Genomic DNA, 72,089 nt, shown 5'->3' with positions numbered 1-72,089 from the left:
TCATCTGATATATCCATTATTCTTATATTGCTCTTTCTGATGGAGTCAGACAATTCTTGTAGAGCTCTCATTTTAACTTGTGAGTCTCTCCTCTCTGTAGCATCTCTAGTTGCCTGTCTTCAATGTCATTGATTCTCTCCTCTATCTAGCCTGTTCTATTAGCTAAACTTGCTACCTCAGATTTCAATTCATGTATTGAGTTCTTCATCTCTATTTTTGAAGTTTCAGTCTTCTTGGTGAAATACTCCTTTTTTTTATTAATTTGTTTTTTGAGCTCATTAAATTGCCTATCAGTGTTTTCTCACATTGCATTGAGTATTTTCAGAACTTCAATTTTGAATTCTCTATCATTTAACTCGAAGGTTTCCATATGATTGAAATTATGTTCTGGAGATTTTTCATTTTCTTTCTGAATTACTTACTTGTCTGTCTTGTATAGCCATGGTACAGTTGTCCCTCACCATATTGCGGTTCACTTTTTGTGGTCTCACTGTATTGCAGCTTTTTAAATTGTATATATCTAATTTTGTATCACAGATTTTCACTATATTGGGGGATTTTGCGGTATATAGGTATTTTTATATATTTATTATTTTAACTACTTTTGTGGTAAAATAAACATTTTCTACACTAAAAATTTGAAAATATAAAAAATATTAAAACATATTAGTATTTACTGGTGAGTACCCATATAGAATTTTATGTGTTGTTAAAATTACATAGGTTTAAGAGTATAGAAAGTGTTTAAGAGCATAGGAAGCATTTATAAGAATGTGGGAAAGGTTAATGACAATGTGGGAAAGGTTTATAAGAGTGTGGGAAGAGTTTATAAAGCCTGGCCCTGGCCGGTTGGCTCAGCGGTAGAGCGTCGGCCTGGCGTGCGGGGGACCCAGGTTCAATTCCCGGCCAGGGCACATAGGAGAAGCGCCCATTTGCTTCTCCACACCCCCTCCTTCCTCTCTGTCTCTCTCTTCCCCTCCTGCAGCCAAGGCTCCATTGGAGCAAAGATGGCCCGGGCACTGGGGATGGCTCCTTGGCCTCTGCCCCAGGCGCTAGAGTGGCTCTGGTCGCAGCAGAGCGATGCCCCGGAGGGGCAGAGCATCGCCCCCTGGTGGGCGTGCCGGGTGGATCCCGGTCGGGCGCATGCGGGAGTCTGTCTGACTGTCTCTCCCCATTTCCAGCTTCAGAAAAATACAAAAAAAAAAAAAAAAAAAAAAAAAAAAAGAATAATAATAAAAAAAAGAGGAAAAAAAAAAAAGAGTTTATAAAGCCTTAAAATATATGTAAATAATAAAATATAAAGTTGCTACTTTGCAGATTTTCGCCTATCGCAGGGGGTTCTGCAAACTAAGCTCCGTGATAGACAAGGGGCCACTGTATTTGATTTCTTCTTCCTTTAGTTCATTCTGTGAACCGATCTTTCAGGTGTGCCTGCAAGCCCAGCTGCGATTCCTTTGCTGTTATGATTTTTCAATTTGCTGAATTTTTAAGGGGTGAGATCAGGAGTCTCTCTCAGGCCACCATTACTCTGACATTATCTACGTGTAAATTTTGTATTAAAGAAAAATATTTTTGGAGCATATATGTGATGTAAATTTATCTAGTATTTTAAACTGTTTCTTGGCATCTAAGATTTAAGCAGATTTTGTTAATGAAAGCTGTCCCTATTGAATTTTATATACTCCAACTGCCTAATATGATACCAGCTGTTTAAACCACAATTAAACACACAAATTGTCATTCGTAGTTTAGTGCTGTTGATAGCTTTTTAATATATTCCAATTTTATCACTATATTTGGTTTTAAATATTTAGACAAACATCTAAATCTTAATATCTGCTGCCATGGCTACCATCAGTGTTTGGAGAAATTATAATTTTTATAGTGCCATTAGACTTATGTGTGATTTTAAACATGGATTCATAGATCTTTCCTCATAGAAAAATAGTTTACCAAAGTATCTCCACCTTTTCTGTTGACATACTGTTATTTTATTTTTTTGAAAGTTTTAAAAATTAGAAGTTCCACCTTTAGGTAAAGAGCTCTTTTCTCCTGAACCATATGAGAGCAAATTGGTGACTTTATACTGCTATCACTGATCCTTTAGTGTCTACTTCCTACCAGTCAGTACACTGCACTTGCCCAGCACACCACCTTCACATAACACCAGTACATCCTGTTATTTCATCCTCATAGTCTTTTCAATGTGTGCCACTTGTCTATAGAGTATGGGTTATAGCAAAAGTATCCTGTTCAGATGCATGGATTCCATTTAGTTGTGCCCATTTGTCTCCCTCAGTCAGGAACAGTTCCTTAGTCTTTCCTTGACTTCCATGACCTTGAATCCTTACAAAAGAAAACTAAGTTCCAGTAATGTAGAATGGCCTTCATTGTGGATTTTTCTGGTGTTTCCTTACAATAAGATTCAGGTCATACATTTTTAGCAAGAGCATCGCAGAAATGGTCCTATCCTCTTCTCATTGCTTCCTTTGAGGTGACCCACACTTTCCAATGTGCCATTCTTGGTGACATAAATGTTATTCACTGAAGGTAGTATCTGCCACATTTCTCCTCTGTAGGGTTTTCTTTTTCACTTTATAATCAATTAGCAATATATATGAAAGTACTTTGAAACTGTAAATATTTCTGTAATAAGCTTTTGATTTTATCAATATGGATTCAGGCTTTATTTTTTTCCGTGTGTAATACAATGGGTATTAGTTTGTTAAAATCATTTCCAAAATATTATTTTTTAAGAAATATTTAGCCCTGGTCAATTGGCTCAGTGGTAGAGCATTGGCCCATATGTAGATGTCCTGGGTTTGATTCCCAGTCAGGGCACACATGAGAAGCAACCATCTGCTTCCCTCCTCCTCCCCCTCCATCTTCTCTCTCTGTGCTCCTCCCATAGCCATGGCTCAAATAGTTTTAGCACATTGGCTCCATGTAGCCTATGCCTCAGGTGCTATAAAATAGCTCTGTTGTCAGCATGGCCTTAGATGGGCAGAGCATTGGCCCCAGATGGAGGTCACTGGGTGGATCCCAGTTGGGGCATATGTGGGAATCTATCTCCTCTCCACTCATTTGGAAAAAAAAAATTTTGCATTGGCAATTTCAGATGTATAGAGGTGTTGTGCCTAAACAGGCAGTGGCACAGTGGATAGAGCATTGGCCTGGGATGCAGAGGAACCAGGTTTGAAACCCCAAGATCACTGGCTTAAGCACATGCTCATCTGACTTGAGTATGGGTTCATCAGCTTAAGTTCAGGGTCACTAGCTTAAGCATGGGTCATAGACATGACCTAATGGTCACTGACTGGAGCTCAAGGTCGCTGGCTTGAGCAAGGGGTCACTGGCTCAGCTGGAGCCCCCCAGTCAAGGCACATATGAGAAAGCAATCACTGAATAACCAAGGTGCCACAACTGAGTTGATGCTTCTTATCTCTCTCCCTTCCTGTTTCTCTAAAAAAAAGTTGCAATACAATTCCTGAATACCGATCCCCAAATGTTAACATTTTATTGTATTTGATTTATCCTTTTGCCCTTCTCTTATTAGATAAATATAAATGTAGTTTTGTTATATATGTATAATATATGAACCACTTCTAAGTTCAAACATGATGTTTCTTTATTCCTAAAAAATTATCTTACATAATGTAGTATATTTTATATAAAAATCAGGGAATTAAAACAGGTCCAGTATATCTATATATATTTTTGTATTTTTTTAAGTTGGAAGTAGAGAAGCAGTCAGACTCCTGCATGCACCCAACCAGGATCCACCCAACATGCCCAAGAGGGGGTGATGCTCTGCCCATCCGGGGCGTTGATCCATTGTGGCTGAAGGCAGAGGCCATGGAGCCGTCTTTAGCGCCCAGACAAACTTTGCTCCAATGGAGCCTTGGCTGTGGGAGGAAAAGAGAGAGAGAGAAAGGAGAGGGAGAAGGGTGGAAAAGCAGACGGGCACTTCCCTATGTGCCCTGGCCAGGGATCAAACCTAGGACGCCAGGCCGATGCTCTACCGCTGAACCAACTGGCAAGGGCCCAGGTCCAGTATTAATATGTAATCTTGGCTCTTATTCAGAGTTTTCCTGTTGTTTCAATAATATACTTTATATACAGTGTGTCCGTAAAGTCATGATGCACTTTTGACCGTCACAGGAAAGCAACAAGACAATAGAAATGTAAAATCTGCACCAAATAAAAGGAAAACTCTCCCAGTTTTATACCTATTCAGTGCAGTTCAATGTGGGCTCACGCACAGAGCTTTTTAGGGCTCCTTAGGGAGCTATCCCGTATAGCCTCTACAGACTCGTCACTGACTGATGGCCTACCAAAATGGGGTTTCTCCACTAAACCACCGGTTTCCTTCACTGCTTATCTCACTGAGTAATATTATTCCTATGTGGTGGTGCTTCATTATAAACGCGCTGATATTCACGTTGCACTTTGGTCATGGATTCGAAGTTAGCGAGCCACAGAACACACTGAAATTTCCTCTGTACCATCCACATCTCGACTGGCATGGCCATGGGCTACTCCGCTGTATACACGGTGTTTCATCATCATCTGAGCATGCACACATGCTGCCACATCATCCTACAGAAACTGGGTTTTCTTTTCTTTTTTTTTTATAAATATTTTAATGGGGTGACATCAATAAATCAGGGTACATATATTCAAAGAAAACATTTCCAGGTTATCTTGTCATTTAGTTCTGTTGCATATCCATCACCCAGAGAGAGATCGTCCTCCGTCACCCTCTATCCAGTTTTCCCTGTACCCCTCCCCCACCCCCTCCCCTTCTTCCCTCCCCCCACCCCCCGTAACCACCCCACTCCTGTCCATGTATCTTAGTCTCGCTTTTATGTCCCACCAATGTATGGAATCCTGCAGTTCTTGTTTTTTTGATTCACTTATTTCACTCCGCATAATGTTATCAAGATTCCACCATTCTGCTGTAAGTGATCCGATGTCATCATCTCTTCTAGCTGAATAATATACCATGGTGTATATGTATATGTGTCCCATCTTCTTTATCCAGTCTTCTATTTTATTTTTTTTTACAGTGATTAAAAAAGCCTCTAAGCAAACTCTTGGCCAATACAGCAAGAAACCATAAAAGAGCAGTGTCCTTAACATGTTCACCGAGTCCAAGTTGGCCCCATCACCATGCCAAATCCCTGAAAAATGCAACCCAACCACAGTTCAGTCTGTTAGGAGCTGTCACAGGGAGCAGGAGTCCAGGAAAAGTCCACATCCAGGAAAAGTCCGCATGGCACTGGAATTGTTGTCACCATTCTATACTTTGCAGCTCATATCCAAGTCCCAATGACTGCTGCTTCTAGCTGGGAATGGTTCAGGTAGACTGGAAAAGCCATTTGCAGCATGCGTGGATATGGAGCTTCTGTTCTCCTCTGCCTGGAGAGATGAGACCAGGTTGCTTTTCCCTGGAGCTCTGTGACTGTGGCATGGTAAAGAGAACCTTGGGATATACTAAGCTAGGTGGCAAAGGTAGATTCATAAAAAAGTTGGCAAAAGGGGGAACGAAAGCTCTAATTTAGGAGTAGGTCCCAGCCTGAAATATGAGTGAGGCATTGAGGTAGGAGAAATAAAGGAAACACTATATATTAAGCAAAGTAGCAGAAAATAGGACTATCAACACCCACAACAGAGATCTTTGAGGAAAGAATAAAAAATCTGACTATTCAGAGATGACGTCAGAGTAATGGCGGGGTAGGAAGCGATACCGATAAATCTCCCCCAAAACCCAACAAGATCTTCAACCAGAAACAGAAAAACCTATCCTTGGAGCCTCCAGATGTTTCACAACACACCCGAAGGTATGGTCGAGCGAAAAATTGGCTAAATATATAACCAAACCCCGAAGGAAATAGGGAGTAAGAAATGCTCCGCCTTCCTCACTAACCTAAACAGGGCGGCTTTCTCTGGGATCCGTGAATATAGAAACTTAGGCGGGCAAAGGGGGTGAATAGATCCAGGCCGCGGCACAAACGGCTGAACCAGGCTGTGGCACGGAGATCCAAGCCGAGGAAAAACTGATCCTGTGGCAACCCGGGCAATACAAGCTAACACTCGCGCCAAACCCAAAGAAAGAAAGACAAGCGGGGCAGCCATTTTACCAGATCTCCTGGTCGGCGCGCGCAGATAGTGGGCGAGAGATTTCTTCCTAAGCCCTGGGAGTGGGTGCCCGTGTTACCCCACAGAGAGGCAGAGTCAGAGGCCTTTCTATGGGCCGAAAGCGGAATCTCTGGGCAGCCCCAGCACCCAGGGAAAGCGCACACGGGAGGGAACGAGAACTAATTCCAACGGTGGAACTTTTCCGTGCTGGTAGGGGATTCACTCAGAGGGAAACGCGGCCGAACTCATATCCTGGTCTGCGCGTGCAGATAGTGAGCAAGAGATTCCTCCAAGTGCCTCAGCAGTGCGCGCCCGTGTTACCGCACAGAGGGGCAGAGTCAGGGGCCTTTGTGCGGGCCAAAGCGGAATCTCGGGCCGCCCCAGCGCCTTGCAAAAGCCACGCACGGGGATGGAGCGAACACCAACTCCAACGCTGCAACTTTTCCATGCAGTTGGGGGTTTCACTCAGAGCGTGAGACTGCAGGCCGGATATCCTGGTCTGCGCGTGCAGATAGTGAGCGAGAGTTTCCTCCAAGCGCCCCGGAAGTGGGCGCCCGCCTGTGTTACCGGACAGAGTGGCAGAGCCAGAGGTCTTTTAGTGGGCGGAAACCCTGCCTGATTATGCTAGCAGCTCTGACTGACTGAGCCTTACCCAGAGCCCTGTGCTGAGTGGGAATAGAGTGGGGAGTTGCCAGATCTTTGAGCCTCTTACTATCCAGGTAGAGGCAGCAGCAACCCCATAGCTGGATTATCAGGATACTAATTAGGGAGGAAAGAATAGGAGAAAGCCTCCAGGAACACGGACTCTCTCACTGTCAGAGCCTATAAATGCTAATGAGCCTCGACTGCTAACGAGACTAAAGCACAATGATGACATCGCCATAGAGACTTATCAACTGCAAACCTCTACCTTAGCATGCCAAAGGGGCAGAACCCGGGGTACAGAGTCACCGACCAGGAAGAGGGAGAGAAAAGAAAAAGCAAGAAGATAACCTCTTAAAATCAAGAATAATCTGCAGACTTTATAACCTACCCCATTTTATTATATTAGTTTGTTTCTCTTATCTTCATTCTTGATATTTTTTTTCCTCCTCCAATTTGGTCGATTAACTCTCTGCCGGTCTTACTCTCTCCTCTCCTTGAACTACACTACCCATAAGTGTTACATCTCCCATTATCTTTTCTCTCCTCTTCCTTTCTCTCTATGAAGGTTGCACTCCAAAACCCTTAACTCTCTCTCTCTCTCCTCTTTTTTTTTTTAGTGGTTCGCTCTTTTTTTTCTCTCTCTCTCTTTCTTTTCTCCCTCTATATTAGTTTCTTCCTTTCTCCTTTACGTCTCCTCTCATTCAAACCTCAATAACAAACAAATTATCTTATCTGGGACTCAAACTTATGTTTGTGGCATTTTGGGGGGGGGTTTACTTCACCTTTTTAACTCACTAGCAGTGCTCCCATCCCTGGCTCTCCATTTTATCTAGTTCTTGTTCCACTAAATACAATAGTAATTTTTTAATTTGTCCTCCATTTTTCTGTTTTCCTCTTATTCCTCTCATCATAACTCTTAGTCAAGAAGACCTAAAAGCAAATCATTTTATTCTTGACCCAAATTTTTTCCTTATTTGCTTTTTGTGGGTCCATACCCTCTTCTTTTTTCTTTTTTCTTTTTTTTTGCCCCTTTATTACTTTTTCCCAATTCAGGCCCTCCATTACAGGCATTGTTTGTTATAACTCACAGTTCACCACAAGATTTTCTCAAGAAAGAGGGGAGAGGAGAGGAGAGGAAAAAAGGAGTGGGGGAATAATTTCCTTTTTTAAAAATTTTTATTTTATTTTTATTTATTTGATTATTAATTTTAAAAAAAACAACTCTTCGATTTTTTGTTTTAACGTTTTATTCTTTATTAAATCTCATTAATACTATCAACAAAACCACCCTCAGATGCCATTAAAGAAGAGAAAATAGAATATCATGGATACAAAAGAAAGAGAGGTAACACAGCTAGATGAGGTAAAATCTATGGAGAAAAAATTTAATATATTGGAAACCTTGGAGCTAAATGACAGAGAATTCAAGATAGAAATCCTAAAAATCCTCCAAGACATACAAGAAAACACAGAAAGGCAATTTAGGGAGCTCAGAAAACAACTCAATGAACACAAAGAATATATGTCCAAGGAAATTGAAATTATAAAAACAAATAAAACAGAGATGAAAAACTCAATTCACGAGCTGAAAAACGAAGTAACAAGCTTAGCTAATAGAACAGGTCAGATAGAAGAGAGGATTAGTGAAATAGAAGACAAGCAACTTGAGGCACAACAGAGAGAAGAAGAAAGAGACTCAAAAATTAAAAAAAAATGAGATAGCCCTACAAGAATTATCTGACTCCATCAAAAAGAATAACATAAGAATAATAGGTATATCAGAGGGAGAAGAGAGAGAAAATGGAATGGACAACATACTCAAACAAATAATAGACGAGAACTTCCCAAGCCTGTGGAAAGAACTAAAGCCTCAAGTTCAAGAAGCAAACAGAACTCCGAGTTTTCTTAACCCCAACAAACCTACTCCAAGGCATATCATAATGAAATTGACACAAACCAACAGCAAAGAAAAAATTCTCAAGGCAGCCAGGGAAAAGAAGAATACAACATATAAAGGAAGGCCCATTAGATTATCATCAGATTTCTCAGCAGAAACTCTACAAGCTAGAAGAGAGTGGACCCCAATATTTAAAGTCCTGAAAGAGAGGAACTTTCAGCCACGAATACTATACCCATCAAAACTATCCTTCAAATATGAAGGAGAAATAAAAACATTCACAGATACAGAAAAGATGAGGGAATTTATCATCAGAAAACACCCACTCCAGGAATTACTAAAGGGGGTTCTCCAATCAGATACAAAGAACAAAAAAAAACAGAGCCACAAGTAAAAGCTCCAAGAAGAAGACAATAAAACCAAATTTAAACTGTGACAACAACAAAAAGAAAGGGGGGGGGAGAAGATGGAGATTAACAGTAGCAAAGGACGATGGAGTGCAAAAGTACTCAAAAAATAGTTCGCTACAATGAACAGGGTAGGGACCCTTTTCATTACTCAAAGGTAACCACCATTGAAAAAACCACCACAGAAACACAAGAGATAAAAAAGATAGCAACAGAGGAAAGATGTATGGAATACAACCAAATAAAAACAAAAGATAGAAAAACGAAAGAGAAGGATCAAACAAGACACAAAACTAACAGAAAGCAAGATATAAAATGGCAATAGGGAACTCACAAGTGTCAATAATTACACTAAATGAAAACGGATTAAAATCACCAATAAAAAGGCACAGAGTAGCAGAATGGGTTAAAAAAGAAAATCCAACTGTATGCTGCCTACAGGAAACTCATCTAAGTAACAAGGATAAAAACAAATTCAAAGTGAAAGGCTGGAAAACAATACTCCAAGCAAATAACATCCCAAAAAAAGCAGGTGTAGCAATACTCATATCGGATAATGCTGACTACAAGACAGGAAAAGTACTCAGAGACAAAAATGGCCATTTCATAATGGCTAAGGGGACACTGAATCAAGAAGACATAACAATTCTTAATATATATGCACCAAACCAAGGAGCACCAAAATATATAAGACAGCTACTTATTGATCTTAAAACAAAAACTGACAAAAATACAATCATACTTGGAGACCACAATACACCGCTGACGGCTCTAGATCGGTCATCCAAACAGAGAATCAACAAAGACATAGTGACCTTAAACAAAACACTAGAGCACCTGGATATGATAGACATCTACAGGACATTTCATCCCAAAGTGACTGAGTATACATTTTTCTCCAGTGTACATGGATCATTCTCAAGAATTGACCATATGTTGGGCCACAAAAACAACATCAGCAAATTCAGAAAAATCGATGTTGTACCAAGCATATTTTCTGATCATAAAGCCTTGAAACTAGAATTCAACAGCAAAAAAGAGGAAAAAAATCCCATAAAAATGTGCAAACTAAACAACATACTTTTGAAAAATGAATGGGTCAAAGAAGAAATAAGTGCAGAGATCAAAAGATATATACAGACTAATGAAAATGACAATACGACATATCAGAATCTATGGGATGCAGCAATAGCAGTGATAAGAAGGAAGTTCATATCACTTCAGGCATATATGAACAAACAAGAGAGAGCCCAAGTGAACCACTTAACTTCCCACCTTAAGGAACTAGAAAAAGAAGAACAAAGAAAACCCAAAACCAGCCAAAGAAAGGAGATAATAAAAATCAGAGCAGAAATAAATGAATTAGAGAACAGAAAAACTATAGAAAAAATTAATAGAACAAGGAGCTGGTTCTTTGGAAAGATGGACAAAATTGACAAACCCTTGGCAAGACTTACCAAGGAAAAAAGAGAAAGAACTCATATAAACAAAATCCAAAACGAAAGAGGAGAATCACCACGGACACCGTAGATATACAAAGAATTATTGTAGAATACTATGAAAAACTTTATGCCACTAAATTCAACAACCTAGAAGAAATGGATAAAGTCCTAGAATACAACCTTCCTAGACTGAGTCAAGAAGAAGCAGAAAGCCTAAGCAGACCTATTAGTAGAGAAGAAATAGAAAAAACCATTAAAAACCTCCCCAAAAAGAAAAGTCCAGGCCCTGACGGCTATACCAGCGAATTTTATCAAACATTCAAAGAAGACTTGGTTCCTATTCTACTCAAAGTCTTCCAAAAAATTGAAGAAGCAATACTTCCAAACACATTTTATGAGTCCAACATAACCCTCATACCAAAACCAGGTAAGGATGGCACAAAAAAAGAAAACTACAGACCAATATCTCTAATGAATACAGATGCTAAAATACTAAACAAAATACTAGCAAATCGAATACAACAACATATTAAAAAATAATACATCATGATCAAGTGGGATTCATCCCAGAATCTCAAGGATGGTTCAATATACGTAAAACGGTTAACGTAATACACCATATCAACAAAACAAAAAACAAAAACCACATGATCTTATCAATAGATGCAGAAAAGGCTTTTGATAAAATACAACACAATTTTATGTTTAAGACTCTCAACAAAATGGGTATAGAAGGAAAATATCTCAACATGAAAAAGGCCATATATGATAAACCATCAGCTAACATCATATTAAATGGCACTAAACTGAAGGCTTTCCCCCTTAAATCAGGAACAAGACAGGGTTGTCCACTCTCTCCACTCTTATTTAATGTGGTACTAGAGGTTCTAGCCAGAGCAATCAGACAAGACAAAGAAATAAAAGGCATCCATATTTGAAAAGAAGAAGTAAAGGTATCACTTTTTGCAGATGATATGATCCTATACATCGAAAACCCCAAAGAATCCACAAAAAGACTACTAGAAACAATAAGCCAATACAGTAAGGTCGCAGGATACAAAATTAACATACAGAAGTCAATAGCCTTTCTATAGGCCAACAATGAAACAATTGAGAACGAACTCAAAAGAATAATCCCCTTTACGATTGCAACAAAAAAAATAAAATACTTAGGAATAAACATAACAAAGAATGTTAAGGACTTATATAATGAAAACTATAAACCATTGTTAAGGGAAATCGAAAAAGATATAATGAAATGGAAGAATATACCTTGTTCTTGGCTAGGAAGAATAAATATAATCAAGATGGCTATATTACCCAAAGCAATATACAAATTTAATGCAATTCCCATCAAACTTCCAATGACATTTTTTAAAGAAATAGAGCAAAAAATCATCAGATTTATATGGAACTATAAAAAACCCCGAATAGCCAAAGCAATCCTAAAGAAAAAGAATGAAGCTGGGGGCATTACAATACCTGACTTCAAACTATATTATAGGGCCACGACAATCAAAACAGCATGGTATTGGCAGAAAAGTAGACACTCAGACCAATGGAACAGAATAGAAAGTCCAGAAATAAAACCACATATATATAGTCAAATAATTTTTGATAAAGGGACCAACAACACACAATGGAGAAAAGAAAGCCTCTTCAATAAATGGTGCTGGGAAAACTGGAAAGCCACATGCAAAAGAATGAAACTGGACTAGTTTGTCCCCCTGTACAAAAATTAACTCAAAATGGATCAAAGATCTAAACAAAAGACCTGAAACAATTAAGTACATAGAAGAAGACATAGGTACTAAACTCATGGACCTGGGTTTTAAAGAGCATTTTATGAATTTGACTCCACAGGCAAGAGAAGTGAAGGCAAAAATTAATGAATGGGACTAAATCAGACTAAGAAGTTTTTGCTCAGCAAGAGAAACTTATAACAAAATAAACAGAAAGCCAACTAAATGGGAAATGATATTTTCAAACAACAGCTCAGATAAGAGCCTAATATCCAAAATATACAAAGAACTCATAAAACTCAACAACAAACAAACAAACAATCCAATAAAAAAATGGGAAGAGGATATGAACAGACACTTCTCCCAGGAAGAAATACAAATGGCCAACATATATATGAAACGATGCTCATTTCTTTAGCTATTAGAGAAATGCAAATCAAAACTGCAATGAGATACCACCTCACACCTGTTCGATTAGCTATTATTAGCAAGACAGGTAATAGCAAATGTTGGAGAGGCTGTGGAGAAAAAGAAACCCTCATACACTGTTGGTGGGAATGTAAAGTAGTACAACCATTATGGAAGAAAGTATGGTGGTTCCTCAAAAAACTGAAAATAGAACTACCTTATGACCCCGCAATCCCTCTACTGGGTATATACCCCAGAAACTCAGAAACATTGATACGTAAAGACACATGCAGCCCCATGTTTATTGCAGCATTGTTCACAGTGGCCAGGACATGGAAACAACCAAAAAGCCCGTCAATAGATGACTGGATAAAGAAGCTGTGGCACATATACACTATGGAATACTACTCAGCCATAAGAAATGATGACATCGGAACATTTACAGCAAAATGGTGGGATCTTGATAACATGATACGAAGCGAAATAAGTAAATCAGAAAAAACTAGGAACTGCATTATTCCATACGTAGGTGGGACATAAAAGTGAAACTAACAGACATTGATAAGAGTGTGGTGGTTACGGGGGAGAGGGGGGAATGGGAGAGGGAAAGGGGGAGGGGGAGGGGCACAAAGAAAACAAGATAGAAGGTGACAGAGGACAATCTGACTTTGGGTGATGGGTATGCAACATAATTGAACGACAAGATAACCTGGACTTGTTATCTTTGAATATATGTATCCTGATTTATTGATGTCACCCCATTAAAAAAATAAAATTATTATAAAAAAAAAATCTGACTATTCAGGCAAAACATAGTTAAGAGGCCCTTGTGCAAATGAGATCAGTTTACCTGCTTCTTGGAAGAAATACCCTAGGCTCGTCCACAGTGTCATAGATGGGGCCGATGGCCCTGGGCACCTTCAGCCTTCAGTGGCAAACCCCAGCTTTCTGGGCAAGGTTAGGTCATAGGTGGCTGGAGCAGAGCTGGAAGAGACTGAACCCTCCCTTAGAGGAGTGAGGGGGAAGCCTACCTTTCAGTGTCCCTGTTTCCTCACAGCAGAGACATGTAAGCCTGGCAGGCTTTAGCTCAATGACCTTCCTTTCCACTATTGAAGCAGGACCCAGATGGCATCCTATGAGACCCCTTTGGGGCGTTGGAGCCTTTAAGGGTGTATCCTAAAAGCTGGTAGTTCCCCTGATCTCTATTGGGCTTTTTCTGCCTCTAGGTATCTTAAAAGCCATGCTCAGAAGATCTCGCTGAGGGGTTTGAGGATCCCCATCCGCCTATATAAATCTTTTCCATATATCTGGAGCTATTTGGAAAAAGACAAAACAGTGTTATTAGCTGGATCTAATAAAGAAGGTAGTAGTTTGCAGGCGAAAAAGATTTGGTGTCTCCTGTTCATCAGCATTTCAAAGAAATGTAAATTTTTTTTTTTTAAGTAAAAAACATGATATGGTAGACCTGTAGGAGTTCCAGGATATGACTACCCCCACTTAAATTTTTTTTTTTTAAATTGACGTTAAAATGTTTGCTGTGTACACTTTAATAATACCTTAAGTTTAAAGATTGTAAGCATGACAAAATACAGTAAATGCTTTTGCTCTATATGCAGGAGCATTTTTAGTTTAGCCAGTTTAGGAAATCCAATAATAGAACAATGCATACAGACAATGAGCCATAGCATGCTTAGCAGCCTCTCCTTTCTGACAGAGGTTACTATATATAGATCCAGAATATGTATCCACTGTAATGTGGACATATGACTGTTTGCCAAATGAAGGTATATGAGTAACATCCATCTGCCAAAGTTGTCCTGGTAGGGGTCCTTGACGGTTAACTCCAAATGAAGGGGTGGGTTTTCTCTTTATTTGGTGGAGATTTTACATTTCTATTGTCTTTTGTTGCTTTCCTTTGACTGGTCAAAAGTGCACCATGACTTTATGGACATACTGTATAGTCAAAGAACATAGAAGATGTTGCATTGTATCCAATTGTCCTGTTCTTTAAGTCTCCTTCAGTTGAGGAAAGTTCTTTAGGATTACCCTTGCTTTCATGTTTATGTTCTCAAGAGAATAAATAGGTCAGTAATTTTGTAGACTTTCTCTCAAGTTAGGTTTGTATGAACTTTGCTCATAAGGAGCTCCAGTTATACTGTTTGGGTGGGAATCTCACACAAGTGATGAGAGTTCTTCCCGGTACAGCACACCTAGAGGCATGGTCCCATTGCTGGTAGTGTTGACTCTGGTCATGGGGTTGATTAAGTATCTGCCAGGTTCGTCCACTGTAAAATGAATATTCTCCTTCTGTATTTCATAAATGCTCATGTGGAGGTGCTTTGAGTCTCTGTCAATATTTGGTTAATCCTTAAAATTTCCCCCAGTAGATTTAGCATGTATTGGTGATTCTTGCTTGAATTGATTATTCTTACTATGTTTTTGTCTAAATGATGATATTGTATCATTCCTTCCACATGGATAAGCATGTAAAGCCAAACCAGTGAAACAATCAGGGAGATTAGAAAACTTTTTATTTTGGTGGTTAATGTCCCCCAGATTTGGCCAGTGGTAGCCACTTCAAGCCGAAATCATGTCTTTTGACCTGTCGACATTATTCTTTGAGCGCTTCCTTACTCTGACAACAAGATGTTCCAAGCTTAACCTGTGGTTTTCTGTTCCAAGCTTAACCTGTGGTTTTCTGCTCCCAGCCCCGGAGTCAGCCACTTTTCATAGAAGCCCTGATTTCTTTCAGGGGCAAGTGATATTTAGAAACCAGTATCTGGGCATGAGTTGTCGGTAGATGTGCATATTGCTATGGGGGCTGTCATTGTTCACAGGCCCCCTCAGTGAGCAGCAGAGAACTGTGTGTATACACATAAATACACACACACACACACATTAACCTGTAGTTCTGTATCAATATTGAAAAGCAGGAGTTTTTACCAGTATTTCCATTCTGATTCAATCCCACATGGTTCGTTCTAGTGCTTCCCTTTCAGTTTCTCCCTTACTGAGGGTAAGTTGGCTCCCATCATCAGTAGCCCCAAAATATAAGAACATATTTCCCTACAAATCTGTCTTTAAAGAAGCAAATAATCTCATCTCTTTCAAAATCAATGTAATTTTGAAACACCTTAGAGTACTTGTTGCATAGCTGCAATGCACCTATAGCTTGAAAATTTTATTTTTCTCATATTTTTAAAAATTTTGTCATTTCAGATGATAACTTAATAACATCAAACCTCTAATGATCGCATCTTTATTTCTTTTAAAGCTATTTTTCTCACTGAGTAACTTCTTTTAAAAAAAATACAAGTTATGATGCAGCAGAATTGGTAGAATTCTAAGATATTAATTACTCAAATGAATCAAACTGCCAGCTGTTTAAAGTACCATAAATTATATATTGTTTTTGACAGCCACCGAAATAAAATGTAACAATCAAATGTGAAATGTTATTTTCCCCCCACCTTGTTTTCTTGATTTTTATTTTTTAGCATGTAATTTTGGACTTAGTTAGGCCAGGAATAAATTATTGGATTCAATTATGAAAATAGTTACTTTCAGCCAAAAAAATGATGGGGGAAAAATGCCAACTGTATGTCTATTGATTGAGTTGATGAAAACTAAGTCAGCAATGTTCTTCAATGACACTTAAAATCATGTACACTGCTCACAAAAATTAGGGCATATTTTGTAGCTTATTTATTTTGAAATATCCCCTAATTTTTGTGAGCAGTATATTTCAAAGCTGTGAGTTATCTCAAGATTTTGTCAAGTTCAGAGTGCTGCTTTCAGGAAGTTAAAAGAATTTTTTTTATTGCACCTAAAGTTCAGAATGAACAGTTAGATGAGCACCCTGAGGTCATAGAATGATGCTGGAGAGACAGTGGTAGGATTCAAATAATTTAGCAACCGGTTCTCTACCCTAATGACTGTTTTAAGTATAAAAAGCAATATATCAAAAGGTAGTTTATTATTTCATACATTTAATACTTAAAGAATAAAAGAGATACACAAAATTAGATTGTTATAAAAGAGTTTTAAAATACTAATGAAAAGAATATTAAGTAGGCCTGGCCGGTTGGCTCAGTGGTAGAGCATTGGCCTGGTATGCAGGAATCCCGGATTCGATTCCCGGCCAGGGCACACAGGAGCACCCATCTGCTTCTCCACCCCTTCTCCTCTTCTTCCTATCTCTCTCTCTCTTCCCCTCCCACAGCCAAGGCTCCATTGGAGCAAAGTTGGCCTGGGCGCTGAGGATGGCTCTATGGCTCTGCCTCAGGTGCTAGAATGGCTCTGGTTGCAACGAGCAACGCCCCAGATGGGCAGAGCATCGCCCCCTGGTGGGCATGCTGGGTGGATCCCAGTCGGGTGCATGCGGGAGTCTGTCTGCCTGCCTCCCCGTTTTCAACTTCAGAAAAATACAAAAAAAAAGAAAAAGAAAAAAAATATTAAGTAATACCTGACAAAAAACAATACAAGTTGTTTGGCACTTTTTACATTATGTTTGTTTACTGAAGTAACAAACACGAGGAAATTAAAATGTAGTATTGCATCAAAGGTATGAGTTTTAGGAAATGAATAAATATTACAAGCATAGTTTTACCAAATTTTTTTCACCTCACCCATGGACAGAATGAACATTACTAGGGGCGCTTAGAATATGTTGTCGTGCAGATGAATGTTAAAAAAGAGTAAGGAAAGTAAATTTCTGATTTCTACATTGGGCAGCTGCCCAGGCGCCCACCTTAGAGAGAACCCTGAATACAAGTGCCATTTTAACAACTGGTTCACTGAACTCAATAAAAAATTAGATATTGGTTCTGCCGAACTGGTGCAAACCGGCTGAATTCCACCGTTTAGAAATCTAGAATTCAAGCATCTACAATAGGGCATATTTTTGGTATGCCAGCATAACAAATATAGATGCCATGCATGTTACCATTCTCTTCACTCATGTGCATGGCAGTTGATATTAATCAGTGATAACTTGCTTTCCCACTGCCTGTGGGAGCAACTTCAGGAAACACTGTATCTCATCAAAATAGTTAAGCAATCAATTTGGCAGATGGGATTGCACCTACTTCCTGCCTTTGTGTTGGATTGTGCTCCCTTTAAGAACAGCCTCGGGGTTGTCAGATTCAAGCCTTGTGGTAGGAAATGGCTTCTATCTAAATTTAGAGACATTTGAGCTTATCATTTGTAACAAATGTCCACACTAAATGCAAGATGTTAATAATGGGGAAAAGTGTACATGTAGATGAATTTAGGAAGGGGACATATGGGAACAGTCTTACCGTACAATCCAGCAATCACACTCTTAGATATTTACCCAACTAATGTACAAACTGATGTCCACAAAAAACCTGCACACAAATGCTTACAGCAGCTTTATTCATAATTGCCCAAACCTGGAAGTGACCAAGATGTCGTTCCATAGGGGAATGAACAAACAAACCGTAGTACATTCAGAAAACAGAATATTAGTCACTGATAAAAAATAAGCTATCATGCCACAAAAAGATATAGATGACTAAAAAGTACAATATTAAGTGAAGGAAGCCAGTCTGAAAAGGCTGCATACTGTATAATTCCAATTATGATACTCTAAAAAAAGCAACACTATAGTGGTAGTAAATGAAGTAGTTGCCAGGCATGAGAGATTTGAATAGAAAAAGCACAGGAAATGTTCTTTAGGGCAGTGAAGCCATTCTGTATGATACAGTAATGGTGAATATAAGACATTAAAGCATTAGTAAACCCCCATAAAACTTTACAGCTCAAAGACTAAACTATATAAATTTTTAAAAACTCATTTAGGAGGTTGGGAGATCCCAAGTTGAAATGTAGAATGTCACAAATAATTCTAAATGTATTATAAACACGTAATCTTACTGAAGTTTGGGATGGAGGATAAGGTGTTGACTAAGTAGATTTAGAAATGAGTGAAGCCTATTGGACTATAAAAGCATGGTAAGCTGTACATATGCACTGTACTCAGGTTGATCAAGTCGTTTCACACAAGTACGTGGACTAAAGATTCTGAAAGTCTATGTACGTACGTACATACGTACATATGTATGTATGTATGTATGTATTGGAGTTGAACAATTAAGTAAATGGAAGGCAGAAGGTGGGAGTTGGGCTTTTCACTGTTGGAGTTGGAGGTTACAGAAAAGCAAGGGGAGGAGGCAAGATGATTCATGTAGTAAGAGATTAGAGTTGGAAACACCAGTATTAACTCATGTTTACCTTAATATAGATACAGATGGTTACATATACACCTGTTATTCTACACACATATATTCTCTTGCTCTATTAGCTGAGCGGGTCTAGCAGCAACAACACCCCAATAACAATGAGCACACCTAATGCCCAGATCTTGGTTCCTAATACCATTCGCCAGTCTTGGAGAAAGGCCGAGTCTAAGGCTGAGGCAGGAAATAAGAGCAGATAAACCTGGGGTATCTTGTACCAGATAATAATGAAGTGCTAAGAACAACCAACTAACCACCAAACACCACACAGCAGGGGGATGTCAAAGGCCAAAGGGATCCAGGTGCCAAATGAAAAAGCTTCCACTAGCCAAAACTGGAACAATTTGAGCCACAAAGTAATATTGGATTATAACCTGGAGTATACGAAAAATATCTGTAAGTTCACACTGATAGAAAAAAAGACAAATCTTCCATGCACAATTCCAAACAACTTAAGTAGCTACTGTACCTTATCCATTCCTTAAGTGTGTACAGTGACCTTCTTCCAGAGCAGAGCATGTAAAGGGAGAAAAAGAGTTGCCTCACAGTAGAGAAACCCCACAAATACTTGTCAGTTAATCTATGTAAACATCCACAGTGATAAGTCAAGTTCATAGTGTGTGATGAGAATAGCATTCCTCCTCTGTGGTCTCCTCACCAAAAAAACAATACTTCAGTCAAACCATGAGATAAAGATCAGACAAATCCCAATTAAGGGACATTTTTCAAAATACTTAACTGGTACTCAAAACCGTATCAAAAACAAGGGAAGCCTGACCTGTGGTGGCGCAGTGGATAAAGCGTCAACCTGGAATGCTGAGGTCGCCGGTTCAAAACCCTGGGCTTGCCTGGTCAAGGCACATATGGGAGTTGATGCTTCCTGCTCCTCCCTCCCCCTTCTCTCTCTCTCTCTCTCATTCTCTCTCCTCTCTAAAAATTAATAAAAGTAAAAAATTAAAAAAAAAAAAAAAAAAGGGAAGGCTAAGAAACTGTCATAACCAACAAGAGTCCAAATAAATAAGACTAAATAAATGGAATGTAGTATCCTGAATGGGATCCTAAAACAGAAAAAGAACTCTAGACAGAAACTAAAAAAATGTGAATAAGGTGTCTAATATGTAATAATCTTATAAAATATATAATGTGTCAAAATTTGTTCATTAATTGTTCCAGATGTACTACATTAATGTAAGCTATCAGTAATAGGGGAATATTGATATAAGGGAACTGTACTATTGTCACAATAATTCTTTATATATAAAATAAAAAGTTTATTTTAAAAAATATGGTATTACATTAAAGCTGGGGGTCAAATCAGAACTAGCCCGATGTTCAAAGGCCACAAGGCAGCAATGACAGATGGGGTCGTGCCACTAACCTTTTGTCCTTCTCTTGTACGTCCGTCTGGGAAAAGACCTCCTCCTGCCTTTCCACCTAGCAATCCTTACTCTTCCTTCAAGACCTCACACAAATCACCTCTTCTTTATTGCCATCTCAGACTTCAGCTCTCCTGACAAATCTGCTTAGTCCTCTGTGAGCTCTTAGTACTGTATACAGAATCAGCAAATCTACTGCCAAGTTCCTGTGCACCAGATGCTGGGGCTAGAGAGAAAAACAGTGTCACTAACCCCAGAGAGCTCAGCTGAGTGCCACTATCTTGTTTTAGCATGTTTTACCTTGCACTGTTTTGCTTGTGTGTTTATCTCTGAAATAAACTATAAACTCTGACTGAAAGCAAGGATTACTACCTTATTCATTTTTTCATTCCCAGTTTTAAAAGCAATACTATAAATAGCAATTAACAAAGAAATGTGTGTTGAATCCAAATGAAAAACTGAATTCTCTTTCAGTTTCGGTAGGGACTACTTATAAGAAAAGCAAACTATGAGGCAAAACATTCTGCAAGGTTTTATACTAATTTTTTAATTATCTGCAAAATAATTGCCTCTACCTTCCCAGCTTTTAAATATATTTATTACACATTTTGGAAAGCAGACAGATTTTATCAACAAAATGTAAATTTGCCTTCAAGCCAAAGAAACCATCAGAAAATGGCTCAGTTTCTCCACCTAAGTTACGCCTAGGGAGTTGCAGCACCTCACTGATGTGACCAGACCTTTCCTCTCACCATCCTTGGCATGTTGGCTAATTACCTGAAGTTCATTAAATGCTTGCATTGCCATGTTTTAACTGGGAAAGTAAAGCCTTTATAAAACTACCTAAATGTAAACTGCATTGCCACTTATACCTCAATTGCCAGAAATGGTATGTGGCTGCCCCTAGCTCCACATAAGAAACTTTCCAGCCTTTAAAATGGAGGTGTAAGATAGAAAGGATTTTGGGATTTGTGGTGTCTGCCAGTCAACCTCTCTGGTTCCTCTCAAAATATTCATTGTTTTTCCTGCATATACACTTTAAGAGCATTCACCCTCAACCTAAGGGATGATGACTTCAAGTCTCTTCCAGTTACCGATGCCAGTCCAAAATGTCTGGGTGAAATACACTTTCCTTTTTTTTTTTAGCGCGAGAGACTGATACAGACAGACAGACCGGAAGGGAGATGAGAAGCATTAATCCTTTGTTGCAGCACCTTAGTTGTTCATTGATTGCTTTCTTGTGTGTTTTGCTGTGTCTTGCTCACAGCAGGGCAAGTGACTCCTTGCTCAAGTCAGTGACCTTGAGCTTCAAGCCGGCAACCTTTGGGCTCAAGCCGGCTACATGGGCGTTTCACACACGGGTGCCCTGCATCCCAGTCCGACACTCTATCCACTGAGCCACCACCAGCTCAGGCGAAATGCAGTTTTCTTGATCAAGTCCACATGTGGCCCTACATGTTGCAGGCGCACAGACAAAAAGCCAGGTTAACTGCTCTTAACGAAGGACCTAATGTACAAAGGCAAAAAAGAATCAGGATACCTGCGTTTTCCATGCTCAAATCAACTTCAAGATCTTACTTTACCTACATGGCCTTTCAGCTGAGGATTCTGTCTTACAACAGTTGGTCTCTGGAGCTGTCCAGTCCCTTGCCCGTACCGTGAGGGCAACTCAAAGCCGTCATCTGAAGTGGGAAAGCAACATCTTTAGTTCCATTTTTACAAGACCACAATCTCTAATCTCAACTTTTGCTACGGCTGCTGCTGGGCCCCGTTGAGTTTCAATTATGGTAGGTTTCCCAACTCAGCCGGATGCTAAACCCTGCAACTCTCAACCTACTCAGACTACAGGATGCAGAGAAAGCTTCTCTTCCGAAGGCTGTTTTCTTTCCTGCTTTCAAGCCTTTAGTCTGACTTAACTGCTCTTCTGCTGGACTTTGCAACTATCTACTACTTCTGTGATACTGCTTTCCATATATTTGTCTAATCCTCCTAATAATCCTAAAGAGTAGGTATGATTAGCATATCTACTTTCAGCTGAGGCACTTGGTCACACAGCCAGTAAGCAGAACCAGGGTTTGAACCCGTGCAATCTGACACCAATCCAGCTGCCTAAGAAGTGACCAAACACATGCCAACACTCTGCAGTTGCCCCATTATTTCCCTTACCACCAGTCTGGTCTGTACCCTGAAGTCCAGTAACAGTTTGACAAGATGTTTTGCTAATAACTAGTTCCACCAACTAACCTAGGATAGTGGGTTCTCCTGTCTTACTTCTCCATCTTTTAGGATTTGTCATTTGCAATTCCAGGACCAGCTTCTTTATCAGTCAGCTGTTTCTAGTTGCAAATAAGAGAACTTACTCTGGCTTGTTTTAAATTGAAAAGGAATTCACCACCCTTTACTCTGCCAAAAAACAAAATGGATAGCATATAATTTCCAGATAGGCCCCAGTCACATTTGGAGGTTTTACATAAAAAGCAAGAAAACTCTCAAATCACATCCAGGAACTGCTCCAAAGACTGCCCTGCCACACAAGTGGCCCCATCACAATACATGCCACTATGGGATGCCAAGGTCTCTGCTACCACTGCCCAAAGGCTAGACAACATGGGGCCTACCCTGGCCAATATGATGATGGCTCCTGTACCAGCTCTGTAGCCTGAGAGTGGCAGAGCTGATGTGAAGATCCAGGGATAGGGGGGAGAGGGGGAGGGTACACGCCAGCCTTAGCTGCAAGACATGCTGGGAAAGTAAGTTTCTAGTTTCCACCTTAGGGAAGAAGGTGAATGCAGGAGACTCCCCAAACACAGGAAGGACTTTCAGAAGGTCACAAGTGGGCCAAGAAGGATGTCTGTGACACTGAACCTTTCTTTTAAGTTTTAATTTCTAGTGGAATATTTACATTGAAGTTAAATTTGAATTTTAGTTAATAGTGAAAATTTAAAATTTCTTAAACACTATCTTGCAGATTTAGAAATTGTTATAATATCAGAAATTCATTGCAAATAATGCACTAAATGATTAATGCAGTTGTAAATTAAAAATAATTAAATATTGGTGAGGGCCCTGGCTAGTGGCTCTGTGGACAAAGTGTCAGCCTGGCATATGTACATCCTGGGTTTGATTCCTGGTCAGGCCACAAAGGAGAAGGGACATCTGCTCCCTTCCCTGTCCCTCTTCTCTCCCTCTTTCCCTCCCATCAACTGGTTTGAGGCACTGACAGCTCTGTTGGAGCACATCAACCTTGGGTGCTAATAATAGCTCGGTACTCGAGCATCAATCCCAGATGGGGTTGCAAGGTAGATCCCAGTTGGCGTGCAGGTGGGAGTCTACCTCATTATCTGCCTTTCTCTCACCTAAAAAAAAAAAAAAGAGCCCTGGCCGGTTGGCTCAGCGGTAGAGCGTCGGCCTAGCGTGCGGAGGACCCGGGTTCGATTCCCGGCCAGGGCACACAGGAGAAGCGCCCATTTGCTTCTCCACCCCTCCGCCGCGCTTTCCTCTCTGTCTCTCTCTTCCCCTCCCGCAGCCAAGGCTCCATTGGAGCAAAGATGGCCCGGGCGCTGGGGATGGCTCTGTGGCCTCTGCCTCAGGCGCTAGAGTGGCTCTGATTGCAACATGGTGACGCCCAGGATGGGCAGAGCATCGCCCCCTGGTGGGCAGAGCATTGCCCCTGGTGGGCGTGCCGGGTGGATCCCGGTCGGGCGCATGCGGGAGTCTGTCTGACTGTCTCTCCCTGTTTCCAAGCTTCAGAAAAATGAAAAAAGAAAAAAAAAAAAAGACGTCACGGAAATGGCGCCGTGAGCAGCGCGTCCGACAGATCTCCCCAAAATCACAACAAATTTATCAACTAGAAACAGGAAAATTTATCTTCGGAGCATTACGGAGTTCCACACAAACTGAAAGCAAAAGGACTGTTATCACTTGAATCTGAGAGACGAGGGTGTGGAGGAAGCTACCGCAGGGACGTTCATTCAAGCCGCGAGGAAGTGCGCCTGTGGTAAGTCATCCCGCACTCGGGAGCCGCGAGCAGCAGCCTCGAGCCGCCGCCGCGAGCAGCGCCCGGGTAGGTTGCAGAGCGAGCACCGCCCACACTCCGGAGCGGCGAGCAGCCGCTGGCGCGCGCCCGGTCTGGTTGCAGACCGAGCATTGCAGACCGAGCACCGCTAACGTTCCCAGCGGCCCGCGCACGGGGAGCGGGTGAGGCCCCAGGGCGGTATTCCCTACTTGGGAGATTCTCTCCGCGGGTGGGGCACCTCACCCAACCATTCAAGCTAACAATCAAGCATTGGGGAAGGGGCGCGCGCAGGCAGCCTGAAATACCTTCGGGAGCACAGCTACGACCCAATTACTAAAATTAACTTAACCCGTGAAATCTGCGCACCCTCGGTTCTAATTGATAAGATCTCTCTCAGTTCACCGACCCAAAACAAGAGGTGTGATATTTTTTAGTGCCTCTCGCTAAAGGGGCAGGGGCAACTTCTGATTGATAGAGCCTCCATATTCAGGGATAAACGCTAACAAGAAGGACTTGGCAGATAATAAGATCTATACCACACTAGTCGCAAGCAGAGACTAGTGCCTCTTCTTACCAGCCAAAACAGGCTACAAAGTGGGGAAAGCCTGGGTTGAGAGGTCCAACTGAATGCTAGGCGCTGAACAGTCACCTTGACAACAATTGACTCCCACCCCCGCCTGATTACACTGGAGGCCCTGACTGCCAGAGCCCTTCCCAAAGCCTTGCACTGAGTGGGGATAGAGTGGGGATTTCCCAGCTCTTTGAGCCTCTTACTCCCCAGGCAGAAGCAGTGGCAGCCTTATAGCTGGATCACCAGGCTGCTAATTCAGGAAGGGGGGACTAGGAGAGAGAATCCACGAAAGCAAACTCTCTCATCGTTGGACCCTGCAAACGCCAACAAGCCTTGACTACCAGCAAGACTAAAGCCAATTATATGACATTGCCATAGAATCCCATCAACTGCAAATCCCTACCTAAATGTGACACAGGGGCAGAGCCTGGGGTACAGAGTCACCGACCAGGAAGAGGGAGAGAAAAGAAAAAGGAAGAAGTTAACATCTCAAAATCAAGAAAAATCCACAGACTTTACAACTTGTTCCACTAATTTTTGTTGTTGTTGTTGTTGTTCGTTTCTTCTATCTTATTGCCTTTATTTCCTCCACCTCGGTCCTTCTATTCTCTGCCCATCTTATGCTTCCCTTTTCTTGAACTACACTACCCATAAGTGTTACATTTTATTTCTCTTCTTCATCCTCACCCTCCTTTGGGGTTATACTCCAGGACACTTAACTCTCACTCTCTCCTCTTTTGTTTTTTTGTTTTTTGCTTTATTTTGTTTTTTTCTCTTCCTTTTTTATTTCTTCCTTCGTTTTTCTCTTTTTCTTATTCTTTACTTTCTATTCGTTTTTTCTTTTCTCGTTTTACTTTCCTCCCATTTAATCCTCAATCACGAACAAATTAGCTAATTTGAGACTCAAGGTTTTTTTTGGCTTTTTCTTTTTCGCTTTTTTGTTTTTTTCTTGTTAGTTTATTTTTGTGGCATTTTGGGTCCTCCCAACCCAAGGTCTCCATTGTATTTGGTCTTCGCTCCACTTAATACAACAGATTTTTACTTATTATTTTTATTTTTTTCTTCTTTATTATTCCTTTTTTTGTCCTTTTTTCTGGTTCCCTCTTATCCCTCTCATTATATCTCTTAGTTGACCATCACCCGCAGGCAGATCAACTTATGCTTGTCTAAGATTTTCTTCCTTTTTTTTTTTTTTTGCATTTAGTAGGTCCCTAATCCCCTTTTTTTTTGCCCCTTGAACTCTTCACCGCAAACCAGGCCCTCCATTATAGGCACGATATTTCCCTGAGGAGGGGAGAGGAGGGAAGGAGAAGAAAGAAAAAAAAAAGGGGGAAATAATAAATTATTACTGCTTTTTTTTGTGGGGTGTTTTACCCTTTGGTTTTTTTTTTTTTTTTTTTTTTTTTTTACTTTTTACTCTTTATTAATTCTAATTAGTGCTATCAACAAGACCACCCTCAGATGCCAATAAGAAAGAGGAAATAGAATATTATGGATACAAAAGAAAGAGAGGTAACACAAATAGATGTGGAAAAATCTATGGAGAAAAGACTTAACATATTGGAAGCCTTGGAGCTAAATGACAGAGAATTTAAAATAGAAATCTTAAAAATACTCAGAGATATACAAGAAAACACAGAAAGGCAATATAGGGAGATCAGAAAACAACTCAATGAACACAAAGAATATATTACCAAGGAAATTGAAACTATAAAAACAAATCAAACAGAAATGAAAAACTCAATTCACGAGCTGAAAAACGAGGTAACAAGCTTAGCTAGCAGAACAACCCAGATTGAAGATAGGATTAGTGAAATAGAAGACAAACAACTTGAGGCACAACAGAGAGAAGAAGAAAGAGACTCAAAAATAATAAAAAACGAGAAAGCCCTACAGGAATTATCTGACTCCATCAGAAAGAATAACATAAGAATAATAGGTATATCAGAGGGAGAAGAGAAAGAAAATGGAATGGAGAATATACTCAAAACAAATAATAGACGAGAACTTCCCAAGCCTGTGGAAATAACTAAAGCCTCAAATTCAATAAGCAAACAGAACACTGAGTTTTCTTAACCCCAACAAACCCACTCCAAGGCACATCATAATAAAGATGACACAAACCAATGACAAAGAAAAAATTCTCAAGGCAGCCAGGGAAAAGAAGAGTACAACATATAAAGGAAGGCCTATTAGATTATCATCAGATTTCTCAGCAGAAACTCTACAAGCTAGAAGAAAGTGGACCCCAATATTTAAAGCCCTGAAAGAGAGGAACTTTTAGCCAAGAATACTATACCCATCAAAGCTATCCTTCAAGTATGAAGGAGATATAAAAACATTCACAAATACAGAAAAGATGAGAGAATTTATCACGAGAAAGCCCCCACTCCAGGAAATACTAAAGGGGGTTTTCCAACCAGATTCAAAGAACAAAAGAAAACAACACCACAAGTAACAGCTCCACCAAGAACACAATAAAACCAAACTTAAACTGTGACAACAAAGGAAAAAAAAAGGGGGGAGAGAATGGAGATTAACAGTAGCAAAGGACGATAAAGTGCAGAAATACTTATAAGATAGGGTACTACAATGAATATGGTAGGTACCCTTTTCATTACTTAATGGTAACCACCCTAGAAAAAACCACCACAAAAACACATGACTTAAAAAATGTAGCAACAGAGGAAAGAAGTATGGAACACAAACAAACAGAAACAAATGATAGAAAAACAAAAGAGAAGAATCAAACTAGATACAAAACTAACAGAAAGCAATTTATAAAATGGCAGTAGGGAACCCACAAGTGTCAATAATTACACTAAATGTAAATGGATTAAACTTACCAATAAAAAGACACAGAGTAGCAGAATGGATTAAAAAAGAAAATCCAACTATATGCTGCCTACAAGAAACACATCTAAGCAACAAGGATAAAAACAAATTCAAAGTGAAAAGCTGGAAAACAATACTCCAAGCAAACAACACCCAAAAAAAAGCAGGTGTAGCAATACTCATATCTGATAATGCTGACTACAAGACAGAAAAAGTACTCAGAGACAAAAATGGTCACTTCATAATGATTAAGGGGACACTGAATCAAGAAGACATAACAATCCTTAATATATATGCACCAAACCAAGGAGCAGCAAAATATATAAGACAGCTACTTATTGACCTTAAAACAAAAACTAACAAAAATACAATCATACTTGGAGACCTCAATACTCCGCTGACGGCTCTAGATCGGTCATCCAAACAGAGAATCAATAAAGATATAGTGGCCTTAAACGAAATACTAGAACACCTGGATATGATAGACATCTACAGGACACTTCATCCCAAAGCGACAGAGTATACATTTTTCTCTAGTGTACATGGAACATTCTCAAGAATTGACCATATGTTGGGCCACAAAGACAATATCAGCAAATTTAGAAAAATTGAAATTGTACCAAGCATATTTTCTGATCATAAAGCCTTGAAACTAGAATTCAACTGCAAAAAAGAGGGGGAAAAACCCACAAAAATGTGGAAACTAAACAACATACTTCTAAAAAATGAATGGGTCAAAGAAGAAATAAGCGCAGAGATCAAAAGATACATACAGACAAATGAAAATGAAAATACGACATATCAGAATCTCTGGGATGCAGCAAAAGCAGTAATAAGAGGAAAGTTCATATCACTTCAGGCCTATATGAACAAACAAGAGAGAGCCGAAGTAAACCACTTAACTTCACACCTTAAGGAACTAGAAAAAGAAGAACAAAGACAACCCAAAACCAGCCAAAGAAAGGAGATAATAAAAATCAGAGCAGAAATAAATGAAATAGAGAACAGAAAAACCATAGAAAAAATCAATAAAACAAGGAGCTGGTTCTTTGAAAAGATCAACAAAATTGACAAACCCTTGGCAAGACTCACCAAGGAAAAAAGGCACAGGACTCAAATAAATAAAATCCAAAATGAAAGAGGAGAGATCACCACAGACATCATAGATATACAAAGAATTATTGTAGAATATTATGAAAAATTATATGCCACCAAATACAACAATCTAGAAGAAATGGATAAATTCCTAGAACAATACAACCTTCCTAGACTGAGTCATGAAGAAGCAGAAAGCCTAAACAGACCAATCAGCAGGGAGGAAATAGAAAAAACTATTAAAAACCTCCCCAAAAATAAAAGTCCAGGCCCAGACGGTTATACTAGTGAATTCTATCAAACATTCAAAGAAGACTTGGTTCCTATTCTACTCAAAGTCTTCCAAAAAATTGAAGAAGAAGCAATACTTCCAAACACATTTTATGATGCCAACATAACCCTCATACCAAAACCTGGCAAGGATGGCACAAAGAAAGAAAACTACAGACCAATATCTCTAATGAATACAGATGCTAAAATTCTAAACAAAATACTGGCAAACCGAATACAACAACATATTAAAAAAATAATACATCATGATCAAGTGGGATTCATCCCAGAATCTCAAGGATGGTTCAACATACGCAAAACGGTTAACGTAATACACCATATCAACAAAACAAAGAACAAAAACCACATGATCTTATCAATAGATGCAGAAAAGGCTTTTGATAAAATACAACACAATTTTATGTTTAAGACTCTCAACAAAATGGGTATAGAAGGAAAATATCTCAACATGATAAAGGCCATATATGATAAACCATCAGCCAACATCATTTTAAACGGCATAAAACTGAGGACTTTCTACCTTAAATCAGGAACAAGACAGGGTTGTCCACTCTCTCCACTCTTATTTAACGTGGTGCTAGAAGTTCTGGCCAGAGCAATCAGACAAGACAAAGAAATAAAAGGCATCCATATTGGAAAACAAGAAGTAAAGGTATCACTTTTTGCTGATGATATGATCCTATACATCGAAAACCCGAAGGACTCCACAAAAAGATTATTAGAAACAATAAACCAATACAGTAAGTTCGCAGGATACAAAATTAACATACAGAAGTCCATAGCCTTTCTCTATGCCAACAATGAAATATTAGAAAACGAACTCAAAAAAATAATCCCCTTCACGATTGCAACAAAAAAAATAAAATACCTAGGAATAAACATAACAAAGAATGTAAAGGACCTATATAATGAAAATTACAAAGCATTGTTAAGGGAAATCGAAAAAGATACAATGAGATGGAAAAATATTCCTTGTTCTTGGATAGGAAGAATAAATATAATCAAAATGGCCATATTACCCAAAGCAATATACAAATTTAATGCAATTCCCATCAAAATCCCTATGAGATTTTTTAAAGAAATGGAACAAAAAATCATCAGATTTATATGGAACTATAAAAAACCCCAAATAGCCAAAACAATCCTAAGGAAAAAGAATGAAGCTGGGGGCATTACAATACCTGACTTTAAACTATATTATAGGGCCACAATAATCAAAACAGCATGGTATTGGCAGAAAAATAGACACTCAGACCAATGGAACAGAATAGAAAGTCCAGAAATAAAACCACATATATATGGTCAAATAATCTTTGATAAAGGGGCCAACAACACACAATGGAGAAAAGAGAGCCTCTTCAACAAATGGTGTTGGGAAAACTGGAAAGCCACATGCAAAAGAATGAAACTCAACTACAGCCTGTCCCCGTGTACTAAAATTAATTCAAAATGGATCAAAGACCTAAATATAAGACCTGAAACAATAAAGTACATAGAAGAAGACATAGGTACTAAACTCATGGACCTGGGTTTTAAAGAACATTTTATGAACTTGACTCCAATGGCAAGAGAAGTGAAGGCAAAGATAAATGAATGGGACTACATCAGAATAAAAAGGTTTTGCTCAGCAAGAGAAACTGATATAAAAATAAACAGACAGCCAACTAAATGGGAAATGATATTTTCAAACAACAGCTCAGATAAGGACCTAATTTCCAAAATTTACAAAGAACTCATAAAACTCAACAACAAACAAACAAACAATCCAATAAAAAAATGGGAAGAAGACATGAATAGACACTTCTCCCAGGAAGAGATACAAATGGCCAACAGATATATGAAAAGATGCTCAGCTTCATTAGTTATTAGGGAAATGCAAATCAAAACTACAATGAGATACCACCTCACCCCTGTTAGATTAGCTATTATCAACAAGACGGGTAATAGCAAATGTTGGAGAGGCTGTGGAGAAAAAGGAACCCTCATTCACTGTTGGTGGGACTGTAAAGTAGTACAACCATTATGGAGGAAAGTATGGTGGTTCCTCAAAAAACTGCAAATAGAACTACCTTATGACCCAGCAATCCCTCTACTGGGTATATACCCCAATACCTCAGAAACATTGATACGTGAAGACACATGTAGCCCCATGTTCATTGCAGCACTGTTCACAGTGGCCAAGACATGGAAACAACCAAAAAGCCCTTCAATAGAAGACTGGATAAGGAAGATGTGGCACATATACACTATGGAATACTACTCAGCCATAAGAAATGATGACATCAGATCATTTACAGCAAAATGGTGGGGTCTTGATAACATTATAAGGAGTGAAATAAGTAAATCAGAAAAAAACAAGAACTACATGATTCCATACATTGGTGGAACATAAAAATGAGACTAAGAGACATGGACAAGTGTGTGGTGGTTACCAGGGGTGGGGGGAGGGAGGACAGGGGGAGAGTTAGGGGGAGGGGGAGGGGCACAGAGAACTAGATAGAGGGTGGCGAAGGACAATCTGACTTTGGGCGAGGGGTATGCAACATAATTTAATGACAAGGTAACCTAGACATGTTTTCTTTGAATATATGTACCCTGATTTATTAATGTCATCCCATTACCATTAATAAAAATTTATTAAAAAAAGAAAAAAAAAAAAAAGAAAAAAAAAAGGGGTTTGGGGAGAAAGATTTTCTCAGTTGTGTCCATGTTACTAAAAGTTAAAGCAGTATAAGTTATTTTCATTCCATGGTTGTTGATCATGGGTATGTTGGGAAAGCTACCTAAATGCAAATAAACAATGACGTTATTATGCAGCAAAATAATAGTAATGCAGACATCAAAAGCAGTTTGGAACTTATACTATAAGAGCATTCAAGTTCATAACACAAATTAAACTAATCCATCATAAGTACTGAGCACAAGCACATTAGGTACTTGTAAGCCAAATACGGCATCACTGCTCAGTAGCTGAGTCCACAGGAAGACCTACGCAAGTGTCAGGGATTCTGTTGATTCTTATGCCCATGAAGTGTTCAATTATGTAATTCTACATTATAATCTTTAACCCAAACTTATTTTTATAAAGTATGTGCACTTTTACCGCAAAAATCAAGTCCCAATTAAATTTTACTCAGTTAAGTAATACCACAAAAGAGAAAATGTTATTCTTTATTTGTTAAATAAAAACATGAGAAAATCCTTTTTTAAAAAGGGTCAGAATATTTCTTAGGTCTCCAAATCAAGTCCATGGAAGCAAAGAAATGTTGAGTGCTTTTTTCCCCAAAGGGTCACAACACGCTTTCACGTTGTCATAGCCTAGAGAGACACTGAGGTGCATGTCCTTCAGCTGCCCCCCTCAGGAGAACCACACTCATGTCCTTCAGCTGCCCCCTCAGGAAAACCACACTCATGTTCAGGCAAGCACGGACAGAACACAGGCACAGGTATATTCTGGAAACACTTCCTACTCTGGCAACATATCCCAGTACCATATATTTTTATGTTTTCTTTTTCATGGTTCTGCTAAATTTTTAAGCCACACATACTACTGCATTTTAATGGTACAATTTTTCATAATTCTGGAATATATTATTTGGCAGTACAACTTAAGTAGATAATGTGGCTAAATTTTATACATTTTAAAATTGCATATAAGAACTAACACTATTACAAATTTTGCCAGTAGAAATGGGACCCCCAAGGAACCACTATTTCCAAAACATTATGGGTTCACATTTATAATGTACCCATGAGGTTTTGAATTAACTGGTCATTTCTGATTTATGCTAAGGACTATGCTTTAATCTCTAAAAACAAATGCTAGACTCATGATTTCTATACCCTAAATCCATTACAAATCCTACTGTCTGACTTAAGCTTAATTGAAACGATTCATCTGAACAGCATGGTAGGTTCATGATTCTTCAACCTTAATTCAGGTCATCAAGACTTTTATCTATTACTGGAGTCAATAAGAAAAAGTTCTCTGTTAGAGAAAGCAGACATTTTCACCTATGGCAGACTGCCAAGATGTTACTTTATTATAGAATTTAAGCTATAGTAACTTGAAGGTTTTATTTAAATCAGTCAAGAAAAGAAAGAAAAGTGAAGAATAACAATACAACCCCAAATCCCAAACTTTCTATTTTTTTTAAGTGCAAGAAATGCTGTATCACTGAAAACGTTGAGAATTATCATGAAACCCTAGCAAAAAAAAGTTAATTACCTCAGAAGTGGTAATAAAATAGAGAAACAACCAGAGAGGCACACAGACTGTTTTTTAAAAGGATTTTTATACTATATTAAAAAAACCACAAAATAAGGGATTAATCGACATGTATCTTAGCAGTCCTTCCAGAGTCTGTGCCCAGCAGCCTGCAGGCTGGTATCACCTTCTTGGCTCAGCGTGCCGTGTGCAGCTCGTGCACTAGTGCCCAAACTCAAACCTGCTCGGCCAAATCCAAGACCCTGAATTTATCCAAATTGTAGAAACATGCTTTCACCACCCGTCCACCAAAATACCTCCCATTCAGATCAACGACAGCTAAAAAGCAAACAAAAAGACAGTGAGTTAATGCAGGTTCCTATAACACATCACAAGAAACATTTTAATTATAACAAGATCACAAATTAAACTTTTTTATTCTTTACATTTAGCTGTACAACTTACCTTTAATTGCTGATTCAACCCTCTCAAATTCTAAAAATATTCGCACTGCTTCATCATCAGGGGCACCAGGAATCTGACAAATAAATAAAAGTATAACAGGTAAAGTTAATGAGTTTTCTTCCTTAACCCTTGAGTAGAATGAACATTCACGTACGTCCTCGTGCTTCCTGACCATCCAGAGTATGGTCATACAAAAAAAAAATTGGGGGAGATCTTCCCGAAGTTAGAAGCAGGGAGCAGTCAGACAGACTCCTGCATGCGCCCGACTGGGATCCACCCCGCACGCCCACCCACCAAGGGCCAATGCTCTGCCCATCTGGGGTGCTGCTCTGTTGTGGCTGGAGCCATTCTAGCACCTGAGGCAGAGGCCATGGAGCCGTTCTCTGCGCCTGGGCCACTTTGCTCCAATGGAGCCTTGGCTGTGGGAGGGGAAAAGAGAGACAGAAAGGAAGAGGAGGGGGAGGGATGGAGAAGCAGATGGGAGCTTCTCCTGTGTGCCCTGACCTGGAATTGAACCCGGGACTTCCACATGCCGGGCTGACGCTCTATAGCTGAGCCAACCGGCCAGGGCAATCATAAAAAAATTTTTATTTTAAAAATGTGTAAAGCAACATTAAAAAAAGGCAAATGTATATTCTTCTTGTTTCTATAAATTGGTTATCAAACAAACATGATTTTAAGTTAATAAAACTAATTTTATTTTTTGAAAAAAAAATTCACTCCTGGGGTCAGCGAGCATGAAAAAAACTCACTACTCAAAGGGTTAAATGATTTCTGTCTGTAAGTATTCCAATTATCACCACATATGAACAAGTAGTAGTCAAATACTAAGGAAATAAGTATAATTTGTCATCAAAAATTAGCTGAACATCTGTTTATGACAGGCATGGTGTTAGGTGCTAGGAACACATAGCTAGGCAGAGCAGTCTGACTTTGTGAAGGTTCTAAGACAGCTGACACATAAATAATTACGTGGTCAACAAATGGCAACATGATACAGAAGTGGAAATAAGAACAGAAATTTAAGGTAAAAGATCTGTATTTTAATTGCCTTTCATGGTTAAATTCCTTTGTGGTGCTTTCTATGCCCTGCATAATATGACTCCATTCCATCTGTGTAAACATATCTCCTGTTAATCCCCAACAAGACCAGTCATTTCATTTCGTAGCCCTGCCAGTCTCCCAGCTGTGACCCTAATTTGATTATCTTTTTTTTCTATCTAAATCCTACCCATACATTCAAAGCTAAGCTCTAATCTGATATTGTTACGAAGGCTTCTCTGTTTTTTCTGTTAGTCTAATCCTTTTCTCAACTCCAGTACTTATAATCAATGCAACTGAGTCTAGCAACAAAACATTCTTTATTTTTACATGTTGTTAGTTTTGTTGTTTCAATTGAACATATCACTGAGAAGTGGAACATCCCCCACACTCACAATACAGTACTGGATATGCCGGAGGTGTTAAATACATACTTGCCAAATGAATAAAACCAAAAGCCTGTCCAAGTAACTATAAACTATTGGGCATACTATAATCAAAGTCTTTTAACAGCCAGATTAAAACTCAATCATAAAATGGAATTTTTATTTCTTCTCCAAATAAAATTTGAAGTCTTTATCTTTAAGTCAAAGTATAACTAACACCTGTCACCTTCTGTAGTAAGACAATGTTATTTAAGCCCAGCACACCTGTCTTTATTTGTAGAAAATGTTTTGTAATCTGTTGATCACAACAGGTTATAAATATCAAAAGAAAATCCTCTTACTTCAAATATCACACATTTTCCAACTTTGCCGTATTTTTCACACTCTTCCTTGGTTTCAACTTCCAAGTCTTCATCTACCTCTCCTGCACCAACCATGTTCTATAAACAAAAGTATAAAGTACAATTTATAAATAATATGTACAAATAACTTTATGATAGCAAATGTTCCCCATCCCAAATAATATGATGAAAATTTTCATCCCTATAGTCCCCTAAAATTACTTTTCTTTTTTTTTTATTTATTCATTTTAGAGAGAAGAGGGAGAGACGAGAGAGAGAGAGAGAGAGAGGAGAGACAGAGAGAGAGAAGGGGGGAGGAGCTGGAAGCATCAACTCCCATATGTGCCTTGACCAGGCAAGCCCAGGGTTTCGAACCGGCAACCTCAGCACTTCCAGGTCGACACTTTATCCCACTGTGCCACCACAGGTCAGGCTAAAATTACTTCTTTAAAAAAAAATATATATATATATATACACACACACTAAGCTTCACATTTACAAGAGGAATTATGCAAGCATAAAAATGCATAAACCAAGCTATACTTATAAAAATTTCAAATATTTTAAAGTAATTAGTGTAATCTTAAATATTACATTTATCCAAAAAACATTAGATTTTTAAAAAAGAACTCTATCAGTCTTATATGGAGTTTATCCATCCAAAAGTATCATTTGCAAAAGGATTATTTTCAGTTTTCTTTACCCATTATAATATCAGTGGTGCCGAAAACATGAAGGGATAAGTTAGGGTGGAGTGACACCTAAAGGTGGGCAAACAGGTTTCTTCCTTCTGCTTCTTACCCTTAGTAGGACCACTTTAGTAGGACACTTAAGTATTTCAGTTAGTGGATTTGAATCTGACTTCTTGGCTGCTTCTGTAGGAAAACAAACCACAAGATATAGATGTGTTAGAACACTGAGTCCAAGTTACAGTGAATAACTTAATTTCAATAGCAACCCCCTTATGTCTTAGAGTCATTTAGAAGTGTCTAAGGCTGAGGAAAATTGTAGCCTTATCTGTAATGGAAGCATTCGCTTTGCTTTGATATATATTTTTTATTGTAATTTCTGGAAGTTTTTAGCTTTGCCAGTTACCTACAATTTTTGCTTAGTTCACTTCCTAGAGGGTTAACAGAACACATCAATTCACTGGCTGGCTAACTGCAGATACTCTACAAACCAGGGCCACTCTAGACTGACTGGCGGCTTCTTAAAGCTGTGTAATGACAGAACAAAAATAAAACACAAACTAGACGGCATCTACCAGTAAGAACCCTTACAGAATAGGAATCTAATAGCTATAACCATGGATACATAGCTCTGTCTTTCATGGTACAAAAGCATAACTATGATTTCATCAATTTAACAGGATTCTTTGCCTAGTAGAAGTAGGCATAAACTTATTGTCTTGAGCACTGCTCATTTTCTGCCAAAGTTGTTGTCTTTTTTCTCCTATGGGCTTTCCTATTTCCCCATCTGTTCTAAACAAATAAAGATAAGCCACACAGAACTGGAATGCACTGGAATCAGGAGCTCTCGTGTTTTAGTAAAGAGAAGGCCAGTCCTCGCCCTCTGAACCGCACCTCCCCTGCCTTTGGGGAAGACCCACCTTTCTCTATGGCTTCGCCCACAATGATCTTGCCTCCTCGCTTGCTCGTCTTCTCCACCGACAGCGCTGTGCTCAGCCCCTGCTCGTGCTTCCCAAGGCCCTGGCCTTCCCGGAAGCCGTACTTCTGCATGATTTTATGTGCTACTGTGCCACTGGGAGGAAGAAAAAGAGGAAGATCCTTTACGTTTGAAGTCATTGGCTAGAGCACAACTTGGATTTTATATCATAACATGATTCTTCTGGAAAAAACAGTAATTTTATAAGGGCTTTCATGAGGTCACATATAATTTACAATGGACCACTAGACAGAAGTTGTGGAGATACTGCCATGAAAAAAAATATAAAAATAATGTTGAACCCCTAGACATTCTGAGATTATCTTTAAGGTAAGGGAAATATTAGTTTCCCTGACAAAATTTCCCCAGTACCCCTGTTAGAAAACACTAGAGTTCTTGTCTATTCCAGTATCTGCATTGCTATATATATATTTTTCAATTACAGTTTACACTTAATATTATTTTGTATTAGTTTCAGGTGTAGAGCATAGTGGTAAGACAATTGTGTACTTTTTACAAAGTGTTCCCCAGAAAGTTGCAGTAGCCATCAGGCACTAGTTATTACAACATTATTGACTATATCTTCTGTGCTGTACTTTACATCCCTACAACTATCTTGTAACTACCAATCTGTACTTCTCAATCCCTTAACCTTTTCTTTTTTTTTTTTAAGATTTTATTTATGCATTATAGAGAGGAGAGAGAGAGAGAGAGAGAGAGAGAGAGAAGGGGGAGCAGCAGGAAGTATCAACTCCCATATGTGCCTTGACCAGGCAAGCCCAGGGTTTTGAACTGGCAACCTCAGCGTTTCTAGATTGACGCTTTATCCACTGCGCCACCACAGGTCAGGCCCCCTTAACCTTTTCAATCCAGTCCCCTAACCCTACACCCTCTGGCAACCATCAGTCTGTTCACTGTATCTATGAGTCTGTTTAGTTTTATTTGTTTATATTATTCTTCAGATTCTATGCATTGGTATATATCTTATGACCACAGTTTACTTAAAAAATGTGCCTGTCAAAAAAGCATGTCGAGTCCCAAACAAGGTGAACTCAAAAAGAACCACACCAAGACACATCATAATTAAAAAGCCAAAGATTAAAGATAAAGACAGAATCTTAAAAGCAAGAGAAAAGCAGTAATTGTCTATTACAAGGGAGCTCCCATAAGACTATCAGCTGATTTCTCAACAGAAATTTTTGCAGGCCAGAAAGTGGCAAAAAATACTAAAAGTGATGAAAAGCAATGACCTACAACCAAGATTACTCTACCCTGCAAAGTTATCGCTTAGAATTAAAGGACAAATAAAGAGCTTCCCAGAGAAGAAAATGTTAAAGAATTCATTACCACCAAACCAGTATTGCAAGAATATTAGAGGGTTTTCTTTAAGAAGAAAAAAATAAAAAATATGAATAAGTGGCTATAAATACAAATCAACAATTAATTTAAATGATTAAATCCTGAGTTTTTTGTTTAGTTTTTTTAATGAAAGAGAGAGAGACAGAGACAGGAAGGGAGAGAGATAAGAAGCATCAACTAGTAGTTATGTCACTTTAGTTCATTGATTGCTTCTCATATGTGCCTTGACCATGGGGCTCAAGCTAGTGACCATCAGATCATTTCAATGATCCTACGCTCAAGCTGGCAACCTCGGGGTTTAAATCTGGGACCTTAGTGTCCCAGGTTGACACTCTAGCCACTGTGGTCAGGCTAAGTGATGAAATCTTGCCATCTGCAACATGGATGAACCTACAGGGTATTGTGCCAAGTGAATAAAGACACAGGAAGGCAAATGCCATAGGATTTTACTTACATGTGCAATCTAAAAAACAAAATTAACAAAAGAGCAGAATATAAACAGACTCACAGATATAGAGAACATTTTGACAGTTGTTATTGGGAGAAATGTTGGGGAAATAGGTGAAACAGGTGAAGGGATTAAGTACATAACTGGTAGTTATAGAACAGTCACAGGGATATAAAATACTGCATAAGTAATACAACTAATAATATTGTAATAGCTGCCTGATGAGGTGGTGATGCAGTGTGAGAGGGTCAGCCTGGAACACTGAAGACCCAGAGTCAAAACCTGGAAGTCGCAACCTTGAGCACAGGCTCACCACCTTGAGCGCAAGGTCACTGGCTTGAGCATAGGATCATAGACATGACCCCAAAATCACTGGTTTGAGCCAGGGGTCACTGGCTCAGCTGTAGCCGCCAGTCAAGGCACACGAGAAAGCAATCAATGAACAACTAAGGTGCCGCAATTACTAGTTGATGCTTCTCATCTCTCTCCCTTCTTGCCTGTCCTTCCATTTGTCTCTCTCACAATAAAAAAAAAAATGTAGTAACCATGTATGGTGTCAAATGAATACTGGATTTACTGGGGTGATAAGTTCTATAATGTCTAACCACTGTGTTGTACACCTGAAACTATGATAAGATCATATGTCAACTGTAATGGCAAAATAAAAATTTAAAGCCAGAAAAAAATAAGTGTGCCTGTCAAAACAAAAGAGTATAAAATGTCACAATGAAGGCGGTGGCAAGATGGCGATGGAATAGGTGGATGTACCAACTTCCAACTCCCAGAACCAAAGTGTATTACGACTTAATTTTTTAAAAATTATATATTTTTTAAAATTATTTTTATTTATTTATTTATTCATTTTAGAGGGGAGAGAGGGAGAGGGGGAGGGAGGGAGGGAGGGAGGGAGAGAGAGAGAGAGAGAGAGAGAGAAAAGAGGAGCAGGAAGCTTCAACTCCCATACATGCCTTAACCAGGCAAGCCCAGGGTTTTGAACTGGTGACCTCAGAGTTCCAGGTCGATGCTTTATCCACTGCACCACCACAGGTCAGGCCTACAACTTAATTTTAAGAACCATCATCTGGAAAAACAAACTTTGGACTAAACTAAGAGAACTCTTTAACCAGAGAATACTTAAAAAGCCAATCTAAGACTGGTAGGAAAAACAGAGACACAGAGAGGGCTGCCCAGCTCCCAGGCGTGAACAGCAGCCCGGAGGGACTCACGTGGTGGGGAGTGAGTTTAGCAGAGAAGGGAGGGTCCTGGGCTTCAGGACCAAAGCCCCAGCCTGCAGCCCTAGAGACTAGAAGAGGTGTATGAACAGTATTTAGCTGCAAAACAAGCCAGGATATGGTTTGTGAGAAAGAGAAAGACTTCTCAGAACCAGGATTCTTCTTAAAGGGGCTGCGCAGAAAACCTCTTTCAAAACCACTCACCTGAGACTCTGGGGGATGGGGAGAGAGGAAAGGACCAGAGTAGCAGGAAGAGAGAGTAATAATCTAGGAGGCACAGGGAGAAACAATTTGAGGGACAGCCACCCTAACCCCTGGGTTGAATCACTCCCCAAACCTAAAGTGAATATTTCCCCTGGAACCAGCAATACCAGCAAAGGGAAGCAGAACACTAGCCAAACAAGCTCCCCTGTGGCACTCAGAACAGAGTTGTTTAGATGAAGGGAGCCATCAGGGATACAGTATTGAGTGCTAGGGTCTGAGGGGCAGTGCCCCCACCCACACTGCTGAGGGTGCGCCAGAGGGTGGGCAGCAGCCGGATAGGGAAGCCTGGTCCCCTCGGTGGGGGCAGAAGCCAGCTGGCCACGACTGAGGCAGGGTGTGAGCTCAGTCCTGCCAGGCATGGGCGGAAGGGGCGACGAAAGCAGTCTGACCCAGCTGTGGGCCAGGTGAACCAGCGGACAGCTGTGGCTCTGCAGGGGTATGGAGCCCCACCCAGGAGGAGAGAAGAAAGTCCAGCCATCGAGGGTGAAGTGAAAACCAGGGAACAGGAGGAGACCCATGGCTGAGCATAGGTGCACGGCCCCGCCTGTAATGCCAAGGCTTGCGGCTCCAGCACAGAGAGCAGCCCCACTCGAGGGGGCTGGAGAGGGCCAAGACCCACCAGGGCTTGTAGCTCTGGCAGGTGGACATAGCCCCGCCCATGGAGGAGAGGAGGAAACCACAGTGTCTGCTGCAGCAGGTCGGCGCCAGCAATGCTCATACCTAGGGGGTGGCAGGCCTGCAGACAGACCACACCTAGGGAACATAGAGGAAACACCCTTTGAACTCCAGTGGCCACACCCTTCTTACATACAGAGGGAATGGGAAGAGAAATGCAACCAAAATGAATCAAGAGAAATCCCCAGAAAAGGACTTGAATGAGTCAGATATAAAACTTACCAGATGCAGAGTTAAAAATAATGATTGTTAGGATGCTCAAAGATCTTAGAACAGCAATAGATGGACATAATGAGCACCTAAATAAAAAGATAGCAAATATTCAAAAGGATATTAAAATAATTAAAAAGAATCAGTCAGAAATGACAAATACAGTATCAGAAATGAAGACCACAATGGAAGGAATTAAAGCAGGATAGATGAAGCTGAGGATCGAATCAGCGAGTTAGGGGACAAGATAAACAAAGGCAAGGAAGCAGAGCAAAAAAAAGAAAAGAGAATCAAAAAGTCTGAGGAAACTCTAAGAGAGCTCTGTGACAACATGAAGAGAAATAACACCCACATCATAAAGGTTCCTGAAGAAGAAGAGAAAGTACAGGGACAGAGACCTTGTTCAATCAAATCATAGCTGAAAATTTCCCTAAAATGATGCAGGAAAAAGATACACTAGTTCAAGAAGTACAGAGAATTCCATTAAAGAAAAACCCAAAGAAATCTACACCAACACACATCATAATTAAAATACAGATAACAGATAAAGAGAAAAAATTAAAAGCTGCTGGAGAAAAAGACTATCACCTACAAAGAAGCCCCCATAAGAATGACATCCAACATCTCAAAAGAAACACTTGAGGCCAGAGGGAATGGCAAGAAATATTCAAAGTAATGCAGAACAAGAGCTTGCAACCAAGACTACTTTATCCAGCAAGGCTATCTTTTAAAATTGAAGGAGAAATAAAAAGCTTCCCAGACAAAAAAAGAACTCAAGGAATTCATTACAACCAAACCAATGCTGCAAGAAATGTTAAGGGGCCTGTTGTAAACAGAACAAAGGGGGGAAAGAATATAGTAAAAGAGGAATACAGCTTTAAAGAATAAAATGGCAATAAACAACTACATATCAATAGTAACCTTAAATGTAAATGGATTAAATAATCCAATCAAAAGACATAGGGTAGCTGCGTGGATAAGAAAACAGGACCCATACATATGCTGTCTACAAGAGACACATCTCAAAACAAAAGATACACAAAACTAAAGGTAAAAGGATGAAGAAAAATATTTCATGCAAATGGAAATGAAAAAAAAGCTGGGGTAGCAATACTTATATCAGACAAAAATGGACTTTAAAACAAAGGCTATACTAAGAGATAAAGAAAGTCACTACATAATGATAAAGGGAGCAATTCAACAGGAAGATATAACTATTATAAATATCTATGCACCTAACATAGGAGCACGTAAATATATAAAGCAGACTTTGATGGATATAAAGGGCGAGATCAACAGCAATACTATAATAGTAGGGGATTTCAATACCCCACTAACATCATTAGATAGATCCTCAAGGAAGAAAATTAACAACGAAACAGTGGATTTAAAGGACACACTAGATCAACTCGATTTAATAGATATCTTCAGAACCTTTCACCCTAAAGTAGCAGAATATACATTCTTTTCAAGTGCTCATGGTACATTATCTAGGACAGACCACATGTTAGGGCACAAAAGAGGTCTCAACAAATTTAAGAAGACTGAAATCATATCAAGCATTTTATCTGATCACAATGGCATTAAACTAGAAATCAACCACAACAGAAAAACTGAAAAATTCTCAAACATATGGAAACTAAATAGCAGGATGTTAAATAACGAATGGGTTAACAATGAGATCAAAGAAGAAATTTAAAAATTCCTCGAAACAAATGATAACGAGCATATAACAACTCAAAATTTATGGAAAATAGCAAAAGCAGTACTGAGAGGGAAGTTCACAGCAATACAGGCATACCTTAAAAAGCTAAAAAAAAAAGCTCAAATAAACAACTTGACCCTGCATCTAAAAGAACTAGAAAAAGAACAGCAAGTAAAGCCCAGAGGTAGTAGAAGGAAGGAAATAATAAACATCAGAGGGGAAATAAATGACATTGAAGCTAAAAAAACAATACAGAGGATCAATGAAACTAGGAGCTGGTTCTTTGAAAAGGTCAACAAGATCGATGAACCTTTAACCAGACTCACCAAGAAAAATAGGGGACTCAAATAAATAAAATTAGAAATGAGATTGGAGAAAAAACAACTGACACAACAGAAAGACAAAATATTGTAAGAAAATATTATGAAGAACTGTATGCCAAAAAATTAAACAACTTAGGTGAAATGGACAAATTCCTTGAAACACATAAAGTTCCAAAAATCAATCTGGAAGAATCAGAAACCCTAAACAGACCAATTACACCAAATGAGATTGAAACAGTTATCAAAAACTCCCCACAAACAAAAGCCCTAGGCCAGATGGCTTCACTGGTGAATTCTACCAAAGATTCAGGGAAGAACTAACTCCTATCCTTCTCAAGCTATTTCAAAAAACTCAAGAGGAAGGAAGACTTCCAAGCTCCTTTTATGAGGCGAGCAAAATTCTGATTCCAAAACCAGGCAAAGATAACACTTCAAAGAAAGAAAAGTATAGGTCAATTTTCTTGATTAATTTAGATGCTATAATCTTCAAAAAAATATTAGCAAACTGGATGCAGCAATACATGAAAAAAATCATATCATGATCAAGTGGGATTTATTCTGGGGAGGCAAGGCTGATATTCGCAAATCAATCAATGTGATTCATCACATAAACAAAAGGAATGAGAAAAACCACATGATAATTTCAGTAGATGAAGAAAAAGCATTTGATAAAATCCAGCACCATTTATGATCAAAACTCTCAACAAAGTGGGAATATAGGGAACCTACTTCAACATGATAAAAGCCATCTATGAAAAACCCACAGCCAACATCATAATTAATGGGCAAAAATTAAAAGCAATCCCTCTAAAATCAGGAACAAGACAGGGGTGACCCCTGACACCACTCTTATTCAACATAGTCCTGGAAGTCCTAGCCACAGCAATCAGACAAGAAGAAATAAAAGGCATCCAGATTGGAAAAGAAGTAAAACTATCATTATTTGCAGATATGATACTGTACATAGAAAACCCTAAAGTCTCAGTCAAAAAACTACTGGACCTGATAAATGAATTCAGCAAGGTGGCAGGATATAAAATTAATATACAGAAATCAGAAGCACTTTTATACACCAACAATGAACTGTCAGAAAGAGAAATTAAGGAAACAATCCCCTTCACTATTGCAAAAAAAAAATAAAGTAGCGAGGAGTAAATTTCACCAAGGAGGTTAAAGACTTGTACTCAGAAAATTACAAAACATTGATAAAAGAAATCAAGAAAGATACAAACAAGTGGAAGCATATACTGTACTCATGGTTAGGAAGAATAAACATCATTAAAATGTCTATACTACCCAAAGCAATTTATAAATTCAATGCAATATCAATTAAAATACCAATGACATACTTCAAAGATATAGAACACATATTCCAAAAATTTATACGGAACCAAAAAAGAACATGAATAGCCTCGGCAATCTTGAAAAAGAAGAATAAAGTGGGAGGTATCACACTTCCTGATATCAAGTTATACTACTAGGCCATTGTACTCAAAACAGCCTGGTACTGGCATAAGAACAGGCATACAGATAATGGAACAGAACAGAGAACCCGGAAATAAACCCACACCTTTATGGACAATTGATATTTGACAATTGATATTTGACAATTGATATTTGTCTTTACTCAATGGAGTAAAGACAGTCTCTTCAACAAATGGTGTTTGTAAAATTGGACAGCTACCTGCAAAAAAGTGAAAGTAGACCACCAACTTACACCATTCACAAAAATAAACTCAAAATGGATAATAGACTTAAATATAAGCCGCGAAACCATAAGCATCTTAGAAGAAAACATAGGCAGTAAGCTCTCTGACATCTCTCGCAGCAATATATTTGCTGATTTATCTCCACGGGCAAGTGAAATAAAAGACAAGATAAATAAATGGGAGTGTATCAAACTATAAAGTTTTTGTATAGCTAAAGACAATATGAACAGAATAAAAAGACAAACCACACAATGGGAGAACATATTTGACAACATATCTGATAAGGGGTTAATATCCAAAATTTATACAGAACTTGTAAATCTCAACACCAGGAAGACAAACAATCCAATCAAAAAATTAAAAAAGAAATGAATAGACACTTCTCCAAAATGGTCATACAGATGGCCAATAGACAGATGAAAAAATGTTCAACATCAGTAATCATTAGAGAAATGCAAATTAAACCACAATGAGATATCACCTCACACCAGTCAGAATGGCGCTCATTAACAAAACAACACAGAGTAAGTGTTGGCGAGCATGTGGAGAAAAGGGAACCCTCCTGCACTGCTGGTGGGAATGCAGACTGGTGCAGCCACTGTGGAAAACAGTATGGAGATTCCTCCAAAAAATTAAAAAGGGAACTGACCTTCGACCCAGCCATCCCACTTTTAGGAATATATCCCAAGAACACCATATCCCTCATTCAAAAAAAGAAATGTACCTCCATGTTTATGGCAGCAGTGTTCACAATAGTGAAACAGCCCAAGTGTCTGTCAGTGGATGAGTGTATTAAAACACTATGGTACATATATACAATGGAATACTATGGGGCCATTAAAAAGAAGGAAATATTACCTTTTGCAACAACATGGATGGACCTGAAAACTATTATGTTAAGTAAAATAAGCCAGGCAGAGAAAGAAAAATATCATATGACCTTACTCATTTGAGGAATCCAAAGAACAATGTGAACTGAGGAATGGAAATAAACCTGAAAGGAAGGGGGGAGGGAGCTGTTGGAAGGGGGGTAAGGGAGATGTTGAGGGGAATACGGAATACAAGGGAGATGGGATACAATTTGGGCGACACTAGAATCTATGTAAACAGAATAAATTAACTAAAAAAATAAAGAAAAAAATGTCACAATGAAGATGATTGAATTTTTCTATATAGTACAGTAGGGTTTCCAATGACAGACTATAAAAAGATCCTAGAGATCATTTATTTAATCAATGGAAATTAAAGAAACTGAGGCTCAGATTAACCAATTAGCTTAAAGTTGATTATAGACAAAACCAAGGCCCTGGCCGGTGGGCTCAGTGGTAGAGCATTGGCCCAGCGTGTGGATGTCTTAGGTTCGATTCCCAGTCAGGGCACACAGGAGAAGCAACTATTTGTTTCTCCACCCTTCCCCCTCTCACTTCTCTTTTTCTTTCTCTCTCTCTGTCTCTGTCTGTCTGTCTCTCTCTTACTATCTCTCTCTCCCCCTCTTGCAGCCATGGAACTGGAGAGAGTTGGCCCAAGGCACTGAGGATGGCTCCATGGTCTCTACCTCAGGTGCTAAGAAGAGCTCAGTTGCTGAGCAATGGAGCAATTCCCCAGATGGGGAGAGTACTGCCCCCTAGTGAGTTTGATGGTGGATCCTGGTTGGAGTGCATAAGGGAGTAGGTCTCCACCTCCCCTCTTCTTAAAAAAAAACACACAAAAAAAAACAAGACACAGCATTTAGAAATTATTCCTATAGGTGTTGATAATAGAATTGAAATTGAAACCCACAACTCTTAATTGTCAGGCTATTGCTTTTTCGCTAATACAGTTAACAACTTTCAAACTGCACTTGGAGGTGCCTCAAAGGTCTCAAGGGTGACCCCCAGCAACCACTGCTACTTAGGCTTGAACCACAAAACCCTTCTTTAACTAGAACTACTCCTGTATTGCCTCGTGTTTGTGTGATTTCCTTAAAAATGTCATTTGAAGCTGTTGTAGGGCTAAAAATACAAGACTTAAAACTGCTGAACTGTACCACATTGCACCTTCCTTAGGCATAAGTTAAAGATTGAATTCTTGCCTGACCAGGCAGTGGCGCAGTGGATAGAGCGTTAGACTGGGACGCAGAGGACTCAGGTTCGAAACCCCAAGGTCATCAGCTTTAGTGCAGGCTCATCTGGTTTGAGCAAGGCTCGCCAGCTTGAGCCCATCGTCACTGGCTTGAGCAAGGGGTCACTCACTCTGCTGTGGCCCCCACCCTCGTCAAGGCAAATATGATAGAGCAATCAATGAACAACTAAGGAGCCACAACAAAGAATCAATGCTTGCCATCTCTCTCCCTCCCTGTCAGTCTGTCCCTATCTGTCCCTCTCTCTGTCTCTGTCATAAATAAATAAATAAATAAATAAATACTGAATTCCTGTTTAAAACAGGATTCAGCAAACGGTCAATTTTCATCATTCACAGAAAAACAAGTTTCAAGTCTGTCCACCCTCCAGCATACATTCTAAGAGCAGTCCAACAAGCCATTCTGCAATGATGGGGATGTTCTCTCTCTGTATTGCCCAATACAGCAGCTGTAAGCCTTTGTGGTATTGAGCACTTGAGATAATAAGATTGAGACTAGTATGATTGCCGAACTATATTTTAAATTGTACTTGTTTTAAATTAATAACCTCCTGTGGTTAATAGCTACCATAAGAGAACACAGGTCTAGATGGATGTCAAGGTCAGAAACTCAACATCTTCTCACAGTGCAGGAACCCCCACCTACTCCAACTGACTAGTCACCTCTCAAGGGCTTTAAGAATCAAAACATTTGCAAACAGGCAAGGGCAGGTCAGTGTGATTATTAAGGTCACAGTATTTCTATCATAGGCAGTGTCCTTTTAAAGGACACAGAACAAAGACCTTAGGGTAATGCTGCTTCACTTGATAACCCCTCAATGCATGAAAGAAGACACTGTAAAAAACATAAAACATTCTTTTAACCAAAATGCATGGCACATCCAGTGGGGACTGAAAAATAATTCCACAAACCCCATTTGAAAGTCAACATTAAAACTCATTTTTACATGCAAGCAAACACTCTAATTATAGTTTGAATGATTAGGTTTTTAGACCAAAGGTATAGAACCATGACCTTAAAGCAAATGGCTCATTTTATCAAGAAATAAAGACGTCATTCGCCCTTTATATATAGTATTAGTCATCTGAGCTATTTTGTGTTATGAAAAGAAATGTAAATAATTATCAGAAACTGTTCCTACCTAAAGAATATAATGTTCAGCAATGAAATCATCCTAAACTTAGATTAGAAGGCTTTGCTTTGTATAAACTGTAACAGCATTGCGCAATACCCTCCATGTGACTCAAGCACTGATTCTCAAGAATGCCATTATGTGATCGAGCATACGAAGCATTTCCCTACAAACCAGAGCATGCCCTCGCTTCTGAACAAGATGCATCTACTGAAAGGGCTGCCAGCATTTCACACTGAGTCTCGGCTGAGTCTCATCCTTACACCTGCGAAGATGACAGCCCTTACCCCATGTTGGCGAGGAAGGAGTTGCCAGGGCCTGTTGGAGATCTGGGCCTGTCCTGTTCTTCATAAACAGGGGGAGGGATGGCAGCTTTGGAAGACTGTGAGCGAGGTCTTGAATCTTCTTCATAAGGAAATTCTCGGGGTACTGTCAAATAAAAATAATATAGGTTTACCAAAACAATATGAAAAAATTCTGAACTGTAGTTGTATAAATAAGTTATCTTGAACTAATTTAACTGACACTTTTAGCTTACTATAAGGAGAAAAAACAAAATTCAATTTATAGCCTCTATATAACTTTTCAAAAGCATAGAGGTATAACACTATTTTTCTAATTCTGGCTTTGTTCCAGGTGTTTATTATCTCCTCAAATGTCCTTTTCATATCTTACCATAATTATAGCCTTTAAAAGTACTCTTAAATGAGAATTTTTGTCTGAATCCTTAAGATTTTTGTATGTTCCAGATAGATCCAATTAAACTTTCTTTTGATTCCCACAGCATCCTGTACACCTGTCTGAGGTCTCTAGTCTTCCTACTTCATTAACCTAGCACAGAATAAAGGTCTTTGAGGATACACACCATACACAAGAGCAGTGATTTCCAACCTAGCTACATAGTAGAATCAACAAAAAAGCCTTAAAAAATTCCTGATGCTTGGGCCTCACTCCCAGAGACTGGTTTCAATTGAGTTTATGGTTTGCCAGGTGTTTTCACACAAAAGATATTTAACAATACTTTAAAAAATTATCTTATTTAAAAAGATAACATTAATAGTGCAACCGGTATTAGAAAGCACTATGGTGGATATTTTTGGGTAGTTTAGTTATGGTCCAAGCCAGACGTTAGGAAAATGACCCAGATGATATATCAAAGTTCACTTCCAACATACAAATTCTTAAACAGATCACTGGGAGAGGAAATAGCAGGTGGGAGTGTTCTGTCAATGCAAGTGAAGGCACAATTTGTGCCCTGAAATCAAAACTAAGGGTAGAAAAACCTAATGAGGAAGGCACTGCCATCTTGTGGAAGTCAAGAATTTAACAGCCTCTAACCCACTGAGTATACAAATTGAAACGAGGAGCTATTATTTGTTTTAACCTAACTCCAAATATGAAATGTAGGAGAAGACAAAATGAATTTTAGAACAGTATTTCACTGTATAAAAATCCAAGTTTCAGAGCTAAGCTTTAAAACTTGTATAAGGGGTAGAAGGGAGCAGTGCTGGGCCTCAAGGTAAGGGCCCCAGGAGGGGCTTTCAGGCCATTTTCCTTTATACTCAGGAAACCTGGCCAGTAGCAAATAAGGCTGCCCATGGCTGGGCTAAAGATTTCTGTCAAAGGCCCTGGCCGGTTGGCTCAGCGGTAGAGCGTCGGCCTGGCGTGCGGGGGGCCCGGGTTCGATTCCCGGCCAGGGCACATAGGAGAAACACCCATTTGCTTCTCCACCCCGCCCCCCCCCCCCTCCTTCCTCTCTGTCTCTCTCTTCCCCTCCCGCAGCCAAGGCTCCATTGGAGCAAAGATGGCCCGGGCGCTGGGGATGGCTCTGTGGCCTCTGCCCCAGGCGCTAGAGTGGCTCTGGTCTTGGCAGAGCGACGCCCCGGAGGGGCAGAGCATCGCCCCCTGGTGGGCAGAGCGTTGCCCCTGGTGGGCGTGCCGGGTGGATCCCGGTCGGGCGCATGCAGGAGTCTGTCTGACTGTCTCTCCCCGTTTCCAGCTTCAGAAAAATACAAAAAAAAAAAAAAAATAATAAGATTTCTGTCAAAATAAAGAGGGCAAGAAACAGATACATACACTCTTTGTCTTTCTCTACAAGAGAAGTGGGTGGTGCGATGGCAGCTCCTCCCATACCTGCAAAACACAAATTCTACTGATTAAAGGAACTTTTCAGATGCCAGACTTTCAAGGCCTGTGACACATGCCATTTGTCTATCACACACATCCCACAAAAGAAAGAAAAAAAGAACTGCTACTTCATCCCTCCAGCAAACATCTAGGGAATTTAGTAACTGAATCTAGGATTAAAAATGTAGAAAACTAAGAAAAGCGCCCCAGAATGTATGTAGTTAATAAATAAATTTTAAGACAAAAAACATAACCCAGAGAATTAGAGGTTACTTGAACAATAGTAACATAACTATTTACTGGGAGCATGTTAGCCACCAGGTTCTTTCATATACATTATCTCACTTAAACTTAATAAACCATTGAAGTAGGTATTACTGTACCTATTTTCAGAGAAAATGATTAGAGGAGAGTTAGAGGGCAGAGACAGAATAAAACACAGCTCCCAGTGATTCCAAGCCTTCCCCCACAATACAGCACACTCCTTTCCAGGGATCAAACCACTCCAACTAAATAACGATTTCAAAATGTGGGTATTTCTGGTTTCTATAGAAACTTGTGTTGTCACCATTCTCACTCATGTTTCCTGGACAGAGAACGGTGGACACAAACAAACTAAAATAAATCCATTTGCTATCTGATATGAATGGAGAACATGAATGAAAAATATAAGGATTTTTTTTCATTAGGCGTAAGCCCTAATATATGTATTACAACTGAATGAACTAGTCCAAAAACTAATAAAAAATAACAAGCAAACAGAATATCTGATTACAAAACCAGTGCTGCACCAGCATGAAATGTTTCACAAAAGAAATTCGTCTAAAAGCAGCATACATGCATCATGATTAACAGGCCAAGACTAGACAAAACACCTGAGAACTAGGAATAAAACATTCTCGTATTTCTTTTCAAATACCTGTTATCACTTTCAATCTTCTCACTAAGACCTAAGTGATTGTTGATGAGATTAGTTTAATGAGTTCAGTTTAAAAATTTAGGGTAATTACTAAAAATCTGCTACTCATCAGGTTAAAATATAAACATTATCTGTTAACAGCAGTGCCATTATTTCCCTAATATTTAATGTATATATAGCTCCTGGTAATCTTCAAGAAAGTAAGTGGCCTTCATAGTGTACCTCCTTACAAAAAGGGCAGCCGATCTGTAGGCTGAAAAGATGAGACCAACAAATATTCAACCTCTATACTGGATTCTAAAAAAGTTAATAAAAGCCAAAGATTCATTGATTAATGAGATAATGAATATGAAATGTTTAACATAATACCTGAGGAACAGAGCACATTCAAATGTTAACTTCACTCCCATCAGAAAAACAATGTAGTGCCTAACAATCTTCAGCATGCACTAAGTATTCTTTAGTTCAAGTGTACAAGATGATTAAATATTTGTATATATTGCAGAATAATGACCACAGCAAGTGTAGTTAACACCTGTCATCATACATAGTTACAGGTTTTGTTTTCTTGTTATGAGGACTTTTAGGATCTACTCTCTTGGAAACTTTGAGACATGCCACACAATATTATTAACTATAGTCACCATGCTATACATTACATCCTCATGACTTATTTTATAACCAGAGGCTTATACCTTTTAACCCCTTTCACCCGTTTCCCCCACCCCAACCCATGACAACCACCAATCTGTTCTCTGTATCCATGAACTTTGTTATTCTGCATTAAGTATTCTATAAATACATTTAATTCATATCTGCACTGAAAAATTAAGAATTCTAAATTATTGTAGACTCACTCCTTCCCAACTCAATTAGTATTTTAAAAGTTTAAAGACTAAAACAGCCTTAACTATGCACTTGGGCAGATTAGGCTTACAAAACTGCTGGACATAAAACAGAGCTCATGTATGTGGAAACAGACTCCAGCTTTATAATAACATTATTCTTAGGTCTTGCATTAAAGAGGACTACATTATAATGAGGTTTTCAGGTAAATGAAGATGTTGGATAAGATGAACAGTGGACCTGTATTGTATAGAGCACTTCTTTATACATATGGAAAGTTCAAAGAAGAATATATAAGAAAACATGGCATAAATTAAGGTTGTATGCAAATGTGGATTGCTGGAATTCCAGAGAGAAAATTACCTAAACCAATATCAACTGAACTATTTATCAAATTAAGTATGAAAAGCAAATAGTGGAATTGCACCACATTAGAAACATAATATTTATGTATGTTCATGCCTTACTTCTTTTTCTCCTCTCTCGCTCATAATCCTCATCTTCATCAGAATCTGGATCTGGTCGCCGTGAAAACCCACTAGCTTCATGTCTATCTTTACGCCTCCTGTGATAATAAAAGATCCTATATTCATCACAGACAAGCCAATTTAGAATTGTCAACTCAAGGACATTACCTTGACTTTCTCTTGGCTAAAAAACACCCAAATCCTTCCTTTCACACTATGCTATTAATGGAAGGGGGGTAGATGCAACCCCCCCCCCCCCAAAACCCCAAAACTGGTTAAAGACTAATAGCAAAAGTATGAGAAGTGAAAAAAATCCAGAAAATGTACTGAACACATATTTAATAGGTATATGAGTATAAGTAGAAAAGAAAGTTTCCTTGATATTTACCTCTTTCAATTTTAAAGCACATCAAGACAGGTAATAGTTCAACAATTTTGATTCTCTTGAGAACAGCAATTTTCAACGATGTGCTACAGAATTTTTAAAACATGCAATACCTGACTATTTAGTCAGGGGCACTGACATCTTTTCCCTTAGATTCTCAAATAAAAAAATAAAATCAGCCAATACAACAATAGCTACCTGGTGTGAATGAATAAAAATTATCGTATTTTTTGCTCCATAAAACGCACCTGACCATAAGACACACCTAGGGTTTTTAAGGAGGAAAATAAGAAGAAAAATATTCTGAACCACAATGTGTGTTAAAATAGTTAATGAAATACCGTATTTTTCACTCCATAAGATGCATGGGCATTTTCCCCTCCACTTTTTTTGGGGGGGGGGGGGGTGCGTCTTATGGAGCGAAAAGATATGGCATACCCATTTTTTATTATCAGCTCAGAAAAAAGTATAATCTATTTTTGGTGTGCCACAGAATTTTAATTAGTTTTTCTATGCCATCAGATGAAAAAAAAATTGGGCTCTAGAACATGCTCTCACTACATGAAATGATTCAATAAGTAATGAGAAATACTATATTAATACTTTATAAACTATTTAACAATATTCAGTAGTTTAAAAAAATACAAACAAATCCTTTTTGCCCATACTTTTAAAAAAAATAAATAAAAGATATATTATTATTATTATTATTATTTTAGTGAGAGAGGGACAGACAGGGACAGAGAGATGAGAAGCATCAATTCTTTGCTGTGACACCTTAGTTGTTCATTGATTGTGTTCTCATATGTGCCTTGATCAAGGGCTACAGCCCAGCCAGTGACCCCTTGCTCAAGCCAGTGACCATGGGGTCATGTCTATAATCCATGCTCAAGCCAGTGACCCTGGGGTTTTGAACCTGGGTCCTCTGCATCCCAGGCCAATGCTCTATCGACTGAGCCACCACCTGGTCAGGCAATAAACATATTTTTTAAAAATTCCATCTAGCTCAAAAATAAAGAATAATGGTCTTGGCCAGTTGGCTCAATGGATAGAGCGTCAGTCCGGCATGTGAATGTCCCAGATTTCATCTCTGGTTAGGGCACACATGAGAAGCAACCATCTACTTCTCTTCCCCTCCCTCTCTCCTTTCTCTCCCTCTTCCCCTCTCAAAGCCAGTAGCTCACTTAGTTCAAGCATCAGCCCCGATCACTGAGGATAGCTCGGCTGATCCAAGCATGGGCCTCAGGTGCTGAGGATAGATAGCTCAGTAGATTTGAGCATCAGCCCCAGATGTAGGTTGCTGGGTGGATCCCAGTCAGAGCACAAGCAGGAGTCTATCTCCCCTCTTCTCACTTAAAAAATTTTTTAAAAAAAGAAAGAAAAAAATAACAATTTAAGTATTTTAAATAGTTAGGATTATAGAAGAGTCATAGCATAGGAAAGAAACTATTGGTCAACATCAGAATTCTAAGTTAGTTTTCTAACAACTCATCCAAAACCTATACTTTACGTTTTCTACTTCTATGAATTAGCTCTCAAGTTTGTTTTCATGCTTAGATTTAACAACAAATATTTAAAAACAATCTGATTCCTTCTGATGATTGCTCAAATCAACCACGAAAACTAACCTCAGCCATAAGACAGCAATGAAGTTCCTTAATATTCTAATAAGTATTTCAAATGTAAAATATTCCCAAATCCAAACAAAGCCTTACTTTTCTCTCTCTTCTATTTCTTTCTGTCTTTCCAGCTCCCGTTGTCTTTGTCGTTCCTCCCTTTGGCGCTTCACCACTTTCTCATAATCATTAGGAAACATAGGGTCATATTCATCAGCTAAGGGAATCAAAACTTCTCCTGCAGAAAATCCACTGGGTATTGGATCCTGAGGAAGATAAAAATGCCAAGGTATCATCCTCATGTCTTACAATTTTATTCACAGAATTCAGGGCAAAGGATATGAGGGGGGAAGGAGCCTTGATAAGCATCTACCTGCCTCTTTGTTTTAAAGATGTAGGAACAAATGTCTAAGGAGGGTTAGTGACTTCACATGGCCACACACCTCACTAGGTAGCAGTTTAGTTCAGTATTAATTACATAAATACCTAGTGGCATTTCCCTGAAATTCCTAAATAGCCACCATTGAAAATTTTAAGCAACAAATTTGATTATATAGTTAACAATGAATATTTTTGTTTTCATTTATCTTTATGAAAATGTAAAAACCAGAAAAATCCACGAATAACACAATCATTCTTGTGGTTACTTAACAGACTATCTTAAATTTTGATTACATGGGCTTTTTGAAATCTCTGGAATACATCCCTTCCCAGGTAGGCTGCGCTTCCTGTGGAGCCTGGCACAGGTGGGTGTACTTCTCCTCACACTGTCATTAAGTTTTAAGGTCACTAACATTAGGTTTAGAATTTGCATTTCTCTTCTAAACATTTAGGAACTGGTATTACTTACTCACTGAGGGAAAAGAAGTAGTCTTAAAGAAATAAAAACAAAAGGCAGAGAATACAGACAATTAGAAGTTACACTATTAGAAATGGGGCTTTACTCTAGGTCAGTGGTTGGCAAACTGCGGCTCGTGAGGCACATGCGGCTCTTTGGCCCCCTGAGTGTGGCTCTTCCACAAAATACCATGTGTGGGCGCTACCTCGATAACGAATGTACCTACCTATATAGTTTAAGTTTAAAAAATTTGGCTCTCAAAAGAAATTTCAATCGTTGTGCTGTTGATATTTGGCTCTGCTGACTAATGAATTTGCCAACCACTGCAGGTTGGTGGATCTGATCTCCACAGGGTTCTGGGAAGCCCTGATCTAATGCACAATCCAAGTTTCCTAAACCTCCATACTTCCTTACTCCGTGTTTTCTTAGCGTAAGTCTTCCTTATTATCTGTAAAAATAAGAGCCTTTAACTGGTCTCCACAGACGTCGTAAACAAGTATAGCTTACCACTAGCATCCTTAAGTGCCTACTCTGCATCTCTTTCAGGATGTACACTGCCCAATACTATCAAAGGCAGAAAGGCTGTGAAATGTATTTTGGTTTGAACACAAAACTGATAAAAAGAGTGTATATTCAGTATCAATGAATTTAAATTCAACAACTCCTGTTTGGTTTGACATTTCATAATATTATACTGTTCCACTTGACATTCTGCATTGTAAAACAAACACTTCATCATTTTCTTAAAACTAAAAATCAGAAAACACGATTTGATGAACAAAAGATATTAGAAAAATGTGCTCCCTCAAAGGCCCAATCACTGGACGATTTACACACATCTTTTATACATAGGGCCCCCAAAGGTAGTTAATAAATTTGTTTCAGACAAAAGATATTTTAAAAATGAAAAGGCACATGTCCGAGATTTCCTTTCAGTCATTAAGACAGGATAGAAACTAACGATTAGCCACTAAATTTATGTAATACTATTATCACAAAGTTTCTGAGAACAAATTGCTAATATGGAAGTTAAAACAATTTTTTTTCTAAGTGAGAGGAAGGGAGAGATACAGACTCCCCATGTGCTCTGACCAGGATCTATCCAACAACCCATCTGCAGCCAGTGATCGAAGCTACCAACCTATCCTCAGTGCCTGAGGTCGACAATCAAACCAACCAAGCTATCCTCAGCTCCTGGAGCTGACACTCAAACCAGTCAAGACTTGGCTGCAAGAGGGAGAGAGAGAGAGGGAGAGAAGGGGGAGAGCAAGAGAAGGGGAAGAAGGGAAGAGAAGCAGATGGTTGCTTCTCCTGTGTGCCCTGACCAGGAATCAAACCCAGGACTTCCATACACCAAGCCAACGCTCTATCCACTGAGCCATTTGTGGGTTTGCAGTTGAATTCTAATTTCAAAGGCTTATGGTCAGAGAATATGCTTGAAATAATTTCAATCTTTTTAAATTTGTTGATGTTAGTTTTGTGGCCCAACATATGTTCCAGGAACACTGAAAAAGAATGTATAATCTGATGTTCTGGGATGAAATGGTCTGTAAATGTCTATTATGTCTATTTGGTCTAGTGTGTCTTTTAAGGCCAATACTTATTTTGTTTGGATGATCTATCTAGAGCCATCAATGGTGTGTTGAGATCTCCAAGTATGATTGTGTTTTTGTCTGTTTCTATTTTTAGATCAGTTAGTAGATGTCTTAAATATTTTGGTGCTCCCTGGTTCAGTGCATATATATTAAGAAGTGTTATGTCTCCTTGATATAATGTCCCCTTTATCATTATGAAATGTCCATCTTTGTCTCTTGCTACCTTTGTGGTCTTGAAGTCAGCATTGTCAGATATGAGTATGGATATACCTGCTTTCTTTGGGTATTATTTGCTTGAAGAATCATTTTCCAAACTTTCACTTTGAGTGGGGGTTTTCTGGTGATAAATTCCCTCAGCCTTTGTATGACTGGAAAACATTTTTATTTCTCTTTCATATTTGAAGGATAGCTTTGATGGACATAATATTCTTGGTTGTAAGTCCTCTTTCAGTACTTTGAATGTTTGGGTCCACTCTCTTCTGGCTTGTAGTATCTGCTGAGAAGTCTGATGATAACCTAATGGGCCTTCCTTTATGTTTTCTTCTCCTTCCTAGCTGCCTTGAGGATTCTTTGTCATTGATTTTTGACAAATTTATTACAATGTGCCTTGGAGGTCTTTTTGGGTTGAGGTAACTTGGCATTCTGTTTGCTTCTTAGATTCAAGGATCTGACTCTTTCCACAAGCTTGGGAAGTTCTCATCAATTACTTGTTTGAATAGGCTGTCCATTCCCTTCACCCTTTCTTCTTCTGATACACCCATTATTCTTAAATTGCTCTTTCTGATGGAGTCAGTCAATTCTCATAGAGCTCTATCATTTTTTAAGTTCATGTGTCTCTTCTTCTCTCTGTAGTATCTCTAGTTGCCTGTCTTAGATATCACTGATTTTCTCCTCTATCTGGCCTGTTCTATTAGCTAACATTGGTATCTCAGTTTTCAGTTCATGTATTTTATTCATCTGTTTTTAAAGTTTCAATCTCCTTGATAAAGTACTCATTTTGTTCATTTTGTTTTTTGAGCTCATTAAATTGCCTATTAGTGTTTTCTCACATCTCATTGAGTATTTTCAGAACTTCAATTTTAAATTCTCTATTTTTTAACTTCAAGGTTTCCATGTGATTGAAAATGCTTTCTGGAGAGTTTACATTCTTTCTGAACTTCGTCTCTTTCTTGTGCAGCCACAGTATTCGTTTTCTTCTTCCTTTAGTTGATTCCTCACACAGGTCTTTATAGGCAAGCCTGTGAGCCCAGCTGCATTATAGCTCTCCAGTTTGTTGAAATTTCAAGGGGAGAGATCAAGGTATCTCTCATGCCATGTTACTCTAACATCATTGCTATATTTCTATAATTCAAACTATAGTTCATGTTTAATTCATTTGCCTCTCATCTTGTTTTAATTATGATTTGGAATTATCCTTTTCTGGATCTTCTTCCTCCTCACTAACCCATTTGTAGAGTTGTACCTATGTTTCTTGGTTTTTAAGCTTATGTAAAAATCACTAGGATAATAAAGGATAGGTGGAGTAACAAAGGATAAAATTGACTCTATATGAATACTAATATTCTTTATGATAGCAACAACTGGAAACTATCCAGCATTAAGCAAATTAAGTGAACTACAGCATAATCAAGCAAGGGAATACAGTGAAGAGTAAATGTAGAGTCCTATACTTTGTGAAACAGACAGTCATACTTTATTAAGTGAGATAAGCAAGTTAGAAAACAGTAGATAGAGAAGGTACAGAATGAAAAGATATTCCAAAATATAGTTTTTAACTTCTGGATATGATTGAAGTTATGTTTTTATTTTGTATATCTCTGAAATTTCCATCACGAACTATTTTATTTTAAAAACTAAATGTTTTAAACTTGATAAAACAAAAGTAAAAATTAAGTTAAAAATTATACTGACTAGACTGCAAAGGCCTATTGAGGAGACTGTGTTCAGAGAGACATGCATATAAAAAAAGGCATACACAGTAAGCAGGAAAGCCTGTCAAAGTAAGAGGTGAGGCTTACCTTTAGGCCGGCTGCTACGTGAGGTGGGGTGTCCACAATATGCCGGTCATCTGAAGAGCCTCCTCGCTTTAGGTCGATTACTGGGGCAAGGACTGTACTTTGTTTTGTTCTCTGGCTCTAAAATCATTGAGGAACAAGAGTGTACCAAAGCCTCTAATTAAAATTCATACTATTTGTAACAAAGCTTTTATTTTGGGGGGGTGTCTGTAACAAACTTTTCAGACACAAGAACCATAATCTTAAAATAGCCCTTTAATTCAATTATTGCTATAACCACATACCAGTTTCATTAGCCTTCTTTTCTTTTAACAACACAAATTTCCTCCATTGTAAAAAGTTATAATAGTAAACTTGGTCAGTTTTATTTAAATTTGGATGTGAAATCAGCTCTAAAATGGATTTTCCTTTGACCAGGAGGGCAATTCAGTAACGCCACATTTCATTCTGACTAGCCTGGATCTTTCACAAGAAATGTGTAATTTTATATCCTGGGCTAAAGATACTTGTGGGTTAGAGGTTTTTCCTTCCCAGTAGAATATAAAATTCTACCCTGTCTCTTATTATGAACTTCCAGAAAAATAATTTTTTAAGATAACATGATCATTCATATACTATCAATCACTGTTAACATTTTACCATATTTGTTTTACCCTAGACCTGTATTTTATGCAGAACCATCTAAAAGAAATTTGGAGACACCAGGATACTTTATCCTTTACCCTTTGGGTAGTGAGTGAGGTTTTTTCATGCTCACTGATCCCTGGGAGTGAGTTTTTTTCCAAAAAGTGAAATTAGTTCCAGTTCCAGTTTTATTAACTTAAAATCATGTGTGTTTAATAACCAATTTATGGAAACAAGAAAAACATACATTTGCCTTTTTTTTCCCTGAAGTTGGAAACGGGGAGGCAGTCAGACAAACTCCCGCATGCGGCCGACCGGGATCCACCCGGCATGCCCACCATTTTTTTAATGTTGGCATCATACATGTATGATTGTACTCAGGACGGTCAGGAGGCATGAGGATGTACATGAATGTTCATACTACTTAAAGGATTAATCTCCTAAAATTATGGCCATTCTTTTTTATTTTTATTTTTTTCTGAAGTGAGAAGCGGGGAGGCAGAGAGACAGACTCCTACATGTGCCCAACTGGGATCCACCCGGCATGCCCACCAGGAAGCAATGCTCTGCCCATCTGGGGCGTTGCTCTGTTGCAACCAGAGCCATTCTAGTGTCTGAGACCGAGGCCATGGAACCATCCTCAGCACCCGGGCCAACTTTGCTCCAATGGAGCCTTGGCTGCGGGAGGGGAAGAGAGAGACAGAGAGGAAGGAGAGGGGGAGGGGTGGAGAAGCAGATGGGCACTTCTCCTGTGTGCAAATCAAAACTTACATAAAACTTACAAACATTTTTAAACAAATCAATTTTTAAAAATTAAAAGGAAGAACATGACTTGTTAATAGTCTTCCATTTGGTGTGGTTGGGTAGTTCAGTGGATGAAGCATCAACCCAGTACACTAGATCGCAGGTTTGACCCCAGGTCAGGGCACAGAAGAGAAGCAATTACCAAGCACACAACTAAATGGAACTGAGTGAAACAACAAGTTATGTTACTCTGTCTCCCTCTCCCTTCCGACCAAACCCCTTCATTCCTCTCCCTCTCAATTCAACAGAAAAAAATATAAAACTTTAAAAATTTCCTTCCTTTCATGTGGAATGAAAGCTTATTTTAAAAAAGACAAAATTCTGTTTCTCTAAAAAGTAACTGGAATAAAAACTTAAACCTTATAATGATGAATGTGAAAAAGACAAAAACTCTTCAATATAAGTATCTATTGATATAGTGAGGGAAAAGAAAAATAATTCCAATTTAAAAAACCTATTTATTATGGAAAATTCAAGCAAAATTAAAGAAAATGGTGAATGAATTCTTAAGTCTCTATCACCAAGCTTAAACAACTACTGACTGACTCATGGCCAATGAGTTCATGTACATCCTTATCTCCCTGCCTCAGACTGGAATATTTTAAAGTAAATGTCAGAAATTACATGAATTATCAGTAAATATTTCAATGTGAATCTCTAATGCATTTTTTTCCTCAAATTTTATAGCCTCCCTCCCCTTAAGGAACCTTTTAATACATTTTCCCCTACCCATAAAATTTTAATACCACAGATAATACTAAGTATCCGTCTGTTTATGTACTTAATGTATATTTGTTCTTTATACATAAACAGAGCAAGCTTTTTATTTATCCTGTTAGGACCAATATTTGTCCAATTTGAAAGGATCTTGCCTCCATTGGAGATGCATGCTTTAAAACATAAAAGCCCTTAAAATAGTAAGCAAACCATAAACCAATCCATTCTCATTCCTAAACTTATTTGACAGTAACATTTTAACATCAAATATCCAGTGGGCAACTATGTTTTTCATATTTTACATGCTGAATAATTTCAAAAATGTTGCTAATCCCAACGTGTATACAATAGAAACAAAAACAATGATCCCCCAGACTACACACTCCTGGCACATTCACAACTGATCTGAGCCCTCATGATGCATACACATTAATATAGCTCAGTAATAACTACAGAGCTTCCTTTCTCAAGGTGCTGATTCCAAACTACCTACAACAGCAGGAATGCTACCCAAAATGCAAAAATGCAGACTACTGGGGCCCCAAGCCAGAGCCAGAATTTACCAGGATATCAGGAATATGGCTACCGAAGCAATGTTTTAACCAAATTCTCAGTTACTTTAGACCAGGGGTCTCAAACTCAACTCAGCATGTGGGCCGCAGAGCAAGATCACAGCCGTTCGGCGGGCCGCACTAGGTCTACAAAAGGCAACTGTTATGCAACACTTTTCTCACTGCAGTTGAAAACAAAAAAAAATCAGTACAACAAGCAAAATCGTACATGCAGTTTACTCAGTGTCACAAAACGACCAGAAACTGTAGTTCGCATCACAACTGCTGTTAACTAAGCTAATATCTAGCTAGGATGCTAGAGAAATGAAAAATACAAGTAGGCCCCTAGGCTTACTTAATTTTATCCAAAATATTCTGAACTTCGTGGATTAGTCTGCGGGCCACGAGTTTGAGACCCCTGCTTTAGACATATGTACTAAAGTCTGAAGAACTGTAAACTGTATCATACTAGAAACTAAGAGTACTGCCTTTCTTTTCTGGAATCTCTGAAATACCGCATTTCCCCATGTATAAGACACACCTTGCCCCGAAAATATTGGAGTCTAAAAACTGGGTGCGTCTTATACAGTGGTTGTAGTTTTTTACTTGCATTTCCCGCTTTTTCGCGCTTGTTTTTGTGCTTGTTGTTGACTACAGTGATTCGTTATTAGACACATGAGGACAAGCTAATGGATGGAAGTTTTGACAGTGATGAGGAGTTGTATGAATTTTATGATGAATAAAACTTGAGTTCAATAACTTTATGTAGTACATTTTTTTCCAAATTTTGGTCCCCAAAATTAAGGTGTGCCTTATAAATGGGAGCATCTTATACATGAGGAAATATGGTAGTTCTATTCCCAGGAGTCAAGAGAAGCAAAATGACCTTAAGCTCCTTATTCCATTTTACATAGAGCCTCTCTCCCCATAAATCTTTAAAATGTTTAAGTCCACATAATTAATAAAGGCTATATATATATATATATATATATATATATATATATATATATATTAGCAAGAGAGACAGGGATAAAGACAGACAGGAAGGGAGAGAGATGAGAAGCATCAATTCTTCCTTGCAGTACCTTAGTTGTTCATTGATTGCTTCCTTATATGTTCCCTGACCTGGGGCTCCAGCCAAGCCAGTGACCCCTTGCTCAAGCCAGCAACCCAGGGTTTTGAACCTGGGTCCTCACCATTCCAGGCTGACACTCTATCCACTGTGCCATCACCTAATCAAGCTAAAACCATATTACTCTCAATCTAAGGAGGGACCTGCTCTGTATACTTCTGCTTTCACACTGCGGGCTTATCTTACCTTTGCTTGAGTGAGAGCTGCCTTCTTCACCTGCAGCTGAGACTGAAGAAGTTTAAAGTTTTTGGACCAACCTTCTGTTTTTGAGTCACTGGTCTCCACTCCTAGGTCATCATACAGGGACATCTTTTCAGTTTAAAGCTGAAAGGCAAGGGTGGGGGCTTAAAAAATGGAAAATTCAGTAAAATATTAAAATGTTTTTGTGTTAAAAGAACTTATTTTCAAGGAATTTTAGAGGTAAATGTATTAAAAGTGATCCCTTGGTCCAGCAACCTTCAGCAACAGAAGCCAAGATATCTGATATCACCAATTACTGCCCTTTCTAATATGCATATTTTATTTAAAAAATAACCTTCTAGAATTAATAAAATCATACAGTGAAAAAGTTCATGAGTGAAATTGGTCTGTTCTACAGCACGAGCTAAAGATGGAACTTCTAGATTGAGGACACTATTACTTACATACATCAAATTTAAAAAATGTATTTGGTCTCAACAGCAAAAAGTAGAAGCCTTACAAAAATACTATGTTCATTTAGCACAATTAGGTACCCTTTTATAGAGAAAAAAATTAAACATATGCTTAGAACTTAAAAAAAATTATCTCAACCCTGGCCAGCTGGCTCAGTGGTGGAGCTTTGGTCTGGCGTGCAGAAGTCCCAAGTTCGATTTCCAGTCACAGCACACAGGAGAATCGACAATCTGCTTCTCCACCCCTCCTCCTCAATCTTCTCTCTCCCCCCCCCCCCCCCCACTCCGGCAGCCATGGCTCCAATGGTTCCAGCAAAGTTGGCCCTGGGCATTGAGCACGGCTCCATGGCCTCGCCTCAGGCACTGAAATAGCTCCGTTGATGGAACAGCACCCCAGATGGGCAGAGCACTGCCTGGCAGAGGGCTTGCCAGGGCACATGTGGGAGTCTGTCTGTCTCCCTGCCTCTAACTTAAAAAAACAAAAAAAACTCACAGAAATCCAACCAAATGCTGTATTTACCATATTTCCCCATATATAAGTTGTACCTTTATTTTTGAAAAAATTGGGGCCTAAAAACTGGGTGTATCTTATACAGTGCTTGTAGATTTTTCCACTTGCATTTCCCGCTTTTTCGCACTTGTTTATGTGCTCATTGTTGAAGACAGTGATTCCTTATCAGACACAGATGAGGACAAGGTAATGGATGGGAGTTTTGACAGTGATGAGGAGCTGTATGAATTTTATGATGAATAAAACTTGAATTCAATAACTTTATGTAATACATTTTTTTTTTCAAATTTCGGGCCCCACAATTAAGGTGCATCTTATACATGGGGAAATATGGCAATTATTGCTTTTTGAGAAAGAGTAGTGGGTGATATCTTAAATATCTTGACTTCCTCATGGCATTGGTTACAAAGAGATAATCACTACACATTATCCCTGCAGAATAGAGAAATACAAGACAACAATAAAAATAAAGACAACAATAGTTAACATTTATTAAACCTTACCAGCCCAGTGTGGTGGTAAATGCACTATTTGCTGTAGAAACGTTGCCCTAGGTTTACAGATGAGGAATTGGGTGGGACTTCAGAAAATAAATCTGCCCCAGGTCACAATGGGAAGACTCATTTCAAACCCAATCAGGTGAACTCCACAGCTTTTGCTAGAAAGTGTTACCTTTAAAAAAAACCTGAACATTCTGAAACCCACACGAACTACTTCCTAGGATAAGAAATCAATCTTCCTCACAGATGGAAAAATTTTTTTGGTTGAAATCCCTAAATTGCAAAGAAATGCTTTGCATAGGTAGATTCGTATTTATGAACACATTCCAAATATCTGTCAGTTCCCAGGCCTAGACAGCATTCTGCCATAGAAACCATGTTATACAAAACCCTGTCCACCTGCACATGTGTCTCAAGAAAAGAAAGTGATACAGACAAGAAATAAAATATTAATACCCCTCCCATCTGACTTGGCAAAAATTTCTCTCTTACATCTCTACCCTTCTACAACTAGTCTTCTAAGACCCTGCTGCCCCAACACTTTGGTTCCACTCTGTGGGATGGGGGTGACAGGGGTGAATATCAACTTTACTCCTTCAGAACTGCTACTCTGGTTTTGAGCAGTGTAGCTCTCTGCCTGGAAGTCAGTGCCCCATGAATCTGTAGCTGTTTAATATTTGAACTCTCAGATTACCTAAAAGCTCTGTTCTGATGTCTTTTTTTTTTTTGCGGCACAGACAAAGTCAGAGAGAGGGACAGATAGGGACAGACAGACAGGAAAGGAGAGAGATGAGAAGCATCAATTCTTCATTGCAGCTCCTTAGTTGTTCATATGTGCCTTGACCAGGGGGCTACAGCAGACTGAGTGACCCCTTGCTCAAGCCAGTGACGTTGGTCTCAAGCTGGTCAGCCTTGCTCAAACCAGATGAGCTCACGCTCAAGCTGGCGACCTCAGGGTCTCGAACCTGGGTCCTCCACATCCCAGTTTGACACTATCCACTGCGCCACCGCCTGCTCAGGCTGCTCTGATGTCTTAATGAAAGGTCCCCGAGGTAGCACAGGCACAGGGTGAATAAATCAGAGCCCAGGGTACTTACTGATGGCTGATTGTTTCAATGAATCACCTGAAAATCCAAGAATGCCTACACATTCTCCTCAACACAGCTTCTCTGACAACTCACCCGCTTAGCTGAGAGCAGCACGGACAATTTCCTAGAGAGCATATCAAACAGGGAAATGCCCACTGCCTTCAGTGCCAGACAAAGTGAACATTCTATTCAGGAACTTGGCAATGCCTTGTCATATTAAGCTTGAGTCACTGAAGCTACAAAAATAAAAAGGAATGAACTCCATTTTTAAATTAAGTATGGCTGAAATACAACCTTGTCTTCAAAGCTTAGAGGGAATCACCCTGGAGTCTACTTCCCTCTAGCCCACCTGGCATTCAAAACATATGTAGATGTTAACTTAGATAAGATATCCTTAAACTTTAGCTTAACACTGTGCTTCTCAAAAAAAAAAAAAAAAGTACTTCAGAAATGACCATGCATCTATCATTCACCCTAGTTTAATTTTTTGAGCCTTCTTCATCCAACCAATCACCAAACCAAAGCCTAGTAAAAAATATGGGTTCATCTGTTCTTTCTTTATTCTTATAAAGGCAAGGGAAGATTAGCATATTCTGGGAAGCAAATATAAATGCTTTCTGGGAAATTCTAAACATAAATATAAATGATCAAAATTTGTTTGCAACCCAAGTCCACTTTACTTCTAATATCTATTCATAAAATCCTGAGAATTTCGTCAAAGAAGGTATTTACAAATGTCAGTGCCAATGAAATAGGTTAATCAAATGCCCACAAACTATGAAGGAAAAAGATTGGCTTATTTATTTTTGCATCTCCAATTTATGGCACAAAGTAGGTATTTAATAAACATTTGTTGAAATATTGATATTCAAATAAAGTCTATTTAGCCACTTCAATCACCAGTGAAACTACAAAATGCCCACAGCTTCCACTGGAAAGATTAGGCAAAAGGTTGTAGAAATGGATGGTGGTAATGGTTGCATAATGTGAATGTACTTAACGCGAAACTACTGTGCACTTAAACATGGTAAAAATGGCAACTTTTACATTATGTATATTTTACTACAATTTAAACAAATGGGCAAAAGGGAGGGAAGAAGCTGCACTGGGTGGGGGGGGTGAGCTAACAGAACGCTGCTTAATTAACTCATACATTTCCCACCCAGAAAAATCATCTCTCATAGAAATATTTCCCCAAATTTTGGGGTTAAAGAAAACCAAGCAGTGTAGGATCTCTGGCTCCAACAGAGTTCTTTCATTGAAGAATCCAATATTTAACAAAGATTTCAGGGCTGAATGAAGGAGGTTTCAAAAGACCTCATACTTCTGATTCCATTTCTAAAATGGCAAATGGTTTCTTGACAACTCCATTTGATTTGCTCTGATCGGTAAGCTTCAGAAATCATTATGCAGAAAAATCTTATGTTAATTTAAAGTTCCTTTCCTTTATTCTCAAAACCTTCAAAAACAAACTTTAAATTAGAACTGATGACATCTTAGCATTATCTGCTAGTTTCTACAACAAAGTGCTTATAAATGAGATTTCTGAATCACTGTAAATACAGAAGTCAGCTGTCTCGTTTTTACTGAACTTTAAATTCACAGAATTGCATTAATCACAGCAACAACACATTCACCATCCATCCACGCAATATGGCCTGCTTTTAATTAATTATTGTAATGCTACAAGCACTAATCAGTGACTTCAACACCCAATACAAAAGAAAGGATTAAAACAAGAGCCTCCACTCACTCCATATGAAACTCTACCCCCCAATCCCAAGTCAGGTGATTTCCCTGGCCCAGGAATGAGCAGTAATCTGAATCCCACTCTTAATAACTCCTTGCTTTCCTCCTTTTATATAATTTATTTACATAGCTTTACTGCTTCTATTCCTTAAAAAGTGTGTATATGTTTTACAAAAGCTGTTTTAAGCACTTATAAAAATACCATAGCTAATTCACTCATTCTCCCCACTGCATTAACCGCTGAACAGTCAGAACCTGACCTTAATTCACAAATGAGCTGTTACCTCAATCAGTGTTTTTCAACCACTGGTCTGCAGACCAGTACAGTCCCCCAGAATTTTTTTTTTTTTTACAGGGACATAGAGAGAGTCAGAGAGAGGGATATACAGGGACAGACAGAGAGGAACACAGAGAGATGAGAAGCATCAATCATCAATCAATCATCAGTTTTTCGTTGCGACCTTAGTTGTTCATCGATTGCTTTCCCATATGTGCCCTGACCTTGGGCCTTCAGCAGACGGAGTAACCCCTTGCTTGAGCCAGTGACCTTGGGTCCAAGCTGGTGAGCTTTTGCTCAAACCAGATGAGCCCGCACTCAAGCTGGCGACCTCGGGGTCTCGAACCTGGGTCCTCTGCATCCCAGTCCAACCCTCTATCCATTGCGCCACTGTCTAGTCAGGCCCAGAAATTTCTTGCCAGTCCATGAAAGAGTTAAACATCCTGATGTTGTAAGAAGATTACAGACCCAATGATCTCAATCAAATTCACTTATGCTCAAAGTGATCGCCACTTATCCTGTATTATCAATGAAAATATTATTAAGGTTGTCTTAGACATCTTTGGAGCATGTTCAAACAACTTTTTGCACCATGCAGAGCATTTACGAATCATGAGCAATAAAAAAGCATTCAAACAAACTCTACAGTATTTAGTGCATTGTACATATGGAGTTGGGAGATCAAGCACCAGCTTGTATTTTGCTGCACTGTTATGCAAGGTGTGTTGCACTGTTACGCACGGTAAGATAAAACTCCATTCGTTGTGTGTTTCCATTTCCAGCCAACTAGGTCACTGGTCACCAAGAGTAAAAAGGTTGAAAACCAGACTTGGATGATATAACGCACTTATTTCATGAGGTCTTGTGCCACATAATAAAAGTAGCACTTTCTAATATTTAAATTTACCTTAAGAAGCCAGGATCAAACGCAAATACAATTAACTGATTTTTATAACTTAAAATATCTGCTATTTACTTCTTATTATAACACTACCTTTTGATCGACATATCTTTTATATATACTCCATTTAAGAAACACAGTAAACATGGTTCTGCTAGAATGATAACTTTTCCAGACTGTACCTAAACGCCTAAATTGACAATTTTATTTTTTGGCAATGTTTGTTTGTTTAAACATGCCCCACTGGCAACAAAAAGAACACGGAAGAAGTCTTTTTAGAAGTATCCCACCCACTTATCTTTCTAGTGCATTCTGAAGCCTTTGGTGGCTACTACTCACACATAAATCTCCAATCTGTTTCTCCTGAACTAAGTTGGATCAAGACTACTTTTACATGCTGTACCTCCTATTGGTCGACACATCTGTCTCTCACTATACAGTAAGGCCCTTAGATATAAGGGCCGTTTTTTGCCTTCATCCATGTATCTCCAGCTAGCACTATGCTTAGAACATTGTAAGCACTTCTAAATGTATCAGTGAATTAACGGGAAATGTTAATCAGCTACTTAAATCATATTATTTTTAAACAATAAGATCTGCCTTTTAAGGATATTAACTTTGGTAGGTGGGATATGAGTATACTAAATTTTAAACAGTATACTATAATTAATGGGACAAAAATACAACTAATAAGTCAAAATAATAAGTGAAAGTTTGAATTCTGAGCACCTCATGAAGCAAGCTTGGTAAGAAGAGATCTTCTTAATACTGAAGGTATTCATGCATCATGAAGTGAAAATGAAGTCTAAAGAAGTATATGGGAAGTATATACCAACGGAAAGGAAGAAAACTATGAGTAATAGTGCATATTGATGTCCACAAAAAATATAGGTGACACAAGTCATCTATCACATGAATGAAATTTATAGTTACTTTTAAATTTTTTCCTTATACCTCCACCTCTGACATCCTTGTTAAGGTTTAGTATTTCCATCAATTCTCATAGGCTTGACTATTACCAAAATGTCATGGGATGAAGTATATTCCAAATTCCGTAAGAGTCAACTGTAATTTAGGCATATAATAGGAAGTCCTTCAAAATTTACTATTATGAAAGACTTGAGGGATTACTAGTGCTGGACCACCTGTTACATGAAGATAATTTAAAACAAATCAAGTAAAAAGAAATCCACTTTATAAAGTTACATTTGGGTACGTGCAACATTCTGCCCCAATTCTTCTTTTCCATAAAGGCTACCCGGAGTCATCACAGAACTCCACAGCAGAATAGCTCTTCACTGTTAACACTGCTATAGCACCAGGTTATATTGTTTCTATCTCGCAGTCTATTCTAAACTGTAAAGCACTCAGTACATTTCTTAATAAAATTCTAAAAATAAAACACCCTCGGTTTAAGTTACTAATTTATTACCCCATACTCCCTGAATATTCTTATTATAGTCAAAATGTCTGCAGCCTTTACGCTATAAAAATGTGGAAACTGAGTTGCAGCCTTTAAAAACTCCACCTGCTGCTTGGAAGATACATTCCTCACCCACCTGCATATGTGCATGATTTTGTCCTTATCCAGAATATATTTCCCATCCACACGCTTGGTTCTACCAATAAGTACCTTCAGCGGCTCTCCTCTACTGACTTATCAAAGAAACTTTTGATGGCTCCAAGACCTTTTGATGGGGCCTGACTACCTCTCCTCAAACCTCTCTGCCTTACCTGAGGTTCCCAGAATGCACTACGGTGTTTTTGGCAGCAAAGGCTACCTTTACACTTCCTTCCTCTGCAGGGAACTTTCCCCCCCACTTCCCCCCATCTTGCATACCTAACAAAACACTCCAAGACTCAGTTATAAGCATCACTCTTTTTGGGAAGCATTTCCAGACTCCACACTAGTCCTTCGGATCAATCCAGGCATGCGTTTTCTATGCAAGTTTCCTTACAGACCAGACTCCGCCAGCAGGGATCTTGCATCTGCTAACATGTGGTCTGGAGAAGAGGTGACGCTCAAAGATCTTCCTAACATATGGTCTGGAGAAGAGGTGACGCTCAAAAACTGTTTGCTGTTTGGACATCAGAGCTTAAACACTGCTTTCAAAGGACAAGGACCAAGGTAACAGCGGAATCTTATCTTCCGTCACCTGCCCAGGTCCACCCCGCCCCCGTCTTTGAGAGAAAGGCATTTCTGGAGTCCTGCGGCCCAGGAAGCTTCCTCCTCTCTGCTCCCTGGGTCTCGCACGGGTGCAAGTGTGCTGGGCCACAGGTGATCCAGCAACTTTTTCAAAACATGACCAACGGGCAAAAGAAGAAACGTCTCGGGTCCCAAGGAGACGGAAACAGGTAGATGAGAAAAAAAGAACGGGAAGCAGAGAGGAAGAGTTCGAAGCCTTGGTGACCCGAGGTAAATAAAGGAAGCGGCGACGGGGCGCAAAGGGAAACCCAGAGGGTCGCCGGGGCCGGGGACCTACCTGGAGTAGTCCTAGGGCGCCGGCGCCTCCGGGGACCGGCCCGGGACCTTCCATCCACGGCGGCGCGGCCTAAAGACACGGCCTCGCGTCCAAAGCCCCTCGGGGAGGGAGGCGCTCCCGCCCTGGCTCCCCATCAGGCCACCCGTCCCAGGACTTACCCGGTCCTCCAGGCCGACTCTCCCCATGGGCCGCCGCGGCGCACCAAAGCCGAGAGGCCGCGGAGACGGAGAGCTGGACGCACTCGGCGTAAGCCAGCGGCGGTCGTGCTAGAAGCCGGCGCCAACCCCTACGTTAAGTCCGCAAGGCGCGTGCCGGCGCGGGGTCAGGGAGAGCGTGCGGCGCGGAGAGAGACTCCCTGCGCAGCAGCTGCCTAGTCGTCGCGCCCCCTGCTGGCTGGAGGACCGCACTGCACCTCCCCTCCTCCGGCGTCCTTCTTTTCCGCCAAGAGGTGTCGCAGTGCCACGAGTTTGTGAAATTTCGGACTTAAGGGAGAGTTTGCTTTGACCCTAGAAGGTGAGGAAGGAAAATGGTCCTGGCTGCAAAGATCTTCTTTGGAACCAACTGTGTTCTAATAGGAGAGGAGGGGAGAATCACTCGAGCCCTTCGTTCTCATTCATTCAAAAGCATTCATCTTCATGCACAGTGCTGAACATAACCCCCAAAGGCGAGATGAGTGGGAAACTGCTGCCAAAGGAATGGTAAAAAGCGCTGAATTAAGTGTACGACTAAGCAAACACTAGATGCGGAGTTTAAGGTTGCATAAGTGTTATAAACATAAAGCCTCACAATTTAAAAACGATATAACAAAAGTTGGGAGGAAAAGAGAAAATGAGATTTTTTGTAAATATGATTCTCATATCTATAATTGGGGGTAAAATATTTCAA

The 72,089-nt window shown here is 39.1% G+C and overlaps 1 protein-coding gene across 1 annotated transcript; it reads right to left on the bottom strand.

Annotated features, from left to right (window-relative positions):
• Positions 1-33,401: 33,401 nt before the first annotated feature.
• On the bottom strand, positions 33,402-71,517 carry RBM17 (RNA binding motif protein 17). The gene is made up of 12 exons (XM_066385950.1): positions 71,363-71,517; positions 63,229-63,366; positions 59,218-59,334; positions 54,866-55,032; positions 52,766-52,863; positions 50,483-50,539; positions 48,694-48,835; positions 37,175-37,326; positions 36,367-36,440; positions 35,566-35,664; positions 33,798-33,870; positions 33,402-33,671 (listed from the first exon to the last, which is right to left on the bottom strand). Exons 2-12 carry the CDS (start codon positions 63,349-63,351, stop codon positions 33,568-33,570), a joined length of 1,206 nt encoding a protein of 401 aa, XP_066242047.1. The 5' UTR covers positions 63,352-63,366; positions 71,363-71,517; the 3' UTR covers positions 33,402-33,567.
• Positions 71,518-72,089: the final 572 nt, after the last annotated feature.

Source organism: Saccopteryx leptura, chromosome 5 (assembly GCF_036850995.1).
Source record: "Saccopteryx leptura isolate mSacLep1 chromosome 5, mSacLep1_pri_phased_curated, whole genome shotgun sequence".
Taxonomy (NCBI): Eukaryota; Metazoa; Chordata; class Mammalia; order Chiroptera; family Emballonuridae; genus Saccopteryx; species Saccopteryx leptura.
The sequence above is the reverse complement of the archived record's forward strand: the minus strand, read 5'-3'. Positions and strand labels throughout refer to the sequence as shown.

Bases quoted from the DNA above. Each gene is read 5' to 3' on its own strand.
- RBM17 (XM_066385950.1), bottom strand. From the start codon at position 63,351: ATGTCCCTGTATGATGACCTAGGAGTGGAGACCAGTGACTCAAAAACA. The intron at 50,540-52,765 runs GTAAGGCATGAA...TGTGTTTTGCAG, and splicing joins GCGAGAGAGGAGAAAAAGAA to GTATGGGAGGAGCTGCCATC. The intron at 35,665-36,366 runs GTAAGAAGCAGA...TTTTGTTTATAG, and splicing joins CTAAAGTGGTCCTACTAAGG to AACATGGTTGGTGCAGGAGA.